Source organism: Muntiacus reevesi, chromosome 3 (genome assembly GCF_963930625.1).
Source record: "Muntiacus reevesi chromosome 3, mMunRee1.1, whole genome shotgun sequence".
Taxonomy (NCBI): domain Eukaryota; kingdom Metazoa; phylum Chordata; class Mammalia; order Artiodactyla; family Cervidae; genus Muntiacus; species Muntiacus reevesi.
This window is the reverse complement of record NC_089251.1, coordinates 27,244,477-27,314,039: the sequence shown is the minus strand read 5'-3', so window position 1 is coordinate 27,314,039 and position 69,563 is coordinate 27,244,477. Positions and strand designations below refer to the sequence as shown.

The window sequence follows — 69,563 nt, the reverse complement described above, 5'->3', positions numbered from 1 at the left end:
GACAGTCGGCTTTTGCACGAGCTGCTCTTGGAAAGCATTCAGTTTTTGTCTCTGCTTTAAGGAAAAGATCAGTCCCTAGTTATTTTCTGCTTTGAGTTTGAATGAGACTGCAAACAGGATAATTGACTTGTAGGATTTGAGTTACACTGTGATGACATCCACAAGGTAGTCAGTCTCTCTCGAGCACAAATAGGAGCAAGGTTTCTTCTCCTGCTGACACCTCCTCCGAGAGCCGTCAAGGGAGAAGTCCCCGTAGAGGGCTTGACGGGGCGACTCGCCGATCACACAGTCCACCTGTCTTCTCCCTCCCCTGCCATGGCAGCAACAAAAGTGGCCAGGACAGGAGGGCGAAGGGGAGCATGTACAGAATGAATGGCGCAGCTCAAGCCCGCTTCCCCAAGCTAAGATGACAAGGCCTGCCACCCTCTCCAGAGGACCCAGTCCTGCTGCCTGGAAACCCAGGATTCAACCAGACAAGCACACAGCATCGGTGGGCACAGCCGCCTGCCAGCACTGGGGTCACCCTTAATATGGAAGTCTGGCTTCAAGCGGCAGTGACCAGGCTGCCTGGGTGTCCAGCAGACCTGGCACCACCCCTGGGCGCCCCAGGCAGTGATGCCAAACCCTCCTCTCTAGCAGGAAGAATGGTTTGAAGGATCTCAATCCTCCCCCAGCAATATAGAAAGTTGGATCTCCTTTGAGAGGAAGAGTTTGGGGACCCCAGGCTAAAGGAGGGCCACCTTCACTCACAGTCCTGACACTCTGTCCATGACTGTCAGCAGCCCGTTCTCCCTTCCGTGGGGGCTGGAGATCCCGGCTGGCTGATTCGGGCCCACTCCCCACTGCCTGGAAGGCAGACGACAGCACAAGGTACTCTGACCGTGCAGGCAAAACACTTGCATCCACGTCTTGACATAGCTATTTTAACCACATCTCCACAGCAAAAACCTGTCTGTCTCCACGTGTGATGGCCCGTTTGCTGTCTTTTTTACAAAGCAAAACACATCAACCTCTCTGTTCACCTTTTAACTCTGAGATACAGAGGCCCGAGACGGGACCTGGTGGTCCCTGGTGGGTTTCTGCAGCTCCAGATGAAATCTAGGTGGCATTCCTTTCGTCTGATAAACACCACACTGAGGGCATCAGGGGTCATCAAAGGAACTGTCACTGACTAAGGACAATGCCCCCCACCATGCAGTGCAGCCTGAACTCAAGATGAGGGAGACACCCACTTCCTCCATCACTTCCATTACATCTTGGTGGAAGCAGGTCAACAGGAGGAAACAGAAAATGGACTTTTTTTTTCCTGTTACAGAAAGCTCAGACTAAATCAAGACATTTCTTTCCCTCCACTTGTTTCTCTTAGTCATTAACAAAGTATCAGATGCTTGCTTTTGTCCAAAGAGATTAAATATCCTAGAATTTCTTCAAAATAATATTTAGGTATAGTTTTTCAGCTCCCTTTCTAAAACTTCTAATATCATGACTTTTAATACTTTAGTGCCCTTTAAAAAAAAAAATTCTTCATTGTGATGGGTCTCAGAGTAATCACTATGCAAATACTATTCAAATCACAGTTTATAAAATGAGAGTGTCACTTCTCTGGCAAAATTCATAGATGTTTGCCCTGTCACTGAAATTAACTGGAAGTGTACTGCAGCAGCCGCTTTGGGATTTTTGTTTTAATGTGAAGAGACTTGCATTTTCTGGTTATGGATAGCTACTTACATAACCACAGCATATAAATTCACATTATAAATGTGCTTTATCCTCCTCTGGGGGGATTTTAAAAGATTAAAAAGGACTCAGGTGGGGACCCTTAAATAAATGAGTTGTATCTAAATCTTTCAAATCTCTCTTTAAGAGTGTAATCTCTGAGAATGAAGATTTGTATAAATCGCCCTGGATCTTAACATCTAAGACAAGAAAAGTAGCGAAGGCGGCCTCTCAGGGGCCCTAAAGGAGAAAGCCCAGCACAGCCTTAAGCAGGAGGACCAGGAGGGCTGCTGGGTTTCTCAAGAAAGCCCTCGGAGCCCCAGGCAGGTGAAATCCAACCTGTTTCTCTTCCTTCTCCCAATCATTTACACAGGCCACAGAGGGCCCCCAGGCAGAAATGCACCAAATAAAACAATGAGGCTGGCGTGTTCGGTCTCCCTTTTACAGAGACAGACAATCCTACTATCAGCAAGGCTTCTTGGGGCAAAACAGAGAGACCAGGGATAGTCTTCCACCTCTTGCCCCCACACCATGGTCCTTCTGAAGGGACCACAGCAGCGAAACTGCAGATACCCCTCCACGGAGCAAGGAGGGGAGGGACCGACCTTCCTCCTGCTCCGAACCACTGGGCTGTGGGGAGCTAAAATCTCACAAAAGCACTTTTGTGTGGCTTCACTTCCCGTTACTATCACACTGCCAAAAACTACAGCAACAACACAGTGAAAGCGTGCAAGAGCCGACACAGACTTGATAGCTAAGCACAAGCACATGTGGGCCACTCCGAGGGGAGGGTGCATCTGGAGGGGGCTGTGCCTACCTGGCAGACAAGCCCCAGTCCTCCGTCCTTGGCAGGAGCCTGCCCACCCCACCCACCTCTGTGCCTCTTTCCAACCCTAGAAGCCTCCTCCCAGCTCCTTAGAAAAACCTCCTGGCAGGTCTTTAGGGAAAGTCATAGCAACCCCCTTTCCCAATCCCCAGACATTGCACCAGCTTCCTCCTGTGTCCCCCCAAGGCCCTAGGCCCACCTGGTTTACCCAGCTTAGAAACTGCAGGACCTGGAAGACACCACCCTACCCCGATGACAAGTCAGATCAGACCCGCAGTTAAAAGCCTATCCCCCATCTCACCTATCCCCTCCTAAATTGTTTTTTCCACTTTCTAGATCATTCCCAATTGGAATTGATTTTTTTAAAAATTAAAAAAATGATGCTGACCTTTGCAGAGATCTCGGAAGCTCTACAATGCAGTCTTTCCGACAAACTCCCCTTTCAAAACTGGTGAATGTTAGACTTTCGGAAATTAAGGGGAAAACATGAGGCCTTTTGCAGCGGTTCCTCTCCAGAGTTAATGACGCGGATGCGGATGCAACGCAAACTTTCAAAAAGGGCATTACTGTCTGCCCCAGGAGCAACACCAGGAACTCTGCCCCCTCCCTCCCAGCCAGCTGTGCCCCACACTTGGCCAGAAACAAAAAGGGGTTGAAATGAGACTTACTCGAGTATCCCGTTAGTTCCCCCACTCTGAAGTCCCCAATTCCCTAACCAAGTTCTACTCGATTTAGTGCCAGTTACTGTCACGGCAACGCAAACCCCTCCTCTCCCCAAAAGGGGGCAGTGGGCGCAAAAATAGTTATCTGTTTGCAAAATACACATGACCTGTGACATTCGGTAGCGTCAGATCATCTCTTCCCAAGGCCTTCGGATACGTCCACCGTGCACGTATGCACAAGTGAGGAGTGTGCGGCTGTGCGTGCTGGTATGTGAACGTGCGCGCTCCCTCCTCCGCAAGGGCGCCGGGTCAGACTCGGACGCGCACCCCCGCTAGGCGACAGGCTCGGCCCCAAGCTGCTTTTCAGCCAGGAGTCCCTGGGTGGCGCGGCTGCCCCCGCCCTGGCCCAGCCGGCCCGCATGCTACCTGCAGCCGCACGCCTCCACCACCATGTCCTCGTATTGCTTGTAGACCACGTTGTTGGCGGCGTCGATGTAGAGGATGCTGATCGGGCTGAGGCGCGCGGGCACGCAGCAGGAGGCTGGAGCCGCATCCGGAGCCATGGAGTTCAGAAGCGTCTGAATGATGGCGTGGTTGGTGGGCTCAAGGTGCGAGCGCAGCGGGAAGTCGCACACGCCCTCGCAGTGGTACGCCTCGTAGTCCAGGGGCGCGATGATCCAGTCGTCCCAGCCCAGCTCCTTGAAGTCCACGTGCAAGGGCTTGCGGCTACAGCGGCTCCGGCCCCTGCGACCGTGGCCCCGGACCGCGCCCCCGCCGCTGCCCTGAACGGCCCGCGCCGCGGCCAACGCCGTCCGCCGCCGTCTGCGGCCGCCGATGACCGCGGTCGGCGAGCCCACGCCGGGTCCCGGATCTGGCGGCGGCTCCGCGACCAGCGCAGCCCCGAGCGCGCGCGCCTGGGAGCGGATCTCTCGGAACAGGCTCTCCTTCCTCTGCGTGCGGGAGGAGACCACCAGCAGCGCGCGCTCCTCCGCCGCCGCGCCGCCGCCGCCCCGCGAACCGAAGCCCAGCAGCCGCAGTGCCAGCGGGACCCGCGCTGAGCCCACCACTCCGCGCAGCGAGAGGCAGAACGCGCGGCTGGGGCGCGGTTCCCGGCGGTGGCGCCGTAAGGCGTCTGCCACGTCGAACACCTCCCAGCGCGAGGCATCCAGGGACTCGGCGGCCCGGGAGTGCAGCAGGCGCGGGGCGCGCGCGGCGCTGGGGCACGTGGACAGCAGCAGCAACGGGGGACTCGCGCTGCCGGGGCCCCGCGCCTCGGACTCGCGGCGCAGTACGCGCAGCTCCGCGCCCAACACTTCGTCTGCGTCGGGAAGGCTGGACACGTCGAACAGGAAGTTCAGGCCTGTCTCGGCTGCCGATTCGTCTGCAGGGGACGGGCAGAGACAGAGAAAGAATGGGAGTGAGAGCGAAGCGTGCACCCCCTAAATGCAAACAGTCCCAACTGCCCTGGATGTGGGAGCAAGGCTCGCTAGGGCCGGCGCCCACTCGGACGTCTGGACTCCAGTCCGAAAGCCGTCAGCCTGGCCCAAAAGAGAGGGAGCCATCGCTCAGGTTATCGGGATGTGAGCTTTGATTCGAGCTAAATGATGTCCGACAACCCAACCAACTTAGCGCACCTCGTTGGCACCGGAGACTACAGTTCGGCTGCCTGCCCTAGAGCCATGAGTTTTCGAGGACTAGGGCAGAGACCAGAGTTTCGGCCGGTGGCAGAAAAAGAGGCCTGGTGGACGCCATCAGAAGTCGTGCACCTCTTCAAGACGTGGAGGCCAGGCCAGACACGGTCCGGGGACTGCTCGTTATGGCCCTCCTTATCTGCCAGGAGAGGCTCAGAGTCTCCTTTGGGCGAAAACCGAAAGTTCTTGTCCCCTGAAAACTGCTTCTGCGGCTTCTCTTCCCTAGCCCTGCCTGGACATTCCAGCCGGACACATCTCCCGTGCAGGCTAGGCCTCCGAGATTCGTCCAGGAGGGGCACGCGTCCCCAGGGCTGCAGACACCCTTTCCCGCATCCAGCCTCCTCGCTCTGCCGCAGGGGAACTGAGGCCCAAATAGGGGCCCGGCTCAGCCCCTGGTCCCCATGGGGAACTCCATGCTCAAGCTTCTCCCAGAGTTTCCGCCACCTCCGACGGAGGGGAAAGGCGGCAAAGGAGCGCAAGCCACTTTCTGGGAAGGACCTGAAGCGGCCGGGACGCCCTGCTGCAGGAAAGGCAGAGGACCGACTGGTCTCCCCGCCAGGGCCCGCTGGTCCCCTCGCAGACCTAGTCTTTCCCTCCCTTACAACTCAACTCGGCCTCTGGGATTTTACTTCTGGTCGTAGACACTTTTTTCTTTGGGGGCTCAGAAAGGAAGAAAAGAGTTGAAATTCCACCAAGCAGCAGATAAGGAGCTCCCTTTGAAGAAGGTCATATGGTTTCGTTTTGCCCCAAACGCGAAGAGACTGTGCAGACTCCCCCCACTGTTGGAGTATTGCTCACCAACCACTGGACACCAAGCCTTCGACTCCTGGGGGCTGAAGTGTGCTGCGGCCTCTGGAGACCTCAGGCAGCCCTGCCGTGAGTGGAGGCTCAGGGCAGAAGGCAAGCAGGAGAGACACTGGGCAAAATGCTCCTTCTCTCTCCCCATGCTTTCTCCCCGGAGCTTTGGGAGCAGCAGCACTCTCTCTGAGCTTCCCCTGCAAGCCTCTCCCTGGTTTGAGATTCTGCCGCGGCATCCTCTCCGAAATTTCCTGGGATTTAGCTCAGGCTGAGGCAACTGCAGGCCTAACTCGATCTAAGGAAGAGCATCTGGTGCCTCTACAGGCTCAGGGCCATACACATCTCACCTGTCCCACAGCTGGGAGATCCCCTCCCCAGGGTCTGCACACCAGGACTCAGGCTCCCTACAAGTGCCCTAGCATCCCATCCAGGAGGCATCCCAGGCTCTCAGAGAATGCTTGAAATTTTCCACCAGAATTTAGGGCCATTTGGGCCCAGACGGTCCCTGCATTCCCAAATAAAGCAGCCTGTGTAGACCCTGTGTGTATCTGGAGGGAATGAGAAACCTGATTACTGCCCCTCCTCTACCTGCTTTCCCAGGCTAGCGATGGACATATAGAAGCCCCCAGTGGCTCCCGGGCAGGGCCTGGGTGGCAGCAGCACTTACTTCCCAGCCCTATTGCCTTTCTTTCCCTCCTGCCTTCCAGGCTGGGTCTCTGGCTGGATGGAATTAAGGCCGAAATTACTTGCATTTCCGCCTGAAATTAGTTAAATTTTCCCTATCTGTCTGCTCTAATGGCTTCAATAGAGATTAATAAAAGCCAGATGACACTCCCCAACCACCACTGCCTCACCTACCTTTGGAGGGCTCAGGGTGGAGCAAGGTGGGGTGCGTGGCCCAGAGAGGCCTGAATTCCTGCAGGTTCGCGGGCCCTCTTCTCCTCCCTGCATAACCTCCTCGCCTCTACCTCTGCCTCCCCAGGGACCCAGCACCAGACAGGCACCCGCCTCCACCCAGACCAGCCTGCTGAGAAGCGCCCTCCTCGCACCTGGTGATGCCACCAGCCTCTCCGGAGCCCTGTACTTTAATCTGATGCCCGCCCTGTCCCGCGTTCCCCTCCATTTCCCCCAGTTTGTAAGGCTCTCCCCGCAAGATTGGGAGCTGCAGAGCAATCAAGCAGCCAACGCCGCCGCAACTGCTCATTCCCTCTGTGCCGAATCCCCTCCTTGCTTCTCCGGGTCTCCAACACAGCCTGCCTCCTCGAAGGGACCCGCGGGGCCGGCAGGGCCAGGGCAGCCCGGGCAGAGGACGGGCTGAGCCTTCGGAGGCCGCGGGCCCCCGCCAGCTGCCGCGGCTCTAGCCAGAGTCCAGGCGCTGCGAGTTCGGGTGCGTCGGCCTCGGAGAACTTTCTAACACCTGAGCCTGGCTGTGCGGGTACCGAGGTCCCGACCCCCACACACACCAGGGGAATGGTGCTGGGGCTCAAGACAGGATGGACGGGCGCGGTGACGGCACTGTACCTGCGGTCGCCTGGTCCGCGAAACCGGTGACTGTGTCTGCGCGGCCAGATCCCGAGGTGGAGGCGGCGACTGGCCCGGCCGGAGTCCTCCCGGCCAGGCTCCTGTAAAGCGACATCATGAACTGGTGCGGCACCACCGAGCCGTTCCTGAAGCCGGAGCCCGTGGCGCGGTGCGCACCGCGGGGCCCGGGAGACGCGGCGGCCAGGGCAGCGGAGGCGCCCGCAGCCGCGGCGAGGGTTGTCCCGCCGCCGCCGCCGCCGCCGCCCCCCGGACTCTCGGCCGGCCCTGCCCCCGCCGCCCGCAGCACTGCGGCCGCTTCTAGCCCGTCGCGGGGGCGGCAGGCGCTCAGCAGCCAGAGGCACAGCGCGGCGGCCGCGCTCAGGTCCATGGGCTCCGAGGGCCAGGCGGGCGGGCGGCGCGGGCTCCGTGGCTTCGGGAAGTCCCCCGGCGCCTTTTGAACATAATGTTTAATAATGGGGGAAGTGTGCGCGGCAAGCTGCGGCCCCCCCTCTCCCTCCCCACCCCACCCCCGTCCAACGCCCGGAGCAGCGCCCCCTGCTGAACGCTCGAGCCGCAGCGCCGCGCCCCCTACTCCGGCCTAAAGCCGAGCCCCGGGCCGGAGCCTCCTTGTCCCACCCGAGGTCTTCGTCCCCACTCTCGCCAGGCGAGTGTCACCGACCCGAGGCTCCCGCCACCCACCTGGGCCCCGCCTCGCTTCCCCGGGGCCAGGAGACCACCCCCCACCCTCCGCCCACGCTGCGCCCGGGGCCAGATGCGCCCTCGGGAGTCAGAGGCTCCGAGGCCTCGCGCGTACCCGCCCAGCTCCTTCCCCACTCCCCTGCGGAGAAGCACCCGCCCCCTCCCCGCTCCTATTCCGCCCGAGACGCCGGAGGTGGGGCGGCGGAGGGGCTCGCCCCGCCGGTCAGTGCCACGATCCCGTGGCCAGGGCGCACAGAGAGGCCACGAGGGCGCACAGAAGCCGCAGGGCGCGCGGGGTCGCCGCCAAAGCGCGTTTTTGCTCACGGGTCCCGCGGTTCCCCACCCTGGCACAGCCTCCAAAGATCGGAGCGGGAGGCGGGAGCAGGAAAGAGGAACGGTAGGGAAGAGAGGGTTTAGGGGCCTGAAAGGACAGGCCGGAAAGACAGCTGGACGAGGACCGACGGTCGAACCAGCAAAGGTAGGGGCGCGGAACGCGCGCTTAGACGGGCGCCAGGATCTTAAAGGAGTTCAGGAACTATGAAGGCAACTTCGGGGTGACGAGGGGGTTCCCGCACGGGAACGGCTCAAGTTCATCTGCGCGTGGACAGTGAGGACTCCTTCCGCCCGCCCGCCTCCACGGGAGCCCCGGCGAACTGAAACGGGCTCTCCGGTATGTTGGAGCGCGCTTGGAGCCGGGAGGGCGGGCAGCGAAGAGCCTCGGGGTAGCGCCTCTGTACTTCCTTCCCGGGCCGCGGTTCTCGAGCTGGGTTGGGGGTGGCGAGGAGGATGGAGGGGGCGCCCAACACCGCCGTCGCAAGGGCGGCGCGGCGCTTGAGTGCGCAGCCGGCCGAGGTAGGTCCCAGAGGCCGCATCTCAGGGAGATGCGCCGGGGAGAGAAGTCTGGGTGTCGGCTCAGCTCCACCAGAAGCCGCGACATCCGTCTGTAGAGGGCCGGAAGGCTCAGCGGATGGACGATCTGCTGGTGGGCGGACAGAGGGCCGGAGCCTGACCTATCCCCGTAGCAGGGCAGGCGCATCTTTTTCTTTTAACATTGTATTTGCTACCGAGGTCTAAATCTAGACGGGGGCAGTGAGTCACGGTTTGAGTAGCTGATCAGCGTCAATGAGACGCCTTGGGAACCAAAGTCGCAGGAGTTTCGCTCTCGCTTGGCCGCCGCGCGCTCGGACCCACTGCGGTTGCGCGGCGTCTGGAGCTCCTGGGCCAAAGGCGGCCTCAGGCTCCCGAGCTCCCCTGTACCCGCTGCTTCCTCCCAAGTGAACTCCGCTGTCGCCATCCTGCCGACCACTGCGAAGATGCAGTGCCCGCTCAGCGTGGGACTTTGGGTCACTCACCACTTGGGATTTAGGGGGACAGGAGAGACTGGCAAGGGGTCAGACCCCAAGCGGATCAGGTGGATGAGGGGGGAAAGCCCGAGTTTCGAGTGGGAATGTCTGGGCAGGAAGGGCAGTGAGGGGCTGGGATTACTGGGGCTGCATTAACCCAACCGGATTTCGGGGCCAAGGACCCAGAGCTTCGACAAGGCCGTGGTCGGGGATCTTCCTCTCTGGTGGTGCAGGTACAGAGCGGACCTGCAGGAATCCAGGCAGGCTGCCTGGCAGAACTGCCCCCCTAGAGAGATACACTGGTCAAAGTGGTGGCCCCTCTGCCACAGCTGTCTCTATGAAGGCAACGACTGGATCCCTGCTGTCTTTCTTGGCTTCCTTTCTTCCTGCAGCCACTGTGAACAGTCTTTAGATGTCTTGCATATCATCAAGACCCTGATTTGTGCACTCTGGCATCTCTGAGCTGGAGTCCATAGTCGTGGTTCTTGTCTTGGTTTTGCTGTTAACAACCAGACCCCATTGCATCGTCTGGGCTTCAGTTCCTCCAATTGTGTGAAGGCGAGAACCCAAAGGGTCCTGGCACTAGCCTGGCAGAGCAGGTGCCAAATAAACCTTTGTTGATTGCATGATACCTCCACCTTGAGGTCACTCGGGGGCTTAGGAATGAGGAGTGGGTTGGAATCCCTGGGCCCTTGCTGTCCCTAGGGGAGCGGGGACAGCAAGCTCCTTTGAGCCTGAATGTCCTCATCTGTATCTCCTGCATCACAGGCAGATGCCTTACCCTCTGAGCCACCAGGGAAACCCTCTGTAAAACGGGGAGATTCTCAATTCAGGAAGTGGGTGTGGATCTAGGATAACAGGTGGGCACAGAGGGGGCTCAGAGCCTCACCCCTCCCAGTCTGTTCCGGATCCCTAGGGTGATGATGGCTGAGAAAGCAGCAGCTTCTAGGCACTGGAAGGCTCTGGAGGAGAGTGCTGGGGGTGGGTTGCTGCTGCTGGAGCCCCCACCCATCACGTGTGTGCTTGAGCCAGGTCTCAGCCACCGTCACCTGTGTTTCTTGGTCTGTCAAGTCAGACAACAATGTATTTCTTCATCATTTAGCCATCCCTCTATTCATTTCTTCTTTCCAGTAACTACTTAACCGTGAGTGACTTTCCATATATTGTGAATTCAGCAACACACCAGACAAATGCACGGAGCTCTGGAAAGGGTAGAAGATATAGTAAACACTTACATGCATAAATGCACCTGAATATATGGTGCACTGTGAGGTGGTTCAAAGTAAAGTGATGGGGGACTTCCCTGGCAGTCCAGTGGTTAAGAATTTGTCTTGCAATGCAGGGGACACTGGTTTGATCCCTGGTTGGGGAACTAAGATCTCACATGCAGCAGAGCAACTAACTCAAGTGCCACAACTAAGCCCTGATGCTGGCAAAAAAAATATAATAATAATAAACCGATGCCTGGGGGTCTTTTTGACCAGCAGTGGCCACATTGAAGCAGAGCCCAGAAGGGAGAGAGGCAGAAGGAAGTTTGGGTCATGCCTGGCTCCCTCTCCTTCCTCTCAAATAATGATGGTAACCAATGGTTACCATTAACCAAATGATAATGATGGTTCTCCAAGTACCAGCTGTTACTGCTAAGTCACTTCAGTCCTGCCCGACTCTGCGACCCCATGGACTGTAGCCCACCAGGCTCCCCTGTTCATGGGATTCTCCAGGCAAGAATACTGGAATGGCTTGCCGTTTCCTTCCCCACCAAGTTCCAGGCATGTTGCTAACTGCTTAAGTGACTTCATGTCACTTACGTCTCACCACTGCTCTGTCCTGTGAGGTGCGTGTGTGCCTGCTCAATCACTACGGTGTATCCAACTCTTTGCAACCCCATGGACTGTAGCCCGCCAGGCTCTCCTGTCTATGGGATTTCCCAAGCAAGAATACTGGAGTCGGTTCCCATTTCCTTCTGCAGGGGGTCTTCCCAACCCAAGGTTCAAACCTGCATCTCCTCTGTCTCCCACATTGCAGGCAGATTCTTTACCCACTGAGCCACCTGGGAAGCCCTTCAGGTATTAGTGTTCCCATTTTATTGACAAAGTTGAGTCACAGAGAAATGTAACGCCTTCCGCAGGTAACCTGGTGAGCGGCAGAGCCTGGAGTCACCCTGTCTTTGCCCAACACTTGGCTGCTTACAGCAGAGATGGGCTTGTAGGGGTGTGACCTGCAACACTCTCCTCAGCTCCAGTGGAGAGGCAGAGGGTCCCGCCTTGCCCTGCAAGCTCTTCTGAAAATTCTTGGCAGAAAGAGAACTCTCAGGTCCATGTGAGGCTTATGAAAGCATCATCTTGAGGACTCCTTCCTGCCTCTGGCATCAGCTGGGAGCCCACCAACTGAACATAGTCTGTCATCAGCAGCGGCAGGGCCTGCCCAGGGCTGGAGAAGCCACCCAGCTCAGAGCAGGACCAGCTGGTAGGAGCATGTGGTCTGACAGCTAAGTTTACATGAAGTGACCTGATGGCCTAGCGAGTCAGGCCAACGGCGAGGGCTCGACTTGGACCAGGTCGCCCATGCCCTGTAGGGCTTCCCTGGGAGCCGTGATGAGCATCCATCTGGAGTGAAGACGGCTTCCTCCCCGAGGACAGGAATGTGACACTAGGAGTTCCTGACCCGCCATCCCTGACTTTGTGAAGTTGAGGCCTTCTGATGAGCGGGTGGCTGGCCTCCTGGGGCCCACAGGGCCAGGCCAGCCCCGGGCTCACTTGCAGCTTCCTCAAGGGTCACGGGGGCCTTTGGTAGGTGGGCCAGGCAGGTGAGAGATATCTATCCTGGCCTGGAGATGTTGTACCCTACCTGCTGCGCAGTTAACTTTGAAGGTGGCTTCCTAGTCCCCTGTGTTGTCCAGCAGTCACGGGGCAGCTGATGCAAGAAACTTAGAAACAGCTGGGAGAAAACCAGGGGCTTCAAGTTCCAACTTCTGTTCTTTGTTAGTCTGAAGGCCGCCCCCTAGTGTCCCAAGAACTCCAGACCTCAGCTGTTGCCTCCTCAGAGAGCGGAGGTGAGATTGATTGGCTCCACCAAGCCAGAGAGGCTTGGTAGGGGAGGACAGGGAGGCAGCCTGGTTAGGGGGTGGGTGTTTCTTAGTTGGGGTGGGGAGTAGCGATCCCCACATTCTCACCCCCAGATCCTTACCTTGGAGAGCACTTGGCCACTCATCTGTCCTCTGCAGAAGCTGTTTGCTTTCTCTGGCCACCCTGTTTCTGACTCAGGTCCTATAATTCAAGGATTTGAAAGAATTTGCTCAGTAGCTGTACTTGACTCTTTATGACCCCATGGCCAGGAAGCACGCCAGGCTTCCCTGTCCTTCACTATCTCCCAGAGTTTGCTCAGATTCATGTTCATTGAGTTGGTAATGCCATCCAACCATCTCATGCTCTTTAGTCCCCTTCTCCTCCTGCTGTCAATCTTTCCCAGCATCAGGGTCTTTGCCAATGAATCAGTTCTTTGCCTCAGGTGGCCAAAGTATTGGAGCTTCAGCTTCAGCATCAGTTCCTTCCAATGAATATTCAGGACTGATTTCCTTTAGGATTGACTGATTGGATCTCTTGCAGTCCAAGGGACTCTCAAGGGTCTTCTCTAGCTCCACAATTCAAAAGCATCAGTTCTTTGGCGCTCAGGCTTCCTTATGGTTCAACTCCCACATTCATACATGACTACTGGAAAAACCATAGCTTTGATTATATGGACCTTTGTCAGCAAAGTAATGTCTCTACTTTTTAATACGCTGTCTAGGTTATTCATAGCCTTCCATCCAAGAGCAAGCGTCTTTTAATTTTGTGTGTGCAGTCGCCATCTGCAGTGATTTTGGAGCCCAAGAAAATAAAATCTGCCACTGTTTCCACCTTTTCCCCTTCAAATTACCATGAAGTGATGGGACCTGATGCCATGATTTTAGTTTGTTTGAATGTTGAGTTTTAAGCCAAGTTTTTCACTCTCCTCTTTCACCTTCATCAAGAGGCTCTTTAGTTCCTCTTCATGGGTGGCATCATCTGCATATCTGAGGTTGTTGATATTTCTCTCAGCAATCTTGATTCCAACTGGTGATTCATTCAGCCTGGCATTTTACACGATGTACTCTGCATATAAATTAAATAAGCAGAGTGGCAATATACAGCCTTCACATACTCTTTCCCAATTTTGAGCCAGTCAGTTGTTCCATGTCCGGTTCTAACTGTTGCTTCTTGACCTGCATACTGGTTTCTCAGGAGATAGGTAAGGTGATTTGGTATTCCCATCTCTTTAAGAATTTTGCATAGTTTGTCGTGATCCACACAGTCAAAGACTTTAGTGTAGTCAAAGAAGCAGTAGTAGATGTTTTTCTGAAATTTCTGTGCTTTCTCTATGATCCAACAAAAGTTGGCAATTTGATCTCTGGTTACTGTGCTTTTTCTAAACCTAGCTTGTACATTTGGAAGTTCTCAGTTCATGCACTGTTGAAGGCTAACTTAAAAGATCTTGAGCATTACCTTGTTAGCATGTGAAATGAGTACAATTGTGCAGTAGTTTGAACATTCTTTGGTGCTGCCCTTTGGGATTGAAATTAAAACTGACCTTTTCCAGTCCTGTGGCCTCTGCTGAGTTTTTCAAATTTGCTGGCATATTGAGTGCAGCACTTTCACAGCATCGTCTTTTAGGATCTGAAGTAGCTCAGCGGGGATTCCATCACCTCCACTAGCTTTGTTCATAGTAATGGTTCCTAAGGCCCACTTGACTTTACACTCCAGGATGTCTAAAAGAATATTTGGGATTCTTTGGCCAACTTTTCATGATGCCTGACTCTTCACAAACTGCACCGAGGCTCTGCTTGCATACCTGCAGAGACGGGAGCTCCCTCCTGGTCCCAGGTAGCCTCCTGATGGTTCTGAAGTTAAGGCAGTCTGTACCCAGTGCCTGTCAGAACCACCACACCTCTCCAAGGCACCTCTGCTGACAGAAGTTCACAAGCCACCTGGGAATGTGAACTGGCGCACTGGGGTAGATGCCACTTAGGAAGTCAGTCTTGGATTCTACCAGCTGGAGCCACTGGAAACTGGACCCACCCTGCCGCAGCCTGGAGCCCCTGATGACAGGACAAGAGAAGGTTCCTTAGAGATGCCTTGCCCTGCGCCTTGCATTGCCCATGCAGGGCAGCCAAGTCCCCAAGGAGGGAAAAGGACCAGCACCCTGGCATTTGGCATCACAGCCGCCAGGGAAGGTGAGGACCCTCTGTGATCCTGTCTTTGCTCTCTGTGTGGCTCGGAAGGCCTTAGCCCAGCTCTGCCCTGGGTACCCTGGAGGAGAGGAAGGGGATGGATGAGGGCTCAACCCCTGCCCTGTCCATCGTTAGGGGTTCTGGGCCCTTGCAGCCCAGCACTATTTTGGAAGTAAAATAGATACCCCCCTGGGCTATAATGTTGATGGTTCCCGAGAGTCAAGAGATGAGAATTCAAATCTGGCTTCTAACCTTGGACCTCAGATCCCTTGGCCCTTCCTGGCTTTTGATCCCTAGACACTGATAATGATCCCCAGTGAGGCTGATAATCAAATGTCCACCAAGGGTCCACCTGTGAGAGGTGGGGAGCGGGTGAGCATGGGGCCCAGTGCCAAGGACCCAGGCAGGGGCCAGCCCCCCGGTTTGGACCTGCCAAGGCTCATGTATTCAGAGCTGGAGAGGGTTAGCCGTGAGGTGGCAGCATCAGCCTGGGGCTCTGACCCCAAAGAAGGTGTCCCTGGGAGGGCCGGGAATGGTGACAACAGTTCACACAGGACACCCCCCAACCACCGCATCCGCGCTGTTGCTTCCTGTTCAGCCGGAGAGGTGCTGTAGCCACCTCCCCCGGAAAGACCAGGGGTGGGGCTGTGGATGTGGGACGATCCCCGCAGGCCTCTGGCTCAGCCCCGTCTGATGCCCAGGTCTGGCTTCCTCCAGCTCTGATGCATTTCCCATGCTCCATGCAGGGCTTGCCTTCCCCCAGGTTACCCCAGGCAACAGCTCTGGCATCCACACCGGGGTGGGCTGCAGCCCATCCCCAGCCACTGGCATGGCCCCACCCTTGAGTAGGGGGAGAAGATGGGGCTGAGAAGAAGGGAGTGGAATAGTTTCCTTTCTAGAAATTTCACAGGGGTTTCTCAGGGCCCTTCCTTTGGGATTGGGACAAATGGCAGAGGGCTGGTGGATACTGCCATCTGCTGGTCACTGTCTATAACAGCACCACAGTGTGGCTGAACCCCATTCCTGCTCAGATTTACAAGCAGTCTGGGAGAAGACTCAGGAAGCCCTGCACTGGGGACCCTGAGGTTGAACCAGTTTACCTGGAGCTCTAAGGTATCCTAGGAGTTGAGGGGACAAGGACCACACGCCTCCACTGAGGTTTGGAAAGAAACCAGAGGGTGGAGTCATGATAAACACTGGCTTCCAAACCACCTCTATAATGCTCTAGTTTTGTGACCTTAAGTTAATTGACTTGTTATCCTCCACCTTTTTTTTTTTTTTAATCCTCCACCTTTAAATGGAGACAGAGCTTCCTACCTGTCAGGTGTACCTAAGGATAAAGGAAACAAAGTAAGTAAAAGCCATACCATACTGCCTGGCTCAATAAATGCTGGCTTTTACAGCTTTCTGTAAGTCAGTCCTGGTTTAACCCATCCAAAGACTGATCAAACCTGTCCATCCAGTCTCTTCTGTGTGGTCTTTCAGGTATTTCCTCTCTGTCGACTTGCCCATCGTGAACATTAATAGTCTGAAGCTATGCCTCCATTAGATTTTCTGAGATTGAAACAAAATAAACTCCTTTTAGAATAAAAACACGTAGAATGTGCAGTGATTCGGAATGCCGGGTCCTCCAATTTGTCAGGTAGGAGCCCCGAGTTTCTAGTCACATAATGAACAGAGAACCAAACTGTCTTCTTTGCCTGGGAAAAGGGGTTAATAGAGGTCAAAAACAGGCTTGGAGGACCCAGAAGATGTGTCCCCAAGTCTAGGATGTGAGATCTTGCAGACACTCCAGAGGATGAGGACCCTGGGACCAGAATGTCTCATGTTCCTACAGCCCAGTGTCAAACATCACACAGCTGACCCGGGGACCCGGTGTCCTCACCCTGGCTGCTCTGTCTCAGGTTCTCTGGTCCACATGGCAAAGGCATCTGTGAGATCTTCAGGAGGCTGGGATCTGAGGCTGCAAAGGGTGAGGCTGCCTACAAAACCGGGGACGTGGCCTTAGGCCATAGCAGCCCCTTTGTGTGTGTTCCCCACTTTCCTAGGTAGCTGATCCACCTCTGAATAATACCTTAATTTAGGGCAGAGCCCCAGCTGGGTCCTGTCCTCCGAGGCATTTTCTTCTGACTTGAAAAAAGAGTTGGAGAGCTCTAGTCAAAGTGCTTATCCTGATGGCTGGGAACACAAAGACTTAGAAAAATATAGGGTGACAACATCAAAATCCCCAAAGTCACCAGCAAATCATTGCAAACTAAAACAATACCATTTTTATTTACTTCTCAGGTTAGTAAAACTGAAAAACATAAAATGCATTCTTGGTGAAAGGAGATACAAGTAGGCATTCTAATAAATACCCTTGGTGGGAATGCAAGTTTAGGGAAATTTCCCAAAAGCACTGTGACAGCAGCAACAGTTTTTTAAAAAATATATGTTTATTTATTTAACTTGGCTGCACCAGGTCTTAGTTGCGGTATGTGAGATCTAGATCCCTGATCAGGGATGGAACCCAGGTCCCTTGCATTGGAAGCGTGGAGTCTTAGCTACTGGACCATCAGGGAAGTTCCAGACAGATGCAACACTTTAAGGCAGGAAATTCTTTGACTCAGCACCGGAAATGTACAAAGAGCTTTCTCTGAGCAGGGTAAAGCCTCTGCGGGAACTTGCATGTATATGGCCAGAATCATGTCACAAAGCATCTTCTAACTGCAGCTCAGCAGCATGAATGCTGTATCTGTCTAGCCTCTCTGGTCGTTGTTCAGTTGTGTCTGACTTTTTGCAATCTCATGCACTGCAGCCACTATGGTAGTAAGAGGCAAACAGGAAGGGGCTGTGAATGGCTTTTTGGTGTCTGCCATACATTTCCTCTCATTTCAGTCACACGTGAGCTCATTTAAGTAACAGCAGTGCTATGGATTAAAGACTTCCATCATGCTCATTTCAGCAATGAGAAAACCAAGGCTCAAAGAGACAAAACCTACCTTTTCATGGCCTGAGTCTGGCACCGCCTCCTCTTGGAAGAACTCCTGAATGTCCCAACCCCTGGATGAGTTGGCTATGCGCCCTTCTCTGCGCTCTGTGGGCCTGCACTTGCGTTGGCATCTCCAAGGGTCCCTGAGTGGCGTGTGAGCCCTGCCGGGGAGGCCTGTGTCTTCTGCATCCTCTGGGGCTGGTATAAAGTCTCAGCCCCAGAGCTGTGCCCAGGAGCATTTGCTGAGGGACAGATGAGGTGGTGGCCTTGCTCGACTTGGGGTACCCAGCCCCCGCCCCAGAGCGCTAAAGCATCACTACAAAGAACAGAGACAAATCAGCAGATCCCCAGAAGTCCCACCCCACCAGAAACCAGGGCAAGGCTGACCAGAGCTCAGATAAGACTCCTTGTGGGCTGTGGTGCCTCTAACTTACCCCATTGGCCCTGAGGTCCAGCGACTTCCCTGGGGCAGGGTGTGACTGAGGCCTGAAGCGTTCCTCCCAGGGCAGTGGGAAGGGGACTTCAGGTTCCTTGCAATGTGGTTTGCGTTACTGTGGCTTCAGCCATGGAAAGGGCTCCTCGAGTCAGGCAGGAAGCAGAAAATATCAGATTTAGATTCCACATTCCATGCATTGTATGCAATTATCCGCTGGAGCCACAGAGGGGTGTGTGGGACCCACAGAGGCAGAAAATGGGATTGCTCTCCGGACGGGCTCACTCTTTCATGGGAACCAGCGGGATTCTTGGCAGGCGCCGGGTGTGCCAAGACCCCCTCAGTGCGCACTCCAGAACCCTGGGGCCAGGGGTGAGGCGAGTCTGCCTGCAAGGCCCGGGTGACCGGCATGCCACCAGCTCCGGTGGGGGTGCGGGGTCCCCTTCTTTGCAGCTCCCACCTGTGCTTGCCCTGGAACGTGCGTGCTTCTCTGCACCCTCCTGGGCTGCCTTCTCTGCAGGCTCAGCCTATCTCAGCTCCAACAGCTTTGTGACCTCACCTGTCAGGGTCTCCAGCTGTGGACCCAAAGGTGGTCACTGGAGGCAGGACACAGACCCCATTGCCCACCAAGCTGCGGCTCCTTGAAGACCTTCTGTGGACAAAGGGGAGTGAGCAGACAGTAGGAAGGAGCCAGAACCTTGAAGAGAGGACAGGAAAGGGGAAGCTGGAGATAGCAAGTCCACGGGCGCACTGTGGGAGCCCTGGGCCATGGTGGCCTTGTCACGAATAACTCAGGGGCCTCCATAGGGCCCCAAACAGAGGCCCAGTCCAGTAGATAGCTGTCGAATGAATAAATGAATGAAAAGGTCATGAGGAGATAGGAGAGTGGCTTTGTGAGGAACTCTGATTAGTAGCAGAAGCAGAGAGACCTGTCATTTTAGTTGCTGAGCATTAGAGCAACACAGGCTTCCCAGGTGGCACTAGAGAAAAGAACCCGCCTACCGATGCAGGAGACGTAAGAGACCTGGGTTCGATCCCTGGGTCGTGAAGATCCCCTGGAGTACAAAATGGCAACCCATTCCAGTATTCTTGCCTGGAAAATCCCATGGACAGAGGAGCCTGGTGGGCTACAGCCCATGGGGTCACAAAGAGTCCGACCCGACTGAAGCAACTTAGCAACACAAACACTTACAGGATTCGATGTCGCTGTGAGCCAGGCCCTGAGCTGAGTGTTTTACAGGTGGCTGCGAAGAGCTGGAGCACTGGTAATTAGACTTCCAGGGTGGGGCAGGAGGGAGAGTGCAGTCCAGCAGAAGCTGGACTTAGAGCCGGAGGGCAGGGAGCAGTACGGGGAAGGGGGTGTCACTAGGAAGGGAGGAAAGGAGGAGATGGTGCCTGGAGAGTGGGCGGGGGGCAGGGAGGTGGTTGGCAGCTCTCTGAGAGGGAAACTTTGGGAGACAGAGACCCTCTTTGTGACCAAACTTTAGGCTCCTCTGAGCCCTCCTCTCAACTGGGCCCTTGGCCTTGGTGCCTGCCCTGTCTCTGGCCTGCCCCGCCCAGTCTCAGCAAGAATGCTGGTAAGTCAGTTGAGAAAGGCTCTCTCCCTTTGATACCTGATCACCCTTGGTATCTGATCAAGCTCCTCACCTCCCACCCACTGATGTCTAAGCCTGCCTTCACGCTAGGGTTCAGCAAGGATCCTCACCCTTGGCTACCCGTGCCTCCATCACTGACCTCCCCCTGCCCCCGGCTCCAGTCCCACTGTCCTTGGTGTATTCAGGGCTGAGCCTGAACTCTCTTCCCATTGGGAAAGTCTTGACTCCTGTTGCAACAGTCTTGAATAAAGTCTCCCTTACAATTTCAGCAAGCTTCAGAACATTTCTTTGGTGAGGCGGAAGAAACCCAGTTCTCAGGAGCTTTTGCTGGGAAGGGCCTGTGGGCCTCTTTAAGGAAAGCCCCTGGAAGGCCTCGGGGGTGGGGCGTGGGCTGTCCCACTGCTGTTTCTTTAGATCGTCCCGCACGGAGGTCTCGGTTTTATCTTGTTTGACGGGTTCTCTGACCTCGTTTGACGCCGGAAACATCTCTCAGAGCATTCTTGGGACCCTGTGCACGGTTGGGTTGTCTCCCCAAAACGCCCCCCAAGGAAGCAGAACCGAATGATTTATCGTCCGGAAGCGGGACGCTTGGGGCACTCCTAAAAGTGAACGGGGCTCTGTCACTAACAACGCCGGGACATCAGACCCAAGCCAGGACGCGCGCGCCTCGGGATGCCTCGGGCCACTCGAGCGCGGGACGGGGGCGCGCTCGGCGCGGCCGGGGCCTCCAGCAGCGCCGAGCCCGCGCACGGTGCTCAGCCCTGAATCTCCGCCCAGAATTCCAGAAAGGCCTGGAAAAGCACGGCCGCCTCCGGCCAAGCGCCGCGGCCACTAGGCGGCGGGCCAGGCCCGAGCCCGAGCCCGAGCCGGGGCGGGCGGGGCGCGGGGCGCGGGGCGGGGACGCGGCGACGCCGGCGCCCGCGGTCCCGTGATCGCACGCCCCGCCCGGAGCCCCTCGCCGTCATGCAGTCCCCGGCGGTGCTCGTCACCTCCAGGTGAGCCAGACCCGCGGCCCGGCTGCATCTCGGCCGTGTGGAGTCGGGAGGGCCCGGGAGCCGCGGCCCTAGGTGTCCCGGGCGGAGGAGGCGGCGGGTCTCGAGGATCCCGCCCGGCGCCCGGCCGTGGACCTGGGCTCGGCCGCTCCCTGGCCCTGCGGGAGAGGCCGCCCGCCCCCCTCCCTGATTTTACAGATGGGGAAACTGTGGTCCCTAGAGGGTAACGAACTCATCCAAGACCTAGTGGAAGGTCTGGATCGGCCGATCCTGCGCGGTGGTCAAAGAAGGGGTTCTCCTCACCCCTTTCCCGCTGACTTGCCTTCCTTTCTTTTCCAAGATCTACTTAGGCATCCTGGCAGCGCTGACTGTGTGCCAGGCCCGGGGCCCGTGAATCAGACCAGGCTCGGCCCATCAGGGGAAACAGGCCGAGGACCGATGCTGAGCTGGGTAGGGGGTGGGGGGTGGGGGTGGCTTCAGGTTGCCATGGGAACACAGGGCAGGGAGTAACCCGGCTTCTGCGAGAAGGGGGTGCGTGAGGCCAGGTCCTCCAGGGGAAGGGGAGGGGACAGGTGGCAGCTGCTCAAACAAGTAGCCCAGGAAAAGTGCAGTTACCGCAGAGGCCTCCAGAGGATCCCTGGAGGCAGAGGACCCCTGGGGGATTCAGTACCAGAGGGATGCTGAAGGCTGGGGTGGGCGTGGTTTTACCGTCTCCCCCTTTCTTACATTTGTCAAGTGACTCACGTTAAGTGTTTTCACACACTCCACCCTTGTTCCCCCTACACAAAATCTTAGGCTAAGACACCAATCTCTTACATAAATGAATGTAAAATTTTTCCGGCTGTAATTTGAACATCCTTGTGACTTCAGGTCTGGAAAAGTATGATCCTTTAAGGTTCTGATGTCAGAACCTGTTTGGTCTCCTCTCCGTGGTGGCTGGTCGTGTCCTCGCTGGCAGAAGAGGTTTCTCTAGTGCCATGTGAATCACCTCCTCTGGCTGAGCCTCAGTTTCCTTTTCTGCGGATAGGAGGTTTGAGGTTGGCAGGTGTGAGCAGGGCCAACAGCAGACCAGTGGGGGTGTGACCTTGGAGCTGGGAGCCTGGGAAACGGGTGAGGGGGCTTCCTTCTCTGCCCCACCTGAACAGGGCTTCTTAACAAATGCAGGTGCTGGTGGTGAAGGCCAGGTGAGCGGTTCTAGGATACTGTAGTGAACACACACAGTCTCTCTCATGAGCTTTTGTGGGGCAGATGGATAATAGATAAATGTATGGTGTGCCAGGGATGATAAATGATATAAAGGAAAATAAAGTGGTAGGGGAATGGGATGCTAGGAGGAATGAATGCTGTTTTATATGGTGTGGTCCAGGAGTGTCTTTCTGATAGAGAGTGGCAGCTGGGTAGATTCCTGACAAGCGGAAGAGAAATCTTAAGAAAGAGGGTACCAGGCAGAGGGGACAGCAGGAGCCAATGTCCTGGGGCAAGAGATGTTTGCACACCAGCCAGGAGGCCAGTGTGACTGCAGTGCGGTGAACCAGCAGAGAGTTGGGTGATGTGGTGCAGAGTTTTACCACATCTGGGGGCTTGGAGGCAGGGGACAGTCAGGACAGGCTCCCCAGGCTGGGGTGAGGCTCTGGGCATGGTGGGACCTGCTTTGGACTCCAGAAGGGTCCTTTGGCTGCTGTGCTTAGCGGAAGGGAGGTGAGCAGGGTGCAGCAAGCAGACCATTCAGGAGACTCTGGGCAGTCATCCATGTGAGAGCTGATTCGGGCAGAGGGGCTTAGAAATGTTTGGGTTCTAGCTATATTTTGAAGATTGAGCTTTCACGGGTTGCTGATGATTAGATGTGGGCCATGAGAGCAAAAAAGAGGAGTCAAGATTGACTACAAGACTTGTCTTGAGTTCCTAAAAGAGGGACATTGCAAGGGACCAGCCCAGGAGACTATGGATGGAGCAGGTTTAGGAAGGTGAGAATCACCCTTAGTCTGGACATGTTCGTTAAGAAGCTTTCTGACAGCCAAGTGGAGATGTCGGGCAGGCAGCTGGGAGGAGTGTGGCTTTGAGGGGATCAGAGAGATCAGATCAGAGAGGAGTGAGGGACCACTGGCTCATAGATGGGATTTAAAACCGTGGACATGTTTGAGATCCCTGGGGAAGGTGCGTGAGAGAAAAGGTCTAAGGCGGGCACTTGGGGCAGGATTGGGGACCATCCAGGGAAGCTGAGTAGGAGTGGCCAGGGAGGTCGGAGAACTGAGAGAGAGAGAGAGAGCAGGGGTCCCAGAGCCTCGAGGAGCAGAGGGGCCATCAGATACCTCTGGAGTCAGAGGAGAGGGAGAACTAGCCTTTGGGACATCAAAGAGATCCAACCAGTCCATCCTAAAGCAAATCAGTCCTGAATATTCATTGGAAGGACTGATGCTGAAGCTGAACCTCCAATACTTTGACCACCTGATATGAAAAACTGACTCATTGGAAAAGACCCTGATGCTGGGAAAGATTGAAGGCGGGAGGAGAAGGGGACGACAGAGGATGAGATGGTGGGATGGCATCACTGACTCAATGGATATGAGTTTGAGTAAGCTCTGGGAGTTGGTGATGGACAAGGAAGCCTGGCGTGCTGCAGTCCATGGGGTCACAAAGAGTTGGACACGACTGAGCGGCTGAACTGAACTGAACACGGAGGTCACTAGTGACCTGGGCATGGGCTGTTTCGGTTGTAGGATGAGAACAAAAGACTGGTTAGAAAAGGTTCAAAGTCAGAGAGGAGAGGAACCCGAGACGCCATTCTCTTGAGAAGTTTTGCTGGAAGTGGGAGCAGAAGTGGAGCAGTAGCTCGAGGGGGAGATTGGGTGGAAGGATAGCTTCGGTTTATCAGAGAAGTGGGAGTAATCCAGTAAGGAGGGGACATTGATGGCACAGAGAAGACAGAAGACTTGACGTCCTTGAGTAGGTGAGGGGTTGTCTCAGGTAGGAGCCAGCCAGTTTGTCCCCAACAGCAAGGGAGGCAGACGCAGGCCAGGTGTGGATGCGAAGGAATGTGCTTGGAAGTTCTCCCACCACTTCTCTTTTTTCAGTACACAGGAAGCAGGGTTGTGGGGAGAGAGCAGGTCCTGGGGGTTCATGGATTTAGGCAACTTGGACTCAGTGTGGCGGGGGAGGGTCCGGGGAGCAGTACCTGCATCATCTGGTGGCTGGTTAGACATGCAGACTCTCAGGCCTTGCTGGATCAGCCTCTGTGTGTTGACAAGATCACTGGGGGAACTGGGAAGGCACATCACAGTTCAGGAAGTTTGGTCTGGGGTATAGGTGGGCAGACTACACCCATGGGCCAAAGCCTACCCCCCACTCACTTTTTAAATCAGTTTATGTACCATCTGTGGCTGCTTTTGATCTACAGTGGCTGAGTTGGATCTGGTTGTAATGGAGACCCTATGGCCTGCAAAACCAAAAATATTTACTATCTGGCCCTTCACAAAAAAAGTTTCCCTGGGGGCCCGAGGAGAGTGGGATACAGAGTGGATTAGGCTCATGGGCTTGAGAGTCCCCTTGGGGGCTTGTTAACGTGAGGATTGATTTAGCAGAGCCTGGATCTGCCTTTCTCACTAGCTCGCAGGTGGGGCTCATGCATTGAGGACCACACTTGGAGAACCCCCTAGATTGAGACCAAGCTGGGGTTGCCCAGCCCAGCACCGCAGCTTGCCGGTTGTGGCCATGAATTTCAAGTGGGACCAGTCAACACGTCTGACTGCAGTGCAGGAGACTTGGGGTTCGTTCCCGGGGTCAGGAAGATCCCCTGGAGAAGGGAGTGGCAACCCCCTCCAGTGTTGCTGCCTGGAAAATCCCATGGACAGAGGAGCCTAGTGGGCTACAGTCCATAAGGAGTTAGACACGACTGAGCCACTAACGCTTTAGTCGGCGTGTCTGCGTGTTTAGCCCAGTGGCCTGCCACTGCCGGACTCTGGTGCCCAGGACATGGAGAACTGGTGGGTTTAGGGGAATGGGCAGGGGACCTGAGTCTGTGATCCCAGCCGTGGGGCAGGGCCTCTCAACTGGGGCGGCACGACAGGACGAGGGGTACAGTGGAAATGTGGAGGGGTGCAGATCACGGATGGAAGCCCCGAGAAACTGTCTGGTGTGGTGTTCCAAGACGGAGCAGTAAGCAGGGCTGTTAGGAGGTGTGGGTCAGCAGGGAGGCAGGGGGCAGCCTGCAGTGAACCCGCTGAACCCGAGTGCTGGTGAGTCCCTTTTTACGTTTGCTTCCCTTCACTCAAACAGTGAAGAATCTGCCTGCAATGCAGGAGAACAGGGTTCAATCCCTGGGTCGGGAAGATCCTCTGGAAAAGGAAATGGCAATCTACTCCAGTATTCTTGCCTGGAGAATCCCATAAACAGAGGAACCTGGCAGGCTGCAGCCCATGGGGTTGCAAAAAGTCGGACACGACTGAGCAACTAACATACTTCCTGACTTTGGGCTTCCCTGATAGCTCAGCTGGTAAAGAATCTGCCTGCAATGTGGGAGACCATGGTTTGATCCCTGGGTTGGGAAGATCCCCTGGAGAAAGGAAGGGCTACCCACTCCAGTATTCTGGCCTGGAGAATTCCACGGACTGTATAGCCCATGGGGTCTCAAAGAGTCGGACGTGCCTGAGCGGTCAGAACACTCCCGGACCTGAAGCGGGTCTCAGCGGCGGTGTCCCTCTGTAGGGCCGCGGGAGAACCTTCGACAGGCGCGGTCCCCGCGGCAGAGCCCGCGGGGGTGCCTCTAGCCTTTAGTCCCCTCCGCTCTCCTGTGCCCGCCACACTGTCACAGCGCCGGGAGCGGAGGGTCTCAGCGCCCGGTGGGAAGGCCAGGACGCTCGTCTGGCTATTGGCCAAAGGAAAGGAGGCTGATCGTTTGCTTTTCCAAGTGGCACGTGAATGCTGAACTTAACACCCACCTGAAGGGGGGTTCACCCAGGCCTTTCTCAGTGATGCGTGCTTTCACTTCCTTTCACTATAGCAGCAGTTTCCAGTCTTTTTGGCACCAGGGACCGGTTTTGTGGAAGACAGGTTTTCCAGGGATTGGGGGTGGGTGGGAATGGTTTGGGGATGATTCGGTCTCATTACGTTTATTACATTTCTTGCATTTATTGTGCTGCCCCCCGATGGATAGGAGGCAGAGCTCAGGCCATAATGCGAGCCATGGGGAGCGGCTATAAATACAGTTGAAGCTTCCCTCCCTTGCAGGCTGCTCACCTCCTGTTGTGTGTGCAGGTTCCTAACCTGGACCAGTAACCATCTGTGGTCCAGGGTTGGGGACCCCTGCCTTCCACCCTGTGAAAATGCCCGTGGGTGTAGAGGTTGCTACATTTGGTAGTAGGTGACTGTATGGTGGGTTGTCCTCCCAGCTGGTGACAGATGGCATCGTGGTATGGTGTCACTTGCCCGGTGTGGAAAGGGGGTGGGGACCTGTGTGGAAGGAGTGCAGGGGGCAGGGTGTCACGTGTCGGATTGGGGCAGGGTTCCGGGGCGGGGAATGGCCATGTCCCAGCTGTCGCCCTGGCCGCCCAAGCCTTCGGGCCCTCCCCTTTCTTGTCTTCTGAAAGTCCTGCCCTGCAGAGGGTAGGTCTGGACCCTGATAACCTGTGTCCAGCGTGTCCTGTCATAGGTGTTTGTGTGGTTTATGTTTAAACCAGGTTTAAACATGGTTTGTGTTTAAACCGTGCACAGGTCTCCATGATACCCTCACCCAGAATGAGGAATACATTTAGCCTTTTTTCTCACCTCAGGGAAAACATTTCATAACTTCTTTGCTCAAAGTGCAATTCATTGCATTTGTGTAGCATTTAAAAATTCTCAAAAGAGCTGTAACGTTTTGCCAAGTATCCACTCAAAGCCTGTGTTAGTCATTCAGTCGTGTCTGAGTCTTTGCAAACCCATGGACGAATGCCCGCCAGACTCCTATGTCCATGGGATTTCAAAGGCAAGAATACTGGAGTGGATTGCCAATTCATTCTCTGGGGCATCTTCCCGATCCAGAGATCAAACTCAAGTCTCCTGCATTGCAGGCAGATTCTTTACCATCGGAGCAAAGAATCTGCTGTTTCCAGGGGCCCCGTCTTCTCTGCTGTCACCTGTTTTCCTGCTGGGAGCAGGCCTTTGTTCTTGAGGGACCCACAGGCAGGGCCCTGGCCTGGGAAGCCAGGCTTCAGGAGGGCTGGCTTGTGGGGGGGCGGGTAGCCTGGAGTTGGAGCCCTGAGGACTTGCCCAGCGGAGCAGGCTTGCACCCAGGCCCACGGGATCCCTGAGGACTTAGCAGCATTTCGCTCCAGAAGCCTGCGGACTTGAACCTGACCTTCCTCTGCCTCCTCTCCCTCTGGCAGGCGAGTTCAGAATGTCCACACGGGCCTGGACCTGAGCGTGCCGCAGCACCAGGAGGTGCGGGGCAAGATGATGTCGGGGCACGTGGAGTACCAGATCCTGGTGGTGACCCGGCTGGCTGCGTTCAAGGCGGCCAAGCACAGGCCCGAGGACGTCGTCCAGTTCTTGGTGAGCTGGGGGCTCTGGCAGGGTGCCCCCTAGGGCGCCCAGGGTCCAGGGGTCCCCGGAGACAAACACGCCTCCCATCAGGGTGCGGGTAGCAGCAGGGCGTGAGCAATTCTCTAGCCAGCCCTCAGTCGGAGGATGCCAGGGTGCGTTGGCAGTAAGGACAGCAGTGAATCAGATGCTGACAGTCTGTGGGGAGACGGACCTGTGAAGAGACAGCCCAAGGGGAGGGGCGTGGGGGCTGTGGGGTGTCGAGAGGGGGCACCTAAGCCATCCTAGGGGAAGGGTTCAGAGGGAGGACAGGGCTGGGCTGTGGTGTGGAGAGCAGGTGGAGCCGTCAGCATTAGGGCGGATGCGACACTCCCTTGGTCTCTCCCCTTCAATCTACAGCCAGTAAAACACCCACCGCAGTCCCGCACATCTGTCCATCTAGAGGTGGTCCGATCCGAACACACAGAGGCAGCAGAGCTGGGGGAATAGTAGAGGCGGTGGGTGCAGTCATGGATCCCCAGCCCTGGCGGCCAAGCCCACAGCCCCCGGGACCCAGTGGCATCAGGGAGGCGGTGCACACACCTCCAGCCTCCTGGCCTCATCAGCCGCCTGCAGCCCCAGGGACTGGGCAGCAGGGCCTGCCACCCCTTCCCTCCAGGTGCGGGGCTGGCCCACAGCTCTCGCCTCCCTACCCCCCAACCACAGCGGGGGCATCCCTAAACCTGACAACCCCGGACACGGCGTAAGTGCAGGTGGCCTCAGCCCCACCCGCTCCCACGGGAGGCCGAGCCTGTGACACAGCGGAAGGGCCCGTCACCCCCGCGTCCTAGGCAGTGATGGCAGCAAGGCGTCAGCAGCCGTGGAGGCACAAGCGGTGATGACAGGGGCATCAGGCCACACCTCCAGCAGGGGCATTGGAGGGCTGGAAGGTGCCAGCCTTCTAGTATAACTAGAGGTGGTGCAGTTCAGTTCAGTCACTCAGCCGTGTCCGATGCTTTGTGACCCCATGGACCGCAGCACGCCAGGCATCCCTGTCCATCACCAACTCCCGGAGCTTACCCAAGCTCATGTCCATTGCGTCGGTGATGCCATCCAAGCATCTCATCCTCTGTCGTCCCCTTCTCCTCCTGCCTTCAAGCTCTGCCTGTATCAGGGTCTTTTCCAGTGAATCAGTTCTTCGTTATCAGGTGGCCAAAGTATTGGAGCTTCAGCTTCAGCATCAGTCCGTCCAGTGAATTTTCAGGACTGATCTCCTTTAGGATGGACTGGTTGGATCTCCTTGCAGTCCAAGGGACTCTCAAGAGTCTTCAACACTATAGTTCAGAAGCATCAGTTCTTCGGCGCTCAGGCTTTTTTATGGTTCAGCTCTCACATTCATACATGACTACTGGAAAAACCATAGCTTTGTCCAGATGGACCTTTGTCAGCAAAGTAATGTCTCTGCTTTTTAATATGCTGTCTATGTTTCTCATAGCTTTTCTTTCAAGGAGCAAGAGTCTTTTAATTTCATGGCTGCAGTCACCATCTGCGGTGCTTTGGGAGCGCAAAAAAACAAAAACTTGTGCTGTGGCGCCACCTGCTGGAAAAAAAGAAAAGCCTCTCACTTGACTTGTTAGAAGTCAAATTTTAAAAAATGAAAAAGCTTTATCTAAAGAAGAAAGGTGTTTCATGCTTCAATGTCCCAGAAGAGGAAGAACTCATCGAGGACCATGAAGAATAACAGTAACACTGGCACAAAAAGAAAATGATGATTCTCTAGAAACCAAATTTAAAGTCCCAGAACAGTGCAGCCTGATAGAGAATTCGAAACGACTTTCATGAAGAAGCTGAACAAGTGACAAGAAAACGCAGAACTCAGGAATGAAGTTAATGAGCAGAAGATATACTTTCCCAAAGAGATTGAAACTCTAAAAAAGAACCAAGCAGGAATTCTGGATCTGAAGAACTCAGTAAGTGAGATGAAGAATACATACATTAGAAAGGATTAGAAGTAGAGCAGACCATATGGAAGCGAGAATTAGCAAGTATAAAGATAAAAATCTAGAAATGATACAGTTAGAAGAGGAAAGGGAATTAAGATGCAGAGGGAAAATTCTACAAGAACTATCCAAATCTTTTAGGAAGGGCAACCTTAGGATTGAGTGTCCCAGAAGCAGGAGAGAGAGAGGGAGAAGTGAGCAGAGAGCTTATTTAAAGAAATGATAGTGGAGAACATCTCTTAAACCACGGAAAGGAATTGGGTGTACAAGTTCATGAAGCCAAGAGAACACCTGATTGCCTCAGTGCAAAAAGGTGTTGCTAGTGGTAAAGAATCCGCCTGCCAATGCAGGAGACGCAAGAGATGCAGATTCGATCCCTGGGTTGGGAAGATTCCCTGGAGGAGGAAATGACACCCTACTCCAGTATTCTTGCCTGGAAAATGCCATGGGCAGAGGAACCTGGAAGGCTATATAGTTCGTGGGGCTGCAAAGAGTCAGACAAGACTGAGCGACTAACACTTCACATACTAGATTCTAAGAGATAAGAAGTTATGGCACAGTTTTTTTGATTAAGAGACATTCAGCACATCCTGGAAAGTGTCTGAAGAGTGTGATTTTTTCATTTGCTTCTTAAACAGACTCATGGTGAGAACCAAGGTGCAATGTGATAGCAGGTAGGAGCTGCTTTGTTCCACTGGGTGGGGTCAAATCTGGTTTGACCCCAGTGGAGCTTAGCGCACCCACATTTCTCAGAGATGAGAGCAAAGAAGAGCTATCTGAGACCCAAGTCCCTGGGCAAGACAGAGAGGTGTCACTCGGGGGCCTGTGAGAGGCCCCGGCTGACAACGCTGGGTCCTGGCTGGCCTTCCCAGCCAGGGTGTGTGGGGTCACCTCTGACCCCTCCAAGGTCACACCCGTGCCACTTTCTCCTGACCAGTGATACCTTTGCCCTGTGGGTAGCTGGGTGCAAGGGTGCCCATGGAGGGAGTTGCCCCTCAAACATTTTGAACCACCTGTGGGAGCCAAGCGCGCATTTACACCCTATGAGATCTGGGGGTGTATCCCCAAACCTGAACTTTCTTTGAAGCTTCATGATTTAGCTTTAAAAAAGAATGAGCATTTTGTTTTCTGTTCCTCAAAAGGAGTGGCAGCCCTTGCTTTGGAGCACTGGTGAGTGTGGGCCCGGGATGGGGTGGTACCCCAGGCTGTCCATGGTACCCCCAGCGCCCTGGAGACCCACAGCTGGCTCCCAGAACCTGGGTCCTGGTGGGCCTGGTGGCCTGGCCTGCATGGAGCAGTCAGGTCTGCAGAGGGCGCTCTGCGCCCCCCACCTGGTGGAGTCAGGTTTGGGGGACCACTAGGAGTTGGAGCCTCCGTCACTTTTGTGAAAGGATGCTCTTACCTTTCCTTGAAAGCCTTCCTTGAAAGCTGTTCTCAGTAAAGCTCCCGAGTCAAGCTCTGTGATGACAACTGCAGGCCACAGTCCCCCATCTCAAATGACTCCCCACTGGGGTTCCTGGAGTCTCCCAGTGCCCCAGCCACCTGCCAGCATCTGGAACTCTCCCAGCCTGGGGGCTCTGATACCCATGCTCGAGAGCCTGGGCTGTGTGCTCCAACAGAGCTGGGCGACCAGACTGCCGGGTGTCCCTCGTCTGAATGCATCCAGGCGCCCCACAGCCCATTAGGGACAGCAGCGTTTCCGTGTGTGCTGGGTGCACAGCCCTGGTCTGGGAGCAGATGTGGGCATATCTGTGTTCATCGCTAACGCTCCCAAGGAGTTGAGGGGACAGGCCCAGCGTGTGGGGAGAGCACAGAGGAGTCCAGGACAAGGGGGGACCCTGGGCTGTGGGGTGTGGCGTGGAGAGGGTGACTTCTCTGAGTGCCTGCATTGGCGTACACAGACCACAGTGACCGCGCCGATCCCCAGTCCTGCAGCTGCTCCCTTAACTGGAAGCCTGGAGCCTCGGGGACAGAGACCACGCTGGCTGTCCCCATGCGGAGTAAACACACAGCGGGAGCTTGATGAGTGGACGAGCCCTTAGCTGCAGCAGGAGTTCCGGGGAGAGGCCGAGAGGCGGTAGCAGTTACCCCCCAGCTCCGCAGGAAGCCGAGTGACCGGGGGTGACTCTGACGGCCGAGGACCACCTTCTAACAGCCAGGAGGAGCCCCGGCCTGCCTCCCTGAGGTTCCGGTGTGCAGAGGGGTCCTGGCTGGCCCCAGGACCAGAAACCAGCCTTGCCATATCTGTTCTCCACCATCTGAGCACTGTGAGGACTGGCCTTGTCGAAGGCTGTTGCTAGTTCACAGGAGAATGACCCAGAGAAAAGGTGGCTCACTGCCGGAAGAGGACCTAACAGCTGGCCAGACCGTGAGGTCACCCCACTAATGCACAGAAGCCCAGAATGGAGGTGTAGGTCATAGTCAACCTGCGGGCCGAGTCCCTGAATCAAGTGACTCTACCCTGACCGGTGACAGGGCCCTGAATCCACCACGACTGCATCCTTCCTTTGGGCCCCTGGGACTTCGGGGGTTCTGCTCAGTGTTGATCAGGAGGCTTCGGGCGTGCGGCAGAGGGTCGGGAGGGAGGCACCTTCATCTGGTCCCGGAGGAGGGCCCACCGAGGAGCCGAGCCCTTGTGGGGACTTTTCTTGGGGTTGGGGGCGGGACACAGCCCTCTCTGATTTACCTTTTCACTCAGGAAACCACCTGCTCCTCTCATTCCAGGTCTCCAAAAAGTACAGCGACATTGAGGAGTTTTACCAGAAACTCAGCAGTCGTTACCCAAGGGCCAGCCTGCCCCCACTCCCCAGGAAGGTCCTGTTTGTTGGGGAGGGCGACATCCGGGAGCGGAGGGCCCTGTTCGACGAGATTCTGCGCTGTGTCTCCAAGGATGCCGAGCTGGCAGGCAGCCCTGAGCTGCTGGAATTCTTAGGTACCTGAGGCCCTGTCCCAAATCCCTAGGGGCCCCTGGCCCAGAACGAGGCCTCGCTGCCCTGGCTTGGGGGGAGGGGGGCGGGGTGTGGTCCACAGCACCCTCTGCAGCCCAGAGACCTCGGCCAGGCTGCTGAGGCACGTGGGCTTCATTCACTGCCATGCGTGGGCCGGGGTCGTGGGTGGGGGGTGGTGGGTGGAAGGGGCCTGGGACCCAGCCTTAGAGCACTGACTGCCTGGGTGCTAGATGGAGCTCACCCAGGGGCCTTCTCTATAGTCTGACCCCTCCCGCTTCCCTCCTGGCCAGCCCCTTCCAGAGCACCTCCCCACCCACACCCACACAAACACACACACACACACACGTGCACATGCACACACACTTATGGGGAAGCAGGATCAGGTGGTCTGACTTTCCTAGCCTCTCTGTGCCTCGGTTTCCTTATCTCTAAAATGAAGGTACAATTAAGATCTCTCACATGAGATTTTTGCAGTATTTAAATGAATTTATACTTGTCAAATGGCAACCCACTCCAGTATTCTTGCCGTAAAATTCCATGAACAGAGGAGCTTGGTGGGCTACAGTCCACGGGGTCGCAAAGAGTTGGATGCGACTGAGCACACCTGTAAAAATGATCTTTGTGTGATGCTTACCCCATGAAATTGAAGGTTCATGAGATTTTGAAAGGGATTTTACATCTGTCTTAATAAAATAACAAAGCATAACGTAATACAGCATAATCAATACCAGTTAGTTCCACATGTCATAGCAGCGTACACATTACATCCTGTGTTCCAGGCGCTCTGGGGCTTGCTGATGGGTTCTTTACCCACAGAGTGATGTGTCTTAGAAGTTCACTGCTTTCAAAAATACGCTGTTCAGTAACTGGATAGAGTTAAACAAGCATTCTAAACCCACGCTTCTCAAACCGTCGCTGGGGGAAGGGTTAACCATTTTTATTCCCGATCTGTCGCAGACAAGCATTCCAAGGTGCTATGGAAGTTTCTGGATGCTTGCTCCCCCTTTCTGTAGTTACCTCATTGTGGACACCCGCTGGTGGACCACGCTTTGAGAAGTGCTTGTGTAAGCCAGTTGGTGGTGAAGCCGTCCCAGTTTGTTCTGGAATCTTCCACCTGCTCACTGTGCCTCATGGAGTTCATAGTCTAGACCCTCGGGGCAGGTCTCATCAGGGGTTGGCTAGGCAGAGCTCCCCAATGTGCCCCACCACATGCACGTTGTTTCCGGAACTGTTCCGTGAGAACCAAGACGCTGGCCGATCTCCTGCCATCAGCCCGTGGACTGTAGTCTGTAGTCCCGACGGGCCCCGGGCTGCAGAGGTTGAGGAACTGCTGTCTCTCTGAGGCTCCCACTTGTAACTGCTCCACCCCATGCTTTGCCGACCACACCCCCACACTCACCCACAGAGACCTGCCGTCCTAGTCCCAGGATGCGGCAGGAGGCCTCCAGCCCCCGGTGCTGGTGCAGGAGCTCGCGTGCCGGGAGGTGCCTCCTCGTCTCCCGGCAGTGGGTGTCAGGCACCCTCTCCATCTCCCTCCACAGGTACCAGGTCCCCTGGGGCCGCAGATCTCAGTGGCAGAGATGTCTCGGTCCTGGATGCAGACAGCCAAGCAGGGGACGAGGATGCTTTGGACTTCTTCCAGCAGCAGGACCGAGTGGAAGATGAGGGTCTCCCCACGCTGGGCCAGCAGGACGGGGATGCAGGGAAATCCTTGGAAGAGGAGGAAGAGGAGGAGGAGGCCCTGGACCCTCTGGGCATCATGCGGTATGTCTCCCCTTCTGTCTGGCTTGCTCTAGGCTCCTCCCCTCTTCTGGGAGTCAGAGAAAACCCATCTCCCTAGATCATCTCCCCGAGGGGGACCAGCTCTCTGTTCATCCTCGACGTCTCCTGGGTCTTTGGGGCTGGGCCCAGGTATCACCTGCCCCTCCCTGGTCACAGGGTGGCCCCCCAGCATTCTGCACTCAGGCCCGGCAAGCTACCACACCAACCCTGACACTTCAGCAACCCAGACATCCTGAACCTGGCCCAGGAGGCCTGGGTTCTCTGTCCAGCTCATCGTGGAGCCTGTGACTTGCCTTGCATGGCCGAGGTCCCACTACCCTGAAGGTGGGGCTGTTTACGTTGGCCCTACCTCCCCAAGGTAAGGCTGGAGGGGACTGGTGACCCCTTAGGGGCTGAGAGTGATGGAAGGAGGTAGAGTCTGCCCTGTGTAGACTGTGGTTCTCTCTATGCGCACTTGCATGAACACATGTGCACGTGCCCTGGAGAAGAGACAGCCAGCTGTGGTCTTGAAGGCCCCTTGGTGTCCTGACTCTGGCACCCTCTTCCATCTCCTTTCCCAGCCCTCTGACTGCCTTCCGCCAATCAGTGAGCTGCCCCTGGGTCCCCATGGTGAGCGCCCTGAGCTGCAGGCTAGATGAGATTGGAGAACCAGACTTCTGGTCCCCAGGCCCCTCCAACGGGCACCAGCTGAGGTGGTGGGCAGGACCTCCCAACCAGAAGGAGATAGGGGAGCCAGACAGACTCAGCACCATCACCCCCCACCCCGCCCAGGCCCCTCACTTCTTGGCCCAAATGAGCAAGAAACAAGGTGGGAACTGTTGGTTTTGAGCACCTTCTGCGCACCAGGTGTTGTACCGTGCCGTTTGTCTCCCGGGTCTCATTGACAGCCCGCCCCGCAAACAGCCGTTGTCACGTCACTTGACATATTAAAGAGACTGACGTCTGCAGGGGCCAGATGCCTTACCCACGGTCAGAGGGCTGGGGAACAGTGGTGCTGGGGTACAAATGGAGCTCGGAATCCTGTCCGAGACCTCGGCGCCAACTGCCTGGGCTGGAATCCTGGCAGCTTATCCCTCTCCCCCAGTTTTCTGCAGCAGAAGCACAGGGTAGTGATGGCAACCGGTCTCTTGGGGCTCTCGTGTAGGGTAAGGGGCTTAGATGTCACGGCCCCGTCTTCCTGCCCCTCCACCTCCGCAGAGTCAGAACGCAGACCTAGGGTGATGTTGTCTCTGCCCATCTGGCAAGTCCTGTTCCAGAAAAAAATTAGAGCCAAAGAGAGATGAGGCAGAGGCAAGTTCAACTTCAACAGCATGAAAGTGCAGTCCAGAGAGCACTGCCCGCTGCCCGCAGGACTTCCTCTCCTATGTGATGGTGAGGGTGGGCACATGGGGACTTGTGGTCGCAGGGTCACCGTGAGGCCAGCCTAGAGGGGCCAAGGAGCCAGACTTGAGAAAGATCCCAGGTGCTCAGGGAGATGGGAGACAAGATCCGGAGGCCCTGCAGCTCCTTGGTGCCCAGGAGTCAGGCCCCTCCCAGCCCCTCCATGCTGGCCTTGACCTGGGAGGGGGTCAGCGGCCCTGTGGGAGCAACAGTGAGGTCATGTTGGGAGAAGTTCGTCATCTGCCTTGGGCAGCCCAAGGGCCGTGTTGGGCTGTATTTGTTTGAACTCATTCTCTTGCGTTGTTCTGAGTAACCACATGTTACTCGCCGTCAGACTGAGATGGGCTTGCGTGGTTTGTGCCAGCCTTTGGCTGAAAGATGTGCTTAGCAAAGCGACTCCTTTTTTGGGTAGGAAAATGCTCTTTGGGGTTGGCAAGGGCTGCCTTTAATTTCCTACTTTTACTTCAGTAGCAGATTGTCGGGCGAGGTGCTGACTGTTCAGGGACCCCCACTTTGGCCCCCCAGTGCCATCCCCAACTCTGCACTCAGGGGCCTCCTTCCTGAATCCGAGGAGAGTTGAGCACCTGAAGGGAATCCCAGAGGTTTTTGACCGTCTGTCAGTCTTTTGTTAACCGATGTGACAGTAGTCAGTGCTATTGCCTCCATTGGGAATAATAACAACTAACATTTTTGGAGAATGTATTAAGTGCCAGGAATTGATTAGCCTTTACATGGATAGATATTTTCTATTCTATTTTTTTAAAAGGCCATGACTCACCACATTGCTTTCTGGATCCGTTGTGGATCTGGCTTGGGAAATGGTGCCCTAGGAAGCTGGCCTGGCATCAGGCCCATTCTGTGTATGAAGAGGCTGATGTTTGGGGTCTGGTGATTCATCCACATTCATCCAGCCCCAAATGGCAGAGTCTGGACTTGATGCCACCTCCCTGCCCTGGCCCTCAATCCAGTCTTCCAGCAGGGCCCCAGGATTATCCCCCTTTCACAGATGGGAACATGGAGGGCAGAGCTGAGCGGGCACTTGGCCAGAGCCTTAGGTGTGGCAGAGCCCTGCCTTGAAGTCAGGTCTCCCCTCGGCCTCTCCTGGGACCCCCAGGTGGGCCTGTTAACCCTCTTGGTGCAGTGCGGCCCACCCCACCCTGCGGCGAGGAACACTCTGATCTTTGCAGGAGTCGCATGCTCTGCGTGCTCATTTCTCCAGCCTGTGCCCTCCGTTCCTCTGTGGATGCAGCATCTCTGCTTTCCCAGCCACCCCGCCCTGAGCGCCCATCTGGGCCAGGCTCTGGCGCTCCGGAACAGCCACGTTTCCCGGCGACAGGTGTCGGCCCTTCCTGCCGTGGCCACTGTGGGTCGCTGTTGCTCCACTCCAGGGCTGCTGGGAGGGTGCGAGCCGTGGCACAAAGCCTGGTTTTCCTTTGTCTGTTAAACCTGGTTTTGATTAGGGAAAGAGGCGTTACTACACCATTAGATAGTACCTTAAGATAGAAAAAAACCCTCACCACCCAGCCACTCTCCTGTTTGCAGAGTTGTGTTTTTTTTGTGCATCCTGTCCCAGGCTGATCCACATAACTGCAAACATAGCACACATGCCTTTTATACTCTGCTTTTTCCCTTAATGTCCTCACCATCGCTTTCCATGTGGAACATAGTTTTCATATTTAACTTTCTGTTTTAGAGATTTCACAGTTCTAAGAAAGGTGAAGTTCTCCCATAATAGTTCTGCCTTTGGCTGGAAATACTCTGCTAGGAACATTTTTAACTGTAACTCAAATAATACACAATTAGCGTAGAAAAATTAAAAGCACATTTAAAAACCCTTTTGTCATGAAGGTATATGCTTCTGGTTACATATGCTGTATTAACAAAATGGGATTGTGTTAATGTGCGCCAGTCCATAATTTGCTTTTTTTTTCAGCTAGGTCTTTCCGTACCAATAAATAGGCTTCTACCTTCCTAAAGATGCTAGTGCATCAGACTGATGTGCTGTAAGTGGCATTGTGGTGTTTTCTGTAGGTTTTCGCAGTTACAGGCAATGATGAACTTGTTCGTGTACGGGGTGTTTATTCTGTTGAGCTTTCCCCCCGGCTGCCTGCCTCAGAGCAAGGTCCCAAAAGCTTCTGTGGGGGGTCTTGGTTGTGCCTCTCCAGTGAAGGGGTCTTTAGGGACTGAATTTCCCCTCTGTTGGAATGTCCTCTCTGCTTTTCCAAAGCCTACCCATCTGCAAGGCCCGCTGCCCCCTCCTCTTCCCCCAGTGCCCAGGGAGCTCCCCGCCAGGCGCCAGGCCCCTGAGGACCCTCAGCTTCCCAAGGGACAGGCTGGTTCCTGCATGAACACGCTGTCCTGTGAGACGGGGCTTCCCACTGTCCGCTTAGAGGACGGGGAGCAAGCACCTAGGCCCTGGGCCATGGCCTCAAGTGGTGGGGCTGGACATTTCTTTGGGATGTGAATCGTGTGTTTTGTCCTAATTATTTATCCAAATGTTGTTTTATCTTTCATAAAATGACCATATGTGTTTTAGCATTAAAATGTCTTGCTTCCTATATTTGGATGAAGTTTCTGCTCTGGGATGATTGTGTGGTTTTGAAAGCTTCTGGCAGCTTGCCAAGTACCTCCAGATCTACTAACCAAGGTTTATTCATCCAACCACCCTCCCCATCCCCAACTTTATTAGGGGCTTCCTTGGTGGCTCAGATGGTAAAGAATCTGTCTGCAGTGCAGGAGACCTAGGTTCAATCCCTGGGTCAGGAAGATCCCCTCAAAAAGAGAAATGGCAAACCATTCTAGTATTCTTGATTTCCGTGGACAGAGGAACCTGACGGGCTACAGCCCATGGGGTTGCAAGAGTCAGACATGACTGAATGACCAACAGCACCAGCTTTATTGAGATGCAGTTCCTCTATGGCATTGTGTAAGGTTAAGGGGTACAATGTTGATACACCTACGATGCGAAATGATCACCATACTAAGGTCAGCTGACACCTATCACCTCACCTAACTATTAATACTATTTCCAAGATTTAGAAGTGAGGCAGCCCCTAATGACAGGAGCTTAGTCACTTCTCCTTGGAGGCCTCTTTCTAAATAGCGCATCTGTCACCCTTGGGCTTAGGGCCCTGTAGTGTTCCAGCCCTGCCTAGGATAGCAGAGCCCAGCTGGGAATTCTCCACCACCCTGGAGCTAGTTAGAAGTACAGATTCACAGGCCCCCCCCGGAACCTGGGTGGAACCCCAGAACCTATGTGTTCACAAGCTCCTGACGTGCTCTGCAGGCAAATTCATGTCTGAGGGGCCCCCAAAACCAAGCCTAACAAAAGTCTTGGAGAAGCAGGAGGGCACACAGCAGAGAGCAGCCTCGCCAGCTGCAGAGGCTCTGCCACCCACAGAGGCTTGCAGGAGGCAGGCTCAGGGAGGCCTTCCTGTTTCTCTCGGCCCCCGGGTCTCCTTCTCTGGTCATCTGCTAGAGGTCTGTTCTTCCTGATCGCTGCTGGGGCTGTGGCCCAGGGCTGGTGGCGCCGCACTGTACCTCCACAGACAGCATTTACCCTTGATCTGTCCTGGGACCAAACAGTGAGGGTACAGGGGGCACAGTGGGCACCCTCGGCTCACCCTGGAGCCGTCACAGTGATTGCAGCATCAGCTGCCGTTGGGGTGACCACAGCACCCCCCACCCCCGCCCAGGCATGCTGCACCAGCTGTGTTTCCATCCACAGCAGTGCAGGGTCTGGCCTGAATGAATACCTGTCGGGGACAACACAGGAAACAGCACCTTCCACTTCTTTCAGTGAGTAGCAGACACTTTGGTGCAAGAGAAATCATGTACAGAACCCTGGTGGATAAAAACATGGAAGTAGAATTGGCCCAGGTTGGAACAGGAGTAGCAGGCTCTGGATCTCTGTCCCCTCAGCCTCGGCCCACCTCTCTGGTGGCTGTGGGCTGTTTTACAGAAGGTCAGGGCCCCTGAGTGTGGTTTGAAAGCCACTGCAGAAGCTGGAAAGCCTAGAGGGTGTGGTCACCCTAGAGGAGGATTGGAGGCTGACCATCCTAGGTTCAAGTTCCAGCTCTGTCACTTAGCAGCCGGTGGACACTGGGTGAGTTGCTGGACTTCCCAGAGCCTCCAGTTTCTCTCTTTGTAAATTAGAGGTAAAGTCCAGGCCTAGTGGCTGTAAGGATAAAATGGGATGGAATACAGGAAAATTCCTTTGTATGATATTATCACTATTTCAAGTTTCCTTTGCTCTGAAGAAGCCAGAAGCCCTTGGGTGTTTAAACAATTAAAATGAAAAAGGCAGCTTTTCCACTTCCTGTTGTTATGTAAATATCAGCCCTGGGAGTTGTGCTCACAAAGGCCTTCACCTCAGTATCTTTGTTGTTCTGTGTCTGACCCTTTGTGAACTCATGGACGCCAGGCCTCCCTGTCCCTCACCATCTCCCAGAGATTTCCCAAGTTCATATCCGTTGAATGAGTGATGCCATGCAACCACCTCATCCTCTGTCACCCTCTTCTCCTTCTGCCCTCAATCTTTCCCAGCATCAGGGTCTTTTCCAGTAAGTTGGCTCTTCACATCAGGTGGCCATAGTACTGGAACTTCAGCTTCAGCATCAGTCCTTCCAGTGGATATATAGGATTGATTTCCAGCATCTTTGTGGTTGCAGTAGAGGAGCCTTCCCAAAATTGCGCAGTCTGGGGCACCATCCAGGCAGGAGCCTTGGCATCCTGCCTGCTGGCCAGGACTTACCCTGTCACCCCCGACTGAGCCCCCACCTGTGCCGGGTACCAACTTCACCCGGTCCATTTGCTGTCCGTGGTGGGTGATGTGGGGGTGGGTATTCTCCACTGCAGGGACTGCCAGCGTCCACTGGTCATACCAGCATCTGGAGTGTTGTTGGGGGTGTTTGAATGAACAAAGACTGCCCATATGAGAACCAGCAAAGGCCGTTTATTTAGGGTGGGCCATAGCAAGAGAGGGAGTCAGCCACCCATTCACAGAGGCTCACGGTTGGGCGGGGGAAGGGAGAGAGAACTGGTGGCAAAGGGAAGACTCAAGTCTGCCCTCCTGGAGGCTGTTGACGTGGGGAAGCTGGAGGCCTAACCGGAAGTGGGGCGTCCCGTGCGGTTGGTTGGGCGAGCATATTTGGCTTTGTCGTGGGCCTACTAAGCGAGAAGCAGGGTAAAGACTAGGGAAAGAGAGAAAGAAAGTGAAGTCACTCAGTCATGTCCAACTCTTTGCGACCCCCATGGACTATAACCTACGAGGCTCTTCAGTCCATGGAATTTTCCAGTCAAGAGTACTGGAGTGGGTTGCCATTTCCTTTTCCAGGGGATCTTCCTGACCCAGGGATCGAACCTGGGTCTCCCACATTGCAGGCAGACGCTTTATCGTCTGAGCCACCAGGGAAGCCCTGGGAAAGACTAGGGAAGCCAGCAGCTATTAATCACCTGGCCACTGGGGCATGCACTACAGAGGTTGGAGTGAGGCTTCCTGGGCCAGTTTCTGTGGGTTTGGGGGACTGCGTTCTGTTTTATATCTGGCTTCAGTCTCTTAGGACCATTGTGGGGGTGACCAGCGAAGGGCGCTTTGCTTTCGAGCAATGGGGTGGCAGAGCCAGGCCACCCTGGTTTCTTGGCGGTGCGCTGCTGGGCTGGGTGAGGGGCAGTGTTTGACCCCTGTGCAGAGAGAGAGAAATGGCATCCCTCATGAATGAGAAGAGAGAGAGGTCTCTGAGGTCCTGGAGAGGCAGGCTGGGGCTGCTGAGAGGGTGACTCTGGGAAAACGGCAATTGATCGGTGTCCAGGGTAGCCACCTGGACCAGCCAGCTTACTTCATCAGGCCCAGGGTGAAGCCTGCTGGGTTGAAACACAGTGTGAGCTAGACATCCTCCTCTGATCACAGGCCTCTGCTTTGCCCAGCAAGATGGCATCCGAGCTCCACTTTGCAGTTTCTGGAGCATTCCTTATTCCCACCAGACAGATAACGAAACATTCAGAGAGTAAAATGACCGGCCTGGGGTCGCACATAGGTTCTGAATTCTTTTCCAGGGGTCCTCTCTCAGGAACGATCAGAGTCCGTCCCCCCTCCCCGCCTCTTCTGGCCCTGATTTCCCCTCAGACCCTCCCCCTCCTCCTCCATGTACCTCTCATCCAGCTGTCGGGCACTTAGACGTGCCAAGCCCTTCCCACCTCAGTGTTTTCACAGGGCTCTTGCCCATCCCTCTGTCCACTATGTCCCTGAACCCCTGTCCCAGCGAGGCCCGCATGGGTCCACAGCGTCAGTGCCTTTCCTCCGGGATTTTCACAACTCTTATGATCCAATCACTGTGGAAGCCCATTGCCCGGTGCTGCTGAGAATAACTGTCCTGGAATGAACTTCACATGTTCACTTATTGGCACGCTGAGAATTTTCTCTAATTGAGAAAAACAAACAAACAAACTGAATTTAAGATGAAAAGTGCCTTATTTTGAAGCAGGAAAGTTGCATGCTTGGGAAAGAGGTCGATTTCCGTGTCTGGTTTAGCATCACCCTGACTTTGAAAGTTAACAGTCATGTTGTGTGTGAGCCTTTGCTTAGAAGTACCCGCCATCTTCTGTTTAGTCTTAAGAGATGCCTCTTGTCACTCAGTACTCACGGATCCTGGGGCTCTTGGTTCCCCCCCCGCCCCCAGAGGTCTACCATGGGGGCAGGCGCTCCGGGGAACAGTGACACAAGCCCCCTGGGTTGCCGGAGGGGAGGATGCACTCGTGTCAATCACTGTCACAGGGTCGCCTGAGCCCCGTGGAGCAGGGCTGCTCCTCGGCCCGTCAGAGCTGTCAACCGCGGCACCTGCCGCCTCTCATTCAAACTCAGGATGCGGCCTGGCTGGGACATCTGTCTTCCATCAGGCACACACGGCAGGAAAGCTGACATCCGTCCGTGCGCGCACGCATGTACTGCAGCAGCACACTTGCACGTGCCTGCATCCGTCCAGGGACCGCCGCCGCCCACCCCCACCCCGACCACCACCACCTCCCACAGCCCTCCCAGGTCGGGAGCTGCGGTTCTGTCCACTGCAGACCCCTCCGTTTGATGCTCAGCTGCTCCATCCCTGGTGACAGTGGTCTGATCTCCCTTCCTGCCTTTAGAGGAGAGAGAGGTCAGTGGGGGAAACCCGTTATGGCCAGCGACGGGCTCAGCAGAGCTGGGTGGTTTGTCCTGTGGACAGCTGGGTGGACGCAGGTGGAGCTGAGAGGGGAATGGAGGGCGCGCCAGGACCGTGGCCTATGTGTGCAGCCTCATTCTGCGCTCACACGACCTGTGAGCAAGGGGCAGGAACAGGCTTGGAGTCCGAGTGACACCTTATGTGAGATACGCATCCTATCGTCGAATCGGAATTGAGCACCATCCTCACTTGTCCCTTCTACCCTCGGGTCACTTCGGCCGTCCGCGTTTACTGGCAGTTTGCCTGCTGACATTCTCCCTGCTTTTGTCTGCCCCGTCTGGGGCCTGATCATTTCTCCCTAGACCAGGAGCAGAGCTTCCACGGGGGACCCGACCGTGCCTGAGTCATACCTGCCGCAGCCTCTCCCAGATTGAGGGCCTTTCTGCCTGTCAGTCTTCTGCCCTTAGCCCCCGAGATCTCAGCTCACCCCTCCGCCACCTCCTCTCAGAAGCCCTCGGGCCAGGTGGACTCCTTCCTCTGGGCTCTGGCCGTCCCGTTGCCCCGTGTGGTGATGACAGGTGTGTGTCTGTGACTCTAAGCTTCCAAGGACAGTGCCAGGTCTCCCTTGTCTCTGTGCTCTCATCACCCAGCACAGGGTCTTGCCCTTGGGAGGCACTTACTGAGCACTGGGCCATGGAACGCACTCGGAGTGAAAGGATGAGCTCCCTGCAGAAGGGCAAGGGCTGCTGGAGAGACCAGCTGGGGTGCCTGAGAGGAAGAGCCATGGAACAGAGGGTCTCTGTCTCCTGGCATCCCCTCTCTCTTCCCTCCCATTCCCCCCCGCCTTGGGGGAGGAGGTAGAAATTAGTCTGAATTAGAGATATACTGTCACCTTGTCCATCCACCTATCTGTTTGTCTGTCTGTCCATCCTTCCGCCACCCCTCCATTCATCCATCCCTTCATCTAATATTTATTGAGCATCTCCTCTGTACCAGGCACACTACTGAGCACCTAGAGACTGAATCTGGGGCCAGCCAGGACAGGACAGGACCCCAGGGCTTTCAGCCGTCAGAGCTCCACATCTCTTCTTGTTCTTTGTCTCCTCCGGGTCTGCCGGCCGGGATGGAACTGGGTGGGGCTCAGATGGTGCCTGAAAGAGCAGCCCTGTGCGCTGTTAGAGTCGCCTTATTTCAATTCAAGACAACAGAAGATTAAAAAATGTCTCCAGGGAGAAAAACAGGAACATTCATCCAATTTGAGAGGAACACTTACATAGTAGGAAAGCCAGGCCTCATTTGTGCTCGCCGAACCAGAAGTGGGTGCAGGAAGGGAAGTCATCACCATCTCTGTGCAGCTTCTCCCGCGTTAATCAATCATGTCTGTTTACTCTCTTCCTTTGTTCTTCAGACCCTCCTGCCTCTCTCTGCTCCCTCTGGCTTCTGGTCAGTGGGAAGCTCCCAGCCCTTCCCCTGGGGACCCGTCTGCTGGGGAGGCTGCAAACGTGAGGTATCAGAGCTGGTGGTTCGGAGTGAGATAGACCTGCGGATGGTGGCTGTAGGGTGGCCAGGCCCGACCCTGCTTCCTTGGGGGCTGCACCCCAGCTGGGGGGATGCTAGGGGATCTCCATGATTCTCTGCTGCAGCCGCTGCTGAATCCAGGAGTAGGGCCAAGAAAAGGGCGGCTGAGATGGGTAATTGAGGGTCAGTCATGGGGCAAAGCCTGGTCCAGTGGCTCCCGAATACAACTGGTCACTAGAGCCCACAGGGACACAGCAGTGCCCAGGGCCTGCTGCTGGGGTTCTGGCTCAGGGGGTCTCAGCTGGCTGTGACCGCCTCCGGCAGGGCCTCCCTGGTACCCACTTCTTGGGTCATTAGTGCTGCCCTGGCTCCGCCTGGTCTGTGAAACAGAAGGGGAAAGCATACCAGGACGCGTAGGATACCCTGACTCCTTAAGGTGTGTGAGGAAGTGGAGGTGAGGTTTCTGGAGGAGCCCAGGCCCCTTTCACCTCACCGAGCATCACGGGCAGGGCCGGGGGCTGGCCTCGTGGCAGAGGCATGGCCCTGGTGGCCTGGGGCTGGAGCCTGTCTCCCTTGTGCCTGGGATGAAGAAAGAGCAGGGACTGAGTGTGGCTGCTGAGTCTGTGGCCCTATCTGTTCTGTGCCTTTGAGCAGACACCCAGCTTCTCTGAACCACTGTTTCTTCATCTTCCCACAGAGACCTTCCCAGTGGGGTCTCAGCCCTGAGCGTGGAGATGTGTGGGTCCTGCGGTTTCAGGCAGGTACACTCCACCACCTTTCCCAGCTTCTCCCCATCTCTGCCAAGACCCCAAAACTCTCCCAGACATCTAAATCCAGGCCATGGGAATGGCCGCCTCTGAATGCCCTGCCTTCCAGCACCCAGGGCTGCCCCACTGCTATTTTTATCTGCTGCTGGTTAATCTGTGCCCTTGTTTACAGTGGTATCAGCACAGTTTAAATGCGTAGTTATCTCCAGCATGAGCTCAGATGGTGACCTTGGTCCAGTGCAACTGCCCTGCAGGCAGATTGGCCCACGGAAATCCCACTTCCAGTTAAAAGCTTATTTCTGTAGTTTGTAGGAACCTTAAAATGGCTAATTTAGGCATCACCAACAGGGACTGGATCACCTTGTTAAAATAAAACCAAGTTTGTTTATTTACTGGCGGAGTAACTTCCAGTGACGTGTGTAGGTCTGCAGCCTTTGGGTCCCTGGAGGTTGACATGCCCACCCGATCAGGAAGTAAAGCCCTCCGAGGGCCCAGAAGCGTCCCTCGAGCCCCCTCCGGGTTTCCTGCAGCAGAGTCCAGCCCAGAGCAGGACCTCGGCCAGCTAATGAATGAGACATAAAGGGGCCTGAGGGGTGCAGAGCCGATTGGGGTTCTGAGTAGCCAGAGGGTTTCCTGAAGGAGCGGGGGCGGTGTTGCTCGGTGGGACTGAAATGTTTTCTAGAATGATGGCGATTCCACCAAAGAGGTGGATTTGTGCGGGGGAAACGGAGCACTGACCTAGGCCGCCTTCTGTTCTCCCCTGGGCCCAGGCCCTAAGGTTGGTGGCCTCGTGTGTACTTAGCCCCATGTCAGGGCGTCTGTGCAGTGACTCGGAGTCTGGCCCCAGAGAGTGCCGAGGTTGGGCGCCCCGCACGGAGGCCATGTCCTTTGACCTGTGGCCCATCCTGCGGGCCCTTCCGGGCTGGGAGTTGTCTGCAGCGGTTGTGCAGTCCAGACCTGATCTCTGCATGCATCTCCGCAGCGGCCGTTCCCTGGGCACAGGGCTATGCTGCTTCCACCGCAGCGTCTCACCCTCTTGTCGTCAGGTTCTTGGCAAGATCTTTCTTGACACAAACGCCAGCGTGCCCCGCGCCCGTGTGGGTCTGACCAGGGTGCCCCTGGGCCAGCAGGGCTCTCGTGAGAGGTCCCAACCTTGAGTTCTGTCTGTGATTCTCCAGCTCCAAGAAGCCCAAGAAACGTCCCGCAGTGGCCGTGAAGCCCAAAGCCGTGCCCCAGCTCACCATCTTTGATGAGGAGGTCGACCCTGATGAGGGGCTCTTCGGCTCGGGCGGGAAGCCCTCTCCCCGGGGCCACGCAGAGGACTCACCCCCCGCGGACCGTAAGTAGAGCCCAGGGTGTCCTTTAGCTCTCAGGGTCTCCTAGGTGACCCACCAACCTCTGTGAAGGGCGTCAGGCCCACCACACGAGCAGGATGCCAGTCTTGACACGATATGAACTCGCCCGGTGGGGATTTTCTGCTGGAGAAATCTAGTCTTGCACCTTTTGTACCCACAGCCCAGAACATTCTGGGGCTGTTATGTTTATGCTAGTCATCCCTTGGAAGCAAAGGGTAGTTTTCTTTGTTGCTTTGAAAAGTGTGGGTTGTGACCGGTGTAAAAGTATCTTTGTTACCTCCACAGCCAGATGTGGGCACCAGATAGAGAGGGGATGCTGGGACTCTGCGTGGCTCGGATTGTAACAGGAGACTCCGTGTCCCCTGCAGAGACCCCACGAGAGGGTCCAGTTAGGGAGTTGGAGCTGGGTAGCCCTGGCACTTCTGCACTCACCCCTGGGTCTGACCTCTCCCCCCAACTCCCAGGTCTGTGTCCAGGGCAGGGAATTGATGTCACCCATTAATTCAGTGGGCATCGGGCACCCGCTGAGGGCCAGGCTCTGTGCAGGGGCCCGAGAACGCCTGGAAGAGGGAGACGCAGTCCCGGCCTCGGGGTCTCTCATGGGATAGACAGGACATCTCCTGACCATCATAGGGTGGCCTGGGTCTGTAACAGGTCCGAGCAGGATGCCAGTGCCTGTGGGGACCCCCAGGCTGAGGGGCTGCTTGAGTAAGGGATGAATAGAGGAACTGGATCCCAAGGGGTCAGCGGAGTTTTCCACGGCTGCTGACAAAGCCGATTCCAGCAAAGAGGCTGCAGGTGCCTGTCACAAAGGGCAGCGTTGAGCATTGAGACTGGGAGGGGGTGGGGAGCAGACCTCAACTTCCAGAACTGGTGGTTGGCACTCAGTGAGGGCTTGTAGGAAGACGGGCCAAGCCCTGGGGGCTGAGCTAAGAGCGGAGGGGTGCTTGGGGAGCCTGGGGCAGTGAGCTGAGGAGTCAGGTTCTTCCTCAAAGCAGTGGGGAGGCCATGAGGACTTGAAACCAGGGAGGTGCCTCCACGTGGCTTTTGGCCCAGCATGCAGGGAGGTGGGGTTGGGGCTAGACACACAGGTGTGCCAGGCCCCGCAAGTGCCTGGTTCTTCTACACTCTGCCTTGCAGACCGAAGGGACAGCCTTACTCCCTTTCTCTTGGCTGGGCCAGGAGGTTGGGCCAGACAGTCTCCACCCGGCACCCCCCAGGCAGCTGAAGACAGGCTAGCACATCCTCTGACCGCTCTTCTGCTCCCTTCTCTGCAGCCCTGAAGCTGTTTGATGATCCTGACCTCGGTGGAGCTGTCCCCCTGGGTGACCCCTTACTGCTGCCAGCTGCCCCCCAGAGTGGAGGAGCCACACCCCGTGAAGGCCACAGGGAGGCCTCCGAGGAGCTGTTCAGGTACCACTTGTCTCCAGTGACGCTTCCGAGGTCAGGGTGTATACCATGGAACCAGGAACTCTTCCCTGGGTGGTAGCACTTCAGCATCCTTGGGCTCCGAGGGAGGGAGTCCTGACCCATCAAAGGTGGGAGCGCAGAACTTCCCTGGTGGCCCAGTGGTTAAGACTCCAAGCTCCCAATGCAAGGGATCCAGGTTTGTTCCCTGGTTAGGGAACTAGATCTCACATGCTGCAACTCCCCTGATGCAGCTAAATAAATAAATAATTCTTTTTTTAAAAAGTGGGAGCCTGTGGGTGAGAGCTGATTGATCGGAAGGCAGTGAAGGGGATTCAGTGGAAAGGCTGGAGGGAGGGGTCAGGGGAGTGTTAGCCGCTCGGCAAGTTCTAGAAAGAACTTCATTTATGCAAGCAGTTTATATAAAAAATAATTAAGTTATGTAATTCCAAGAGTAAGTATAACTGGCATAAATAGGTTTGAAAACAAATAAAAGTGACTCATGGTACCATACCGCTCACCCGGAGGGAGCAAAGTCCTGATGTTCTGGACAGCAGCAGGGGCCCGTCGGCAGATTTTACAGCGGGGAAAGTGTTAGTCGCTCAGTTGTGTCCAAGTCTTTGTGACCTCATGGACTGTAGCCTGCCAGGCTTCTCTGTCCATGGGATTCTCCAGGCAGGAATACTGGAGTGGGTTGCCACTTCCTTCTCCAGGGGATCTTACAGAAGGGAGAACGAGACTTAATCTGTTACATGGAGGTTGATTGACAGAATGTGCAAGACTGATAGCCACAGGATTCATGCTTGCCTCAGACAGTTTGCCAGGCTCTTTACGTGTTATCCTATTTAATCCTCATAAGAGCATCCTCTTCCCACCCGCATCCCCCACCCCCCACGTAGGTGCTGTTATCTCCTTTTTACAGAAAATGGAGGGTGGGAGAGGTAACTGGCCCAAGGCCATAGGTCCCAAGTGACAGGAAGGGGACCCGGGTCAGCCTGCCTGTGTCCGGTCCTCCCACCTTGCCGGGACCCTGAGCGCTCGGAGGAGGAGAGGCTGGCAGACCGCCTCCCACCTCGGGCCCTGCAGGCTCTCCCTGGGCTCATGGGGCTGCCTTCTCAGCACCCTCGGCACCGTGCATCTCTGCCTCCCATTGTCACGTCATCCACGTGCCCGGGATGCAGACTGAGCCTGGCGATTACAGGACGCCGAGCTATCTCTTTCCAGGAACGGTTACATGGCGCCGGCCTGAGGTCCCGGGAGACTGTCATCCACACCCTCGTTAGCAGCCATGGGCTGTTAGCCCCGTGAGTGCCCGCCGGGCCTGAGTCACTGCGACGGCTCCTTGTCATTACACGTCCCCGAGGCCCCTGGCAGCTGTTCATTCTCATCCTTGCGTCCTCGCCGCTGACGCCGCAGCAGTCCTCCCTGGACGAAGCTGGGATTGTTGTTCTGCGTTTCAGGCGACTCAGAGGCCCAGGGAAGTTCAGTCCCAGGAGCCTCTGCTGTCCTGAGGACGCAGCCTGCGCTAGAGGGGCGGAGCCAGTGGGACCTTTGGGCCCCGTTTGTATCAATATTAAGTCCATTACACATACATCCCAGTGTGACCTCAGCACACAGACACACACACAGACACATACCCCAGTGCAACCTCAGCACACAGACACACACACACAGACACACATACATCCCAGTGTGACCTCAGCGTGCACACACTCACATACCACTGTGCAACCTCAGCATACAGACACATGCACACAGACACACACACACATTCCAGTGTGACCTCAGCGTGCGTGCACACACACACACACACAGGCATACCACAATATGATCTCAGCACACAGACACACACTTTCAGACCCGCATTCTGCAGAATGCTGCGTTGGGGGTGTTGAAAGGTATCACCTGCAAAGGCTTTCTGTGGCCAGAGGGCTGGGGCAACACCAGGGTTAACCAGGACCTTCTGCACCTGTACTATGTGGGCACACGTGGTTCGAGGGGAAGACCACGTTGCATTTCACGGTCCAGTTGGTCCCTGGGACCCTCTCGTGGGTAACGCCTCCTACATCCCCCAGGCCACTCTGGGAGTCACTGCTTTAGAGAATGTGAGTCCCGTGGCCCTGCCTTCACTCCGTCAGACATCTGGTGAAGAAAGAATTACCCTCTTGAGAGCAGGAACCATATTTTGTTTTTCTTTGTGTGCGTCCTAGGACTCTCCAGGTGGTGATCAGGTGTCTTTATGATGAACTTTCTCAAATTCTTTCATCCTCCAATGCTTTTCTCACCCATTCATTCCACAGCTGGCATAAGCCCTCCCGAGCAGCACTGGCAGGCGGCAGGGAGGTGGGGGGTGGGGGTGGTGCATTTGAACAGGGTTTGGAGCCGAGACGCCCCCATTCCTTCTTGCCATGGGGCCCCAGCTTTGGTCTTCAGTTGAGCTCTGTCCTCTGCAGGGACCTGGGGAGGAGGAGTGGGCCAGGGGTCTTCAGACCTCTCCAGCCCTTCAGTGGTTGACCTCACACTTTCAGGGCCTGGAAGAGAGGGGAGCTGAATCTTGCATCAGTGGGAGCTGCTTCTAGCCATGACTCAGGGAAACCAGGCTTCCCTGGTGGCTCAGTGGTAAAGAAACTGCCTACAGTGAGGGAGACCTAGGTTCGATCCTTGGGTCCGGAAGATCCCCTGGAGAAGGAAATGGCAACCCACTCCAGTATTCTTGCCTGGAAAATCCCATGGACAGAGGAGCCTGGTGGGTTACAGTCCATGGGGTCGCAAAGAGTTGGACACGACTGAGCGATGAACACTCTCACTTTCAGGGAGCCCAGTTGGAAATGGGGTGCTGGGTGAGGGGTGCTGGGCGGCCACCTAGATCCCCAGGGCAGCTGCCCCACCTCCTAACTCAGTGAATCCAGCTTCTGGTTAGCTCAAGAGCATCACTGCTATGCCCAGCAGTGTAAATCCTGAAATCTGATGCAAGCTTTTAGCTGCCATTCTGTTTCCCTGTTTGAAGGTAGTCCATCCCCTCAGAGCTTTTCCTGGGCACCCCGCCTCCAGTGGAGGATGTGGGATGAGCCAACACCTGTCCAGGGGAGCTTGAGGAAGGGCAGCTGCTTGGAGGGAGCCCGGACAGCTGAGCTGAGCTCACCAGGAGCAGCCTGTCTCCCAGTAATGCCTTCAGGGATTGCCTGGAAGTCACTCCTTCAAGGCCTAGCTTGGGCCGATCGCTCTGGGTCTGAGGGACCCCATTTTGCTCACTTCTCTGCCCTGCATAGGAAGTTCTTCACTCTCCTGGTGGGTCTGTGACCCATCACGGGAGGTTGACCCGGGAAGCGGGCAGGTGATAGCTTCTTTAGTAGCTGGTACCTGGCAGGCAGCCCCTCCCAGGAAGGGCACCTCCACCCTTGTTCAAGCTTCTGCCAGGTCCTGTGTTGCCAGGAGTTGTTTTGACCAGAGGACCCGCCCCCCTGCTCCTGCCAGTATTTACTCAGCCCAGCCGGTGTCTGAGCTGGATCCGGTTCACTGATGGGGAGATGAAGGGCCAGGTGGGGGGGGAGTGGCAGGATGAGAAAAGGAACTGCACTCTGCCTGCTGGACTGTGTGTCTTGCACCTGGAATTCCAGTCCCATGGGGGTGATGCCACTTATTCCCATTTGGTGGATGGGGAACCAAAGCCTGAACAGGCCATGTGGCCTGTGTGAGGCCCCCTGGTCTTCTGCCTCCAGCAACTGTGGCCTACCCACCCCGTCCCCAGCTGGCTGTGGGCCCCCGGCCGGGCCCTTCATCCTTCTGTGCCCCTAGTTTTCACATCTGCAAAGTGGAGCTAATATCTGCTACCAGACAGTGTCTTGTGATTGTTGTTGTTCAATTGCTGAGTCGTATTTGGTTCTTTGCCGCCCTTGTGAACTGTAGCACGGCTCCCCGTCCTTCACCGTCTCCCAGAGTTTTCTCAGATTCCTGTCAGTTGAGTCATCTAACCATTGACGCTATTGATGCTATCTAACCATCTCATCCTCTGCTGCTCTCTTCTCCTTTTGCCTTCAGTCTTTCCCAGCATCAGGGTCTTTGATTACTAGATGAATTAATGGATGGGAGATGGCTGTGATGTGTGGGTACTCAGCACCACGTGGATTGGGTGGGGGGTGGGTTGAACAGGTCTTCAGGTGTTGAGTCCCTGCACGAGGCGCTCCCTTGGACAGAGTGCAGAGCAGGGTGCCTTTCTTTCCTGCCATTCAGGACTTGGGCTGGTCCCGTGTGACCGTCACCCTGCATCGGCCTTCAGTCCCACCCACCGATGGGCTGTCCAGTCCAGGGCGTGGCCAGCTCCAGCCCTCTGGGGAGCCCTGTCCAGCGCAGAGGTAGCCCACTGGGCGACACAGTGAGCAGGCAGACCCCAACCCATCACTACTCAGAGCCCCTCATTCATTCTTTCTCTGGCCAAACTGGGGTCTGGATGGGAGCTCAGCTCCTGACATCAGCCTTATTGGTTCCAACTCGGGGCCCGTCACATGCTGTCACCTCAGGCAGGTGGCTCAGCCTCCTGGGACTTGAGCGTCCACCTCTGCGGGGCAAAGATGGGGCTGAACTTCCCCAGGGGTCGTCAGGGAATGAAACAAACTCCTTGGCCCAGAGCAGGAGCTCCATATGTGGCAGCTGTTAACTTCTTGAGGGGCTGAAGGAAAAGTCACCTGAGGAAGCCAGCTTGTCTAGGGTGGGGTCCCCCGAGAAGCCATTCTACAGAGGATGCTGAGAGGCCAGCTCTTCTCACCCTGGCCTGTGGGGCTGCACAGAAGGAGAGGGTTGCCCTTCTGTTCCTCCCCAGGGGCAGGGCGGGCGAGAGGGCCAGGCTGGGGGGGAGGGTGGTGTGTGAGGCAGGGGGCACCGTGCCCTGCAAGGACTGCCTGCCTTGGCTGGGGAACCTTGTCCCTGTTGCAGCAGGCTCTGCCCAGGGACTTTTCTCTCTGTTTCTCTAGAGTCGAAGAGGACTTGGACCAGATTCTGAACCTGGGGGCTGAGCCTAAACCCCAGTCCAAGCCCCGGCCCAAACCCAAGCCTCCAGTGGCTGCTAAGCCAGCGCTGCCCAGAAAGCCGGCCGTGCCTCCCAGAGCGGGTCCGCCTGAGGCTGCAGCCACGCAGCCTCGGAAGCAGCAGCAGCAGATCCAAGCCATGGATGAGATGGACATCTTGCAGTATATCCGGGACCACGACGCGCCTGGCCAGGCTGCCCCCAGCCTCTTCTGACCACCCCCCAGCCCCCAGACTGTGCCCAGGCCAGCAGACCCTCTCCCGTGGAGGGGTGCCTGGTGAGGGGCGGGCTTTGCCCTGCAGGGCCGGAACCGTTCTATTCCCAAGGGAGGGAGGGTGGAAGCCCGGGTCAGAGGACCCCTGTACTGCCTTCTTCCTTGTTCTCAGGGCTTGCGGGGTCATGGAACCCTGCACAATGCGGAGAGCAAGGTCACCAGAGGAACACTGGAGCCTCAGTTGTCTCAGCCACATGGATGGGAGGGGGCAACACGTGGGGAGGCTTGTTCACCAGGAGCCCAAGCCCCCAGGATGTCATGGGACTGTGGTGGAGGGGCAGGGAGGCTCTGCTTAGGGCAGGGAAACTTTTCTGCCACTCGTGCCCAGAGTCTGGCAGCCCCAGCACAGGACGGGAGGCCTGGCCAACTTGGGGTTGGGGTGGAAGTCCCAAACCAAGGCGCTTTGCAGTCTCTGGTCAGCAGGGCCCCTGGAGGCCTGCAGGCACTTGGGAGAGCCCCCAGGAGAAGGATACTGAGTGGGGCCTGGAAGGGCCTGGCTGGGATGGCTGGCCCTGAGCCATCTCTGCATACCAATGGGCTGAGCAGGGTGCCAAAGCTCAAGGGAGACTGTCAAGCCCGGCCCTGCCCCCGGGGTGTGGGCGGCCTGACAGAGCTCTCCGCCTCCACCCTCTTCCTTTCCTAGGGAAGGCCTGGCCAGACCACAGCCTTCTTGGGCCTCAGGCCACAGGACCAGTGTCCGCCATCACGGCTTCGAGCAGAGTGGGCCCCACGTCCTCCAGGTCCACCTGCGGCCCAGTTGCCCCTCCCTTTCACGGCGGGCCTGGACTGGCAGCTCTCGGGCTGCTCTTGAAGGCTCCCTCTGTCCGGCCGTGGATTTGTCTGTCAGGCCTCCCCCCGGCCGGTCCTTGGGGTCTGGACTTACCGGCCTTCCGCCCATGGGAGCCCCCTTCCCAGAAGCAGGTTCTGCTGGGCCCAGCAGAACCAGTCAGTGCCTTAGACTTCTCCCCGAGCCCCACGCCCCAGCATAGGGGTCAGGGTGTGCCGCGGCGCTCAGGAAATTCGCCATGAATGAGTGATGTTTAATGGAGGAAACAATGCCTTTTTTGATACATTCTTCACATTCAGAGTTAGTCTTTAACTAAACACAGGTTTTTAAGGAAATGCAACCATTGTCGTCCCTGGGGTTGTGCTGCTTGACAAGAGGATTGGAAGGTGGGGTTTGGGGCTAGGACCCCAGGCCCTTCCTGATCTGGACCAACACCAACCCTGAGGGAGTCCCCCCACTGACCAGGGCTGGTGTCAGAGTCTCTGTAGCACCCACCGCCCTGTGCCAGGACCCACAGACAGGTGGGAGCACTCAGTCTGTCCTGCAGCTCATGCACCCTCGTGAAAAGTCTGTCGGCTCCCCCCACCTGGGCCAGAGTGAGAAGAAACAGGTGGCTCTGGGGTCCCCTTCTCCCCGCCTTACCTTGCCCCGAGGGCGCTCTCCCCGGGGACCCCCAGCACGTACCACCCCTCTTTCCTCTCACCACCAGGCCTTCACACCCCCATCCCTCAAGCACAGGTGGATGCCCCCACCCAGCCCTGGGGTGTGCACCTGTCTGACTGCAGGAGGGCCCCCGAAGGAAGCCACAGTGGTGGGTGAGGGGCCACCTCGGGCTCTTTCCCCTCTGTGTTCTCTCCTCTGGACCGATCCTCCCTGGCCCCCTCCACTCCACCGCGCCCCCCGCCCCCCCACACATGTGACACAGGAACAGAGGGTGTTGCTGGCAGCAGCCCAGTGTGGGGAGTGCTGGTCCTCTGGTGGGGTCCCAGGCAGAACCCACTACTCTGGGGGGGCTTCGTCCACTGTGAGCCTGGCCTCCTCCCAGGTGGCCGGCCCCTGGGACCCCCCCTCAGCAGAGATGCGTGCCACCGGATACGGATGCTCTGTGACCCACCAGCCAACCCAAGACCCGGTCATCCAATAAAAAGTCTGTGTCAGGGCTCATCCCGTGTTTGTTGGTGGCGATCTTTTCTGTGCCCGGGCTGACGGAGAGCCACGTGGGGGCTGTCGTTACAACAGTGGGCTCAACAAGGGGAGCTGCCCCCGAAGGACCTGGGGGTTGTTGAGGCTTCCAGGCGGCTGCTGGATAGGGAAGGGGCAGGCAGAGCCAGGATTCCCTTGTATGAATGTAGGCAGAGGGGCCAGAGCCCCAGGCCTGGTGGGGTCATCAGTCAGTAACTGCTCAGCCAACACTGGCTTGGAAAGAGGACTTTTCCCTTTCCAGATCTCACACCCCTCTCCTCAGTGTGGGGACTGGTCTGGGCTTGACCAGGCCTTTCTGAGGTGCTTTCGGCTCTGACACCAGACAGCCCTGCCGAATACACGCATCCCTCTGTAGGGATACACGCAGACCTGCCTTCGACTCTGCTCTCCTCCCGGAGTCAGATTCCAAGATGCCATTTCCTGCCCGGGCTCCAGAGGTTCTGAGCAGACGGCTCCACAAGCCGACACCTCTGGAGACCTAGAAACAGGTCCTTGGGAGCCAGGCAGCTCCACACAGGGCAGTCCACGAGCCCACCCGGCCTCCCCCTACCACTTGGCTTTGGATCTTGCAGCTAAGCTCCGAGTGGGGGTGTCGTGGTTCCGAGGGACCAGCAGAGGGGCTGTTCTAAGAAGGACTGCAGAGCCCGCGAGCCTGCGGCGAAGAGCTCACCACAGAAGGAAAGGGAGCACCGTAGAAGGAAAGGGAGCACCATGGAAGGAAAGGGAGCACCATGGAGGGCGGCGTTTGTTTGTTTTGAAGCCGTGTGAGCCCTGTGGACAGGATCAGGATGTACCGGCTACTGCAGGGGGCCCCGCTCCTGTCCCCCATTGTTCCTCTCAGGAAGCCAGGAACGCCAGCCTGTTCTGGAAAGTCCCCATTGTAATGCCTGACCCCACCGGGCCAGGACCGCTGGGGCACAGCAGACTCCTGTAACACTCTGGAGCCCGCCTCCGTGTGCTCTGGGGCAGCCCCGAGGCTTGAGCTCTTCCCAGACTCAGAGGAGCCAGCAGAAGTCCAGGTGCCGCTCAGGGCTCCGGGGCCCTCATGCCCAACAGCCGGCTTGGTGTTGTCAATAGACTCCGTGTGGCGGCTTCAACCTTCAGGGTTAGACTTTGTCTCCAGGGAGACCTCGTGTGAAAGTCACACTCGACTCTCCAGCTCACCAGCTGCCCAGCGGAGCATCACCTGCGGACAAGAGAAGGGAAGCAGGACTGCCTTCTCCTGGCCAGTGGCCCTGGCTGGACAACAGGCACCTCCCAGCGCCGCTGCGTCTGTGTGGGCTGACGGCCGCCCAGAGCAGGCGTGGTCAACGCTCAGAGCCCCTTGAGTGATCGACCTCTTGGTGTTAAGTTATGGACGGTGCTGTTTAGTGTGAGCTCTGATCACTCCAAACCCTTCCCTGAGGCCTCACAGTTGGGGGCAGCTGACCAAAGGGTCAGGCTTTGTGGGCCTGGAGGGATTTATGTTCAACTCAGCTATATGATGTCCCCTCACCACACAGTGCTGAGTGAAGTGACTTCCTTGGATCAGGTAGACTGTAACATCCCGTTTATGTCTGTCTGGTCACTCCAGTTCATCCTGGAGGGCCCCCTGCCTAGGACAAGATGGGTGTAGTGGACGTGACAGGCTGAGGTTGGGTGGTCAGAGGCACTGATATGCCTCAGCTCAGCCTTGCCTCCTGCCGCGGGCACCGACATGGCCATCCAGGCATCTTGCTGTGTATGCTGTGGTGAAGGGGACCCCAGGGGTACAACCTGGTGCGAACACCATGGAGCACAGTGCTCATACCTCTCCCGGCTGGCCTCTGGTTCTGCTTTAACACAGCTTTGGCCACCGGTGAGCCGAGGGGGTTCATTTCTCAGGTCGCAGTCAGGGTAGAGCGGCATTTCTGGAGCGGGGGTTATGGGCTGAGCACATAGCCTCAGTAAGCAAGAATTCCTGGTGACAACTTTCAGAGGTGCCGATGCTTCTTTGCTAATTCAGCAAATATTTGTAGCAGCAGCCTCCAAATTCCTTTTTAAGGAAAGCTGGGTTAGCTTTCTCCAGCGCAACTAGCCAGTCACATCTGTTTCTTCACATGCCAAGTTTCATCCAAAAACTAAGCATTTAATGGCACCTACTGTGTGCAGGCACTGTGACCTGTGGCACCCAGGGAATCAGGTGGGTTGAGGGACAGGGGAGATGCAGGTCAGCCCTTCCAGTATAGAAGCTCCCCATCCATCTTGTTGGGCACCGGTCTGTTTGGTGAATAAGCAAATGCAGGGAGCGAGAAAAGTGCAGGAAATAATGCAGCACCGAAGACGGTGTAGACCTTGGTGCTCCAGGGATGCAGGGCAAGAGAGATCAGGGCAGCCCAGCCAGTGAACGTTTCCTGCAGTACCTGTTCCAGGCGCGACGGAGGATGCACAAATGAGAAGACATGAGCCATCAAAGCCAAATCCACGATGAGCCACATTGAGCCGTAGGATCTGTTCTGTTCTCTGGGCCACCTGCCCAAATAGCAGACGCAACTGCAACTTGCTTCCTCCTGTGCAGCCCTCTTTGCCTGCCCCTCACCCCTGGCTGTTCCAGCACATGCAGTTTTACATGCCACATGACCCCAGTCCTTGGTCACTATGTTCATTTCCTAGGGTGGCCATGGCAAGTACCACAAACTGGGTGGCTTTAAATAGCAGGAATTTATCCCCTCTCAGTTCTGGAGGCCAGAAGTCTAAAATCAAGATGTTGGCAGGGCTGTGCTCTCTAGGGAGAATCCTTCCTTGCTTCTTCCAGCTTCTGGAGGTTGCTGGCAATCCTTAGAGTTCCTTGGCTTATAGCTACATCATTGCAATCTCTGTCTTCACATGGCCTCCTCCCTGTGTGTCTCTGTCTCCACACCATTGTCTCCTCTGCATCCTTTCTGTATCTGTGTCCAAATTTTCCCTGTTCTTCTAAGTAAGCCAGTCACTGGATCAGGACCACCGAATCCAGCATTACCTCATTTTCCCTTAGTTACCTCTGCAAAGACCCCATTTCCAAATAAGTTCGCATTCACAAGATTCCACCCAGTTCAGTCTTCCACCCAGTTCAGTCCCGAAGGGTCTGGTACCTTTCAGGAATCTGAGTTACTTGAGTGCAGAAGTGAGGACTTTCTTATCTCCTGTATCAGCTTCCAGGCTTATTGGGTACTATCTGGTACCATGGGGCCTTTTTATCACACCAAATTTGGGGAAATCTCCCCACCACTAACAACAGTCCCAGGTCCGTGTACATCGCTGTGTCCAGGGGTGGGAGCAGGCCGCACTGAGGATGTGACTTGTGGAGTCCAGGGCCTGACTCCCTGGGCCATCATGCTCCTTCTCCAGGGCAATGGCAGGCCCCCAGTGGGTCTGATGACCTCTTCTCTGAGTGGATGCCTTTCAGGAGTGAGCTGAGACAGGCAGCGTCCCACCTTGTCCTGTCCAGGCCGTGGCCTCTGTGATGGCCCTGTGGGTGCTGCATTTCAGCAGTGCCAACATCACTTCCACCCCTCTCCCACCTCCCACTCTGTCTGAGGAGGGGATGGGCAGGTCAGGGAGGGAGCCGGAAGAGAGGAACCTCTGTTGCACACGTTCCTGGTGCCAGGGTTAGATTTCTCTCATTTGTGGCTGCCTCCAGAAATGTCGAAACTTCTTCAAATCTTAGTAAGAATGACTCTTTGGAGCACCACGTGAGACAAGATGGTGACAGAGTAGCGCTCAGAGCCATCATCCTGGCTCATCACGGGCCGGGACTGCCTCCCCGGAGGGTCGCCCAGCTCTGAGCGCCTTTCTTGGGGACCTGCTGTGCCTCCTGCTTGGAGCCCTGGCTCCAGAGCCTCCTGATGGCTTTCCTGGGTGTCTGCCCTCCCCCCAGCACCCACCACCCTCCCTCTGGGCCCCTGAGGAAGATGGAAGAGTCTCGACAAAAGAGGGAGCAGGACCAGCTTCCAGAGCCTGAGAGCTGCTGCTGGTCAACTCGCGGACGCCCAAGGGGTCTGCCTTGGCCTCGGTTTCTCAAGCGGGTTTTCTTCCCTTGACGAGGTTGCTCTTGGCTTCTCCATGTGTATGCTTCTGTTTTTCCTTTCGGTCTAATAGCCACTTGGCTCATTTCTCCCTAAGAAGGGCTCTCAGTCCCAGAGGACAATTTTTTTTTAAGTGTAACAGCTAGTTTATTTTTAAAAACTTCATTTTGTATTGCGGTTAACAAACAGTGTTCTGACAGTTTCAGGTGAAGAGTGAAGGGACTCAGCTATTCATATACATGCATCCATTCTCCCCCAAACTCCCTTCCCATCCAGGCTGCCACATAACATTGAGCAGAGTTCCCTGTGCTATACAGTAGGTCCTTGTTGGTTATCCATTTTATTTTTGTTTTGTTTTGTTTTTTGGTTATCTATTTTAAATACAGCAGTGTGTACATGTCCATCCCAGACTCCCTAACTATCCCTCCCTGCAACATCCCCCCCCCACCCCCGCCGGCAGCCATAAGCTCAGAACAGCTAACTTCTTGTCCACCTGTCTCTCAGACCACCAGGAGCAGCGGAGGCTCAGCTCGATCTCTGGCCTGAGGGCCTCCTTCTCCTGCCTGAGGCTCTAATGAGGCTTGGTCAGGTTGCAAGGGTGACCCTAGGGTGGGCATAGGATTGGAACCCTGGCCTCACAGACTATATAAAATCTACAGACATGGGGATGGAAAATGTTGCACCACCTTGGCAAGGATGGGGGAGGAGTTTGGCAGGTTTTTAAAAAGCTGAGCATAGATTTACACCATAGCCCATCATTCCCCCTTCTAGGAATATACCCGAAAAGAAAGGGAAATATACGTCCACACAAAGACTTGTGCGCAAATACAGCACATTTGTTCATCATGGCCAAAGTGGAACCACTCACAAAGTCCATCAGCTAGTGAGTGGATAAATGAAATGTGAAACAGGCACATAATGGAATATTACTCAGCAACAAAAAGGAATGACATGCTACAACACAGATCAACCTCAATAACATTACACTGAGTTAAGGAAGTCATGCTCAAAAGACCATATATTGCATGAGAAATTTCCAAATGGCATAGAGACAGAAAGAAGATTAGTAGTTGCCTTTGACTGGGGGTTGAAACAGTAACCAATGGACGCAAAGGATGTTTTGGCGGGCTGGGGAGGGGATTGGGAAATGTTTAAAATTGGTTTGTTTTAATAGTTACACAATTCTCTATTGAAATCCTTTAATTGTACACTCTAAGGAAGTGAATTTTAAATTATACCAGTAATTTCTACCTCAGTAAAACCGTTAAGAAAATTAATGATTGGAAAATGAAACAAACAAGAAAAAAAAATCCATGGGCAGTAGAGGGCAGTGACTGAAAGTGTGGGCCAGCTCCTGGTTCTCCAACCACCTCGCTGTGTGGTCCTGGGTCAGTTAGTTACTCTCTCTGTGCCTAGTTTCTTCACCTGTAAAATGGGGATAATAATTGTACCTGCTTCATTAGGGTAGTTTTAGGGAGAAAGTTAATGAATATTTGTGAACTTCTTTGATCAGTACACATTTTAAGTGAATAGTTAAAATTATGTTGAGTTGGTTGTTTTTTGTGCTGTAAGAAATTCTAGGATTCCTCTCTTGACCTCGGAATGAGAGCCAGACCTTTGGGTAGAAAGGAATGCCGTCCGGGGCTTGTGTGTTAGGATGGGTGTAGGAGAGAGGAGAGGCTGGGTCAATCTATGCCAACCCCTCAGTTACTCTGAACCGCTATCTGCCCGTCTGCCTAGAGGGCTGAGACTGCTGTCTCACGGGGTAGGGAGCATGAGAGAACCACATGCAAAACTATTTGTTGTTTTTGTTGTTCAGTTGCTAAGTCATGTCCGACTCTTTGCGGCACTGTGAACAACAGCACACCAGGCTTCCCTGTCCTTTACTATCTCCTGCAGTTTGCACAAACTCATGTCCATCGAGTCAGTGATACTATCGGAGACCCACAAAGGGACCCTGGTGCTGAGGTGCCTTCTGTCTGCGGGCTCTGGGAGGTAAGCAGCAGCCTAGATCTGGATGGGCCTTGGAAGGCCAAGAAGCACAGTAGATGGAACATGCTGGAAGTGAGCTGCTAAAAGATGTCATTCTGATGCAGATTCCTAGTAACCCCAGTAGGGCTGTGGCCCCAGGAACTCACCCCTACAACACCCACACTCCAGACCTGGTGCAGCCCTCCCCTCACCATGGAGACAAGGAAATAAACACCACACTTCCCTCTGTGGGCCCCGACCTATTGTTCAGAGCAACTGGGGGTCAGGACTAGAAAGGAAAGTTCAAGGAGAGTTTTCTGGCAGCCTTGTGGCCTGACTGGACTGTGAGGAGGGTGTGAGGGGCCTCAGCACTGACACCCCTTCCTTTTTTTGCCTGGAGCCTACGCCGCCAACTTCCTCATCATCCTTGGTTCACTCAAGGCAACCGTTGGGCAGAGGGTGTCCAGCAACCCCTTTGAAAAGCCACGCCCACAAAGGCTTACACACAGATGTCCATGGCAGCAGTTATTCAAAACAGCCCTGCCCGCAACCAACGGAAATAACCCAAATATCCATCAACAAGGCAATGGATAGACTTATCGGGTACATTCATAAAGTATCATGTGTGTGCGTGCCTGCTAAGTCACTTTAGTTGTGTCCAACTCTTTGTGACCCTATGGACTGTAGTCTGCCAGGCTCCTCTGTCCTTGGGATTCTCCAGGCAAGAATACTGGAGTGGGTTTCCATGCCCTCCTCCAGGGGATCTTCCTGACCCAGGGATCGAACCCAAGTCTCTTTTATCTCCTGCACTGGCACAGGGATTCTTTATCACTAACACCACCTGGGAGGCACCCTACTACAACACTACTCAGCAATGGGGAGGAGACTACTAGTAGATATAATATAATGATGCAGATGGATCTCAAAACATGGGACTCTGCATTTTCTGTTCAATTTTACTGTTTCTATAACATATAAATATAAAAATCTATTTTTGTTTTTTAAAAAATGAGCCACAGTGAGAAAGTTCTTTAGTTCAGAAGACACTCAGCAGTCTCAGAGACCAGTTCTGTCTCCCCAGACTATGCTCTACCTTCAGTGAGCTTCGTTTCGCCACAGCCTCCAGGTACCCTGGGCTCCAGCTGAGGCTCAGTGAACATTTGGTGGTGGAAGGGGCTTGTGATTCAGCAGATGTGCAAAATGGAGGGAAGAAGCTGGGGGCACGTGATGAAGGGGAGGACCTGCCCCCAGAGTCCTCTGGGAAAGTGAGAGGCCCAAATCCTCGAGGCCTGGAAGCCCTGAGCACTGACTGATATAGTTCATCAAAGGCTTATCTCTCCTCCTCCAATTTTCCTTTTCCTTTCCTGTAGCCCTGTGTTGTCTGGGGCAGGCAGATGTGGAGAACTTATTACAAGGCAGTTCACCACCTTTCAGAGGTAGGTGAGATGGCCTGAGCAAATCCGTGGATTCCCTCCCCTCGTGGAATGAGGCTGAGGGCCTCAGGATCAGAAAAACACACCCAGGGTGCTCCCAAGGGCCTCATCAAGCCCCAGGGGCTTGGACTACAAGGGTCGTGATGAGAATGAGCCTTCCTGGGAGAAGACCCAGTGGTCCACCTGGACCCCTGGAGCAGTTCTCAGGTCTCAATGCTGGCAGAGGTGTCCACCAGCTCTTCCTTTGGGTTGGAAAGTGCACGGAACCTTGCTTGCTGGGGTCAAGGAAGCACTTTGGCAGAGTTCTCAAGGGCCAGAGAGAAGACTGCTTACAGAGCCTCTCCTAGAGCAGTGGGTAGGGTCCTGGGGGTGGGGGTGGGGTGGGGGTGGCTCTTCCTGCCGCAGGCTTTGATCAGAGAGGGGGAAGGTGTTGTGTGCTGTCCCGTGGCCACATGAGCATGGAAACGCTGCGTGGTTACAGGCCAGCAGCTTTACACACAGCACCTCATTTCCCCTTAATCTAAGCCCAAAGCGTTATTATTACTAATTAGTGAGAAGCAGTCCGGCTGATGACCCGCCTGTTCTTGAAATCATATTTCTCTTGACTTTAGTGACTTTGGGCTCAGCTTGAGGAGGACCCCTTTAGACCTTAGGTTCAAAGGTTCCAAAATTGAGGGAGAAGAGTAAAGTGTATGTGTGTGTGAATATGTTAGTCACTTGCGACCCTGTTGACTGCAGCCGGCCAGGTTCCTCTGTCCATGGACTTCTCCAGGCAAGAATACTGGAGTGGGTTGCCATACCCTCCTCCAGGGATCTTCCTGACCCAGGGATCAAACCCTGGTCTCTTGCATTGCAGGCAGATTCTGAGCCACCAGGGAAGGCCAACAGAGATGGAATCCAGGAACAGAGTCTCCAGGCTCATGTGGAGAACAGGACAGCAGACGAAGAGTTAAAAAAGACAGAGCTGGGGGTTAAACTTTCCAACCAGCTCCCCAAGCTGACCCCTTCCTCTCCTCCCCCTGGGGGCTTCATCTTCACCTGCCACTCAAAGGTAATCCTTCCTGGGCCTGGTCTTAGGAGGGACTTAGCTCACTGATAATTATTTCTGTTTCTTCCATGAACATTAATCTGCTCAAGTTTTTCTAATTTTTTTCAAGTTAATTTTGATAACTTTATTTTTTCCTAGAAAATTGTATACTTCATCCAGATTTCAAATACATAACATACTCTCTTTTAACTCTAAAAATTATCACCATGTTTGTGGTTATGGTCCAATTTTCATTTCTCGTGGTGTTCTCTCTCTTTTTTAAATTGGTTATATTCATCTGAAATTTATCCTTTTCATTTTTTCAAAGAACCAGTCTTGGATTTTAAAGATCTGTTTTACTATTTTTTTCCCAATCTAATTCATTCATTTCTATTTTAGCTTTATCTTTTTATCCTTTTAGTTTTCTTTTTAGTCATGTTTTCTATTTTCCTTTTTTGTTGTTAATTTTAAAAACAAGGCTACAAAATTCCCCCTATCAGAGTTTTGGCTCCGTCTCATAGATTTTATCACATAATGTTCTTGTTTTCATTAATTTCCAAGAAGTTTTTATGTGTAGTTTTTATTTTCTATTTAAAACCGAAAAGCTATTTTAAATACTAGTAGTGTTGGTATGTTTGTGCTTTTGTTTCCAAGGTTTTAACACAATTTTTATTATCTCTTTGTAATTCATTTCTAGTCTTACTGCATTATGGTCTCAGTATGCAAATCTGTATGACTGCGACTTTCTGCAATTCAGAAATCTTTCTTGGGACTTCCAGTCCAGTGATTAGGTCTCTGTGCTTCCAATACAGGGGATAAGATTTTCATCCCTGGTCAGGGAAATTAAATCCCACATGCCGTGCAGCACAGCCACAAAAGAAAACTTTCTTGGGATCTAGGATGTAGCCAAATTTCAAATGTTCCATAGATATTTTTAAATATACGTTCTATTTGTAGAACATATGTACATATATATAATCTTGAAAGTATTGATTATACTTTTTAGAATTCCGTACCCTTGCTCCCTCTGTGTGCACTTGGCCCTGAGGCGGGGATTGTAACCATCCCGCTGTCAGAATGGTTTCCTCCAGTTCTCCTGGGGATTGGTCAGTGTCAGCAGTGGTTGAGGCTCAATGTCGGTTGTGGTCTCAGAGAGGTGCTGAGGACTCCCATGAGGAGGGTGACCTCATGAGTGACCTCCATGAGGAGTGATGACCTCACGTTAACTGAAGGAGCTCATGGTCCTGGCTCCTATCTCAGAACTTAATGCTCCAAGCCTGCTTTTTGTTGTGTGTGTGGTTCGAGCCATTGTCTTCACAGAGGTGCCTGGCCTCAGGGCATGGGTATCAGGGTGGGTACTGATCATATTCCCTTTCAACCAGGAGGGAAAACAGCAAAGGGTCCAGCCTGCAAACTGTCCATGCCAAATTGGCAGGCTCCACCTGCCATGGAACAGGTGCCCTGGAACACCTGTGTCTCTTGGATGGCAATCGGTTCTCTCTGGGCTCCTGCCAATCAGGCCAGCAAGAACTGGTGATTTGTTTTTCCTGTGGTCAGACAAGTCCCAACATAGTTCTTTTCAGCAAGCCTGACCTCTCAGACTTCTGAAAAACAGGTGCTTTTCAAGACTTCAGCATTTATGCGATTCATTCCTATCCCCTTCATGGTCAGAACAGAATGAGAGTACTAGGGAGGAGTTACTGCTCTAAGTCGCTTCAGTCGTGTCCGACTCTACATGACCCCATAGATGGCAGCCCATAAGGCTCCCCCCATCCCTGGGATTCTCCAGGCAAGAACCCTGGAGTGGGTTGCCATGTCCTTCTCCAATGCAAGAAAGTGAAAAGTGAAAGTGAAATCACTCAGTCGTGTCCGACTCTTCGCGACCCCATGGACTGCAGCCTACCAGGCTCCTCCGTCCATGGGATTCTCCAGGCAAGAGTACTGGAGTGGGGTGCCATTGCCTTCTCCACTAGGGAGGAGAGACACTTCCTATTTGGGGCCACGGGAGTAAGGTTCAGAGAACTCCTCAAAAAAACTCTAGATTTGAAGGGTGGGGAACTTCATGGGGTTGCAGAGGGCAAGAGGTGGGTAGTGGAGAATGTGACCAGTTTGAAGAGTGGTTTTCTTTGGGGAGCAGTGGGTGAGGGCAAGGAGACAGGCAGCCTGAACAGAGTGGGGAGATGAGCCAAAAAGAGAGAACTTTGTGGAAGACTGAAAACTTTCTCTTAATGAGTGTAGGCTTTCCTTATGGGGTGATGAAGTGTTCTGGAAGTAGAAGGTGTAATAATTATACAGCATTGTGAAAGTATTAAATGCCACAGAATGGTACACTTTAAAATGGTTGAAATGGTAAACTTTATGTCATGTATATTTTAACACAGACACACACTAGTGTTTCTAGGACCTGATGAAGGAACAAGCCTGGTAAGGAAGGTAGCTTTGCCCTGCCTGGCCATTAGGCCCAGGAGTCATCCGATGATGGGGACCGGGGGGCGATGTGAAATCTGGGGAGCTATGGAGGATGGAAGCTGTGAAGCCAGTAAAGGCAGAGGAAGGCAGCATGTTTTTACGGCCGATGCTGAATCCTGGTAAGAAAGGCCATTGGGAGTATAGGCCTCCCAGGTTTGTGTGTTTGCATGTTTCCTGGGAATGCTAAGGGCTGGGACTTGTCTTTCTGGGCTGCATCTAAACTGAAGACAGGCTCTCCCCTGGTTTGGCAGGAAACATTTGAAACCATTGCCAAGACATCTGTTTCATTTTCCTTGGCAACAAAAGGCATCCTGAGAGATAGACCCAGGCTTACAACTAGGAGCATCCGTAGTTCTTTCTCCTTTTCTCCCATGGGAGTTTCAGTGGATGTTCCCAAGCCCGTGCTGAGAGGGTCAGACCAGAGGAGGCTGAGCTACAGAGAATCCAGTGTTAGGGGAGAGAAACGAGCAAATAAGGGGAGGCAGCACAAGCAACTGAGGCCCAAGAAGGTCCTGAGAATCTGGAGTCTGGGAGCAGAGTCCCTCTCGGGGTGGGGGGCGTGGAGGAGAGCCCTCTTCTCTGTGACCTTCTTAACTTCTGAAATGGAGAAATTGGGGAAGCAGTCTAGGAGAACGAGCTGGGGTTTTGGCGTCAGACTAGCTGGGCTTGAATCCAGCTTGTTTACTCTCTATGTGACCTTGGTTGTTGGGACTAAGTGAGGTGACGCAGAGTGGAGCACACTGGAGGGTCTAGGAAAATGCTTCCAAATCCTCCAGAGAGCTGGGCTGCAGAGTTATCTCTATGCCCAGTCTCCCAAATGAACATGAGGGGGCCTGGAACTGACTGTTACTTTTATAACTGAGCACTCCAGATCCAGGGCTGTCCCTGGGGATTGTTCAAAAGGAGGGAGGCTTGTACACGAGCCGACAGAAGCAGGGTGCAGGGTATTGACTGAAAAGCTGAGAGTCAAATAGCTGAATGATCACTGAGGGAAGCAGGCTGCCGCTCAGACCATTCCCAAGACAACAAAATCCAGTCCCATTCTGGGCCAGGTTCCCAGGGAACATAGATAGAAAAGATGCTTCCAACTACATTCCTGCCTTCTAGCACCCTCCCTGTGTTTCTCAGAGCTGTAAAGCCTGATGAATCATTTAAATATTGAAACATCAACAAGGCCAATGGTAGTCAATTCTCATGAAGACAGTCTGCAGGTCCCACCCATTTAGGAAGTTTTGCACTTTCCAAGGGCGATTGCCTTGGAGGGCCCTCTAGGGAGCAGTGTATTCAGTTCCTACTGAGTCGCCAGTACCCTTCCACCTAGCACAAGCCCACCTTGCACCACATACCACTGTTTCCATTTTAGGAAGATTGAAACTTATTTCTCTGAGGAGGTTGCATGGCTGGGAAGTGGCCTAGCTGGAGTTGGAACCCACCTCTGTGCTGCCATGTAGACTTGGGTTCCCATTAACACCCAGCCTACAGATTGGGCCATGCATGGTGACTTTGCAGGTTTTTTTTTTTTTTAAACAGCTTTATTGAGATATAATTCACACACTGTACAATTCACCCATTTAAAGAGTATGGTTCAGTGGTTTGTGTTACATTCACAAAGTGGCTCCATCACCACCACAATCTATTTTAGAACATTTTCATCATCTCAGAAACCCACAGCCCTTAGCTGTCATGATCCAATTCCCCCAGCTCCTTCAGCCTTAAGCAATCATTAATCCATTTTCTTTCTCTATATTTGCCTATTCTGGGTTTTTAATACAAGTGGGATGAATGTATATCGCTTTTGATTGCTTGCTTTTTTCAACTAGCATGCTGTTTTCAATTCTCAGCTGGTTATAGCATGTATCAGCACTTCACTCATTTTTATGGCCAAATAATATTCCATTGTGCGGTTAGATCACATTTCATCTCCCATTCACCAGTTAACGGACATTTGGGTTGTTTCTACCTTTTGGCTATTCTGAATAATGAAAGTGAAAAGTGAAAGTAGAAGTTGCTGAGTCGTGTCTGAGTCTTTGCGACCCCATGGACCATACAGTCCACTGACTTCTCCAGGCCAGAATACTGGAGTGGGTAGCCTTTCCCTTCTCCAGGGGATTTTCCCAACCCAGGGACAGAATGCAGGTCTCCTGCATTGTAGGCGGATTCTTTACCAACTGTGCTATCAGGGAAGCCCATTCTGAATAATGTTGTTATGAATATTCATGTACAAGTTTTTGTGCAGACATATGCTTTTATTTCTCTTGGGTATATGCCTTGGGAGTATACTTCTTTGGTAGATACTTCTCTTGGGAGTAGAATTGCTGGATCATTGGGTAGTTCCATATTTAATTTCCTGAGGAACTACCAAGTCTGTTTTCCAAAGTAGGCACACCATTTTACAATCTCACCAGTGGTATATGAAGGATCTGATTTCTCCATAGCCTCCCCAATACTTATTAATATGTCTTTTTGTTTCTAGCAAATGCTGGAATATGAAGTGATACCTCATTATAGTTTTGAGTTACATTTTGCTGATGACTACTGATACCAAGCATCTTTTCATGTGACTATTAATCATTTCAAATCTTCTTTCAATACATGTGTATTCAGATCACTTGCCCATTTTTATGGGGTTACATTTTTTACTATTGAATTCTAAGATTTCTTTATGTATTCTAGACACAAGCCCATTACTAGATATATGATTTGCAAATACTTTCTTTCATTTTGTAGGCTATCTTTTCATTGATGATATCCTTTGAATCATAAAAATGTTAAATTTTAAGAAATCCAACTTATCTAGGTTCTCTCTGGCAGTTTATGCTTTTGGTGTCACAGACTTTCAAGTTTTTTAAAGCAATATTTAACACAGAGAAATATGCCCATACCAAAATAACAAGCATTATTGATTCTTTTTCTGTATTTTCCAAGCTCAGACTTTTAACAAATTCTTATTTATTAAACTCCATTCCAAAAATAATATGATGCCAGGACTTCTCTGGTGGCACAGTAGATAAGAATCTACTGCCAATGCAGGGGATATGGGTTTGATCCCTGATCCGGGAAGATCCCACATGCTTTGGAGCAACTGAGCCTGTGTGCTACCACTACTGAACCTGTGCTCTAGAAGCCTTGAGCCGCAACTGCTGAGCCCGCATGCTGTAACTATTGAAGTCTGCTCGCTCTAGGGCCTGCGAGCCACAGCTAATGAGACCCTGTGGCACAGCCACTGAAGCCTGTGTGCCTAGAGCCTGTGCTCCACAACAAGAGAAATGCCACAGTGAGACGCCCGTGCACCGCACCTAGAGAGTAGCCCCTGCTCTCCGCAACTAGAGAAAGCCCACATGCCGCAACAAAAACCCAGGGCTGCCAAAAATAAATATTAATAAATAAAATAAAGCAGTGTGTGTACAGGTAAAAAAAAATTACCCACTTATGAAAATTCAAGTGCTACAAAAAGTGTACCATAAATGAAAAATTCTAGGCAAAAGGAAAACATATATCTGCAATGAAGCCAAGGAGAAAGTCAGTGTGTTGAATTATATACAGCAGAGCTTCCTAGTGACCAAAGCAAAGAGAAAATGTAATTATTTATAAGATTCAGAGACCCAAGAGATTAAAAAATATGTCTATATCTTAGGGGAGGCATGGCTTTTCCTGGCACAGAAGCCTATGGCTATCTTAAAGGGAGGATATGTTTGGGTTTATTGGCTAAAAGAGAGAACATATATAGTGTCCCCTATAAGCTATCTCTTCCCAGCCCAAGTCCCTTCCCTTTCTGTTTCCAGACCCACATCTCTTCCTGCTGACAGCTTTCCCATGCATGAAACTGTCCCTGTTGTAGTCATCTTTTAAAAACCCAAGCATGAGAATCTCACTTCCCTTCTTGAAATCCTTCAGTAGCTCCCGATTGCCTTCAGGATTAAAGTTCAAGTTCTTTAACATGACCTATGTGATAGGATAAGATTTAAGCCCAGCATATAAGAGTCATGAATTCTGAACCCTTCCCCATTCTGGATCTCAGCTTATCAATGCCTCCACCCTGAAGCCCCCTGAGATCGACATTCTCTT

General features: G+C 54.4%; 2 protein-coding genes across 2 annotated transcripts; one reads left to right on the top strand and one right to left on the bottom strand.

Annotated features, from left to right (window-relative positions):
• Window positions 1-3,626: 3,626 nt before the first annotated feature.
• GDF7 (growth differentiation factor 7) lies at window positions 3,627-7,602 on the bottom strand. Its single transcript, XM_065927200.1, has 2 exons — window positions 7,215-7,602; window positions 3,627-4,585 (listed from the first exon to the last, which is right to left on the bottom strand). Exons 1-2 carry the CDS (start codon window positions 7,600-7,602, stop codon window positions 3,627-3,629), a joined length of 1,347 nt encoding a protein of 448 aa, XP_065783272.1.
• A 12,759-nt stretch (window positions 7,603-20,361) lies between these two features.
• Window positions 20,362-53,249, top strand: HS1BP3 (HCLS1 binding protein 3). The gene is made up of 7 exons (XM_065928621.1): window positions 20,362-20,495; window positions 26,852-27,017; window positions 31,709-31,916; window positions 33,474-33,696; window positions 45,709-45,869; window positions 47,163-47,298; window positions 52,260-53,249. The coding sequence occupies exons 1-7, from the start codon at window positions 20,464-20,466 to the stop codon at window positions 52,525-52,527; spliced, it is 1,194 nt and encodes a 397-aa protein (XP_065784693.1). The 5' UTR covers window positions 20,362-20,463; the 3' UTR covers window positions 52,528-53,249.
• The last annotated feature ends 16,314 nt before the right edge of the window (window positions 53,250-69,563 follow it).

Bases quoted from the DNA above. Each gene is read 5' to 3' on its own strand.
- GDF7 (XM_065927200.1), bottom strand. From the start codon at position 7,602: ATGGACCTGAGCGCGGCCGCCGCGCTGTGCCTCTGGCTGCTGAGCGCC. The intron at 4,586-7,214 runs GTACAGTGCCGT...CGTCCCCTGCAG, and splicing joins CGCGGACCAGGCGACCGCAG to ACGAATCGGCAGCCGAGACA.
- HS1BP3 (XM_065928621.1), top strand. From the start codon at position 20,464: ATGCAGTCCCCGGCGGTGCTCGTCACCTCCAG. The intron at 33,697-45,708 runs GTATGTCTCCCC...GTGATTCTCCAG, and splicing joins GACCCTCTGGGCATCATGCG to CTCCAAGAAGCCCAAGAAAC. The intron at 47,299-52,259 runs GTACCACTTGTC...CTGTTTCTCTAG, and splicing joins GCCTCCGAGGAGCTGTTCAG to AGTCGAAGAGGACTTGGACC.